Source organism: Scomber japonicus, chromosome 17 (genome assembly GCF_027409825.1).
Source record: "Scomber japonicus isolate fScoJap1 chromosome 17, fScoJap1.pri, whole genome shotgun sequence".
NCBI classification, from domain to species: Eukaryota; Metazoa; Chordata; class Actinopteri; order Scombriformes; family Scombridae; genus Scomber; species Scomber japonicus.
The window spans coordinates 715,028-779,319 of NC_070594.1; the positions used below are offsets into that span (position 1 = coordinate 715,028).

General features: G+C 42.0%; 1 protein-coding gene across 1 annotated transcript; it reads right to left on the bottom strand.

The window, feature by feature from the left end:
• Window positions 1–23,402: 23,402 nt before the first annotated feature.
• Window positions 23,403–59,859, bottom strand: LOC128377447 (NLR family CARD domain-containing protein 3-like). Its single transcript, XM_053337399.1, has 14 exons — window positions 59,785–59,859; window positions 59,521–59,627; window positions 59,054–59,167; window positions 56,164–56,242; window positions 55,753–55,981; window positions 53,127–54,897; window positions 52,857–53,030; window positions 52,586–52,677; window positions 29,984–30,074; window positions 29,411–29,584; window positions 28,422–28,595; window positions 27,800–27,973; window positions 24,337–24,383; window positions 23,403–24,105 (listed from the first exon to the last, which is right to left on the bottom strand). Exons 1-14 carry the CDS (start codon window positions 59,857–59,859, stop codon window positions 23,525–23,527), a joined length of 3,882 nt encoding a protein of 1,293 aa, XP_053193374.1. The 3' UTR covers window positions 23,403–23,524.
• Window positions 59,860–64,292: the final 4,433 nt, after the last annotated feature.

Sequence of the window (64,292 nt, forward strand, 5' to 3'; positions counted from 1 at the left end):
CAAGCAAGGAAAGGAGGGAAGGAAAGGAGGGAGGGAAGCAAGAAAGAAAGAAAGGAGGAAGGAAAGGAGGAAGGAGGGAGGAAAGGAGGAAGGAAGGAGGAAGGAAATGAGGCAGTAAGGAGGGAAGGAAGAAGGAAGGAAAGGTGGGAAGGAGAAGGAAGTAAAGGAGGGAAGGAAGAAGGAAGGAAAGCTGATGAGTGAAGGTGAAATGAATCAGCAGCTTCAAGCAAGGAAAGGAGGGAAGGAAGAAGGAAGGAAAGGAGGGAGGATGGAGGACGTTACCTTTAGCTGATGAGTGAAGGTGAAATGAATCAGCAGCTTCAAGCAAGGAAAGGAGGGAGGAAGGAAGGAGGGAAAAGAGGGAGGAAGGAGGAAGGAGGGAAGGAAAGGAGGGAGGGAGGAAAGAAAGAGAGAAGGAGGGAAGGAAGGAAAGGAGGGAGTAAGGAGGGAAGGAAGAAGGAAGGAAAAGTGGGAGGAAGGAAGAAGGGAAAAGAGGGAGGAAGGAGGGAAGGAAGAAGGAAGGAAAGGAGGGAGGAAGGAAGGAGGAAAAAGAGGGAGGAAGGAGGGAAGGAAAGGAGGTAGGGAGGAAAGAAAGAGAGAAGGAGGGAAGGAAGGAAAGGAGGGAGTAAGGATTGAAGGAAGAAGGAAGGAAAGGAGGGAGTAAGGGAAGCAAGAAGGAAGGAAAGGAGGGAGGAAGGAGGGAAGGAAGAAGGAAGGAAAGGAGGGAGGAAGGAGGAAGGAAGAAGGAAGAAAGGAGGGAAGGAAAGGAGGGAGGATGGAGGACGTTACCTTTAGCTGATGAGTGAAGGTGAAATGAATGAGCAGCTTCAAGCAGGAAACCAACCAGAAGAAGAACAAACATGGAAGTGACAGCAGGAGCTTTTTAAGGTGTCAACTCTCTGTATTCATCTTTAACCTGAAGTCTTCTTTAAGGGAATCTGATCACAGAACAGCAGCTCTGAACTCTGGAACCAACAATCTGGAACAAGAGTCAAACATTAACAGACACTACAAATCTTTATCAGCTGGATCACAAAGTTTGCTCTCTGTGTGCAAGCTCCTTCCTTCCCTCCTTTGCTTCCTTCTTTCTCCCTTCCTTCCTCCACCCTCATTCCTTTCTTCCTTCCATCCTCCCTCCCATCTCCCTTCCTTCCCTCCCACCCTCCCTCCCTCCTTCCTTCATTCCTCCCTCCCTCCCTCCCACCCTTCCTCCCTCCTTCCTTCTTTCCTCCCTCCCTTCTTTCTCCCTTCCTTCCTCCCACCTCCCTCCTTCTCTCCTGAAGTATTGAATACGTCACCATTTCTGTCAGTAAATATATTTCTAAAGGTGATATTGACCTTCCTTCCTTCCTTCCTTCTGTCCTTCTGTCCTTCTCTCCTTCCTTCCTTCCTTCCTCCCTCCCTCCCTCCACATATACACAGAAACATCAAACCATAGATGTGTATAAATGAAGTTATGTGTAATAATGTGAAATGACACAGGGAAAAAGTATTGAACACATGAAGACAGGAAGGCTTAAAAGGCATAGAAAGCCAAAGCACCAGTTCAAATCTATCAGTAATAGAACAGAAAAGACAGCAATCCTAACACTGGCAAATTAATACCAGCTGGTTCAGTCCCAACTGATGGCTCATTATCAAGGTGTCACTCCCTCCTTCTCTCCTTCTCTCCCTCCTTCCTTCCTTCCCACCCTCCCTCCTTTCCTTCTTTCCTTCCCTCCTTTCCTTCCTTCTTTCTCCCTTCCTTCCTTCCCTCCTTTCCTCCCTCCCTCCTTCCTTCCTTCCTCCACCCTCAAATTAATACCAGCTGGTTCAGTCCCAACTGATGGCCAATAAAAAGGAGTCTCATTATCAAGGTGTCTCTCCCTCCTTCTCTCCTTCTCTCCCTCCTTCCTTCCTTCCTTCCTTCCTTCCCTCCTTTCCTTCCCTCCTTCTCCCTTCCTTCCTCCACCCTCAAATTAATACCAGCTGGTTCAGTCCCAACTGATGGCCAATAAAAAGGAGTCTCATTATCAGGGTGTCACTCCCTCCTTCTCTCCTTCTCTCCCTCCTTCCTTCCTCCCTTCCACCTACCTTCCTTCCCTCCCACCCTCTCTCCTTCCTTCCCTCCTTTTTTCTCCCTTCCTTCCTTCCCTCCCACCCTCCCTCGTTCCTTCCTTCCTTCCCTCCTTTTTTCTCCCTTCCTTCCTTCCCTACCACCCTCCCGCCTTCCTTCCTTCCTTCCTTCCCTCCTTTCCTTCCTTCTTTCTCCCTTCCTTCCTCCACCCTCAAATGAATACCAGCTGGTTCAGTCCCAACTGATGGCCAATAAAAAGGAGTCTCATTATCAAGGTGTCACTCCCTCCTTCTCTCCTTCTCTCCCTCCTTCCTTCCTTCCTCCTCCCTCCCACCTACCTTCCTTCCTTCCCTCCCTCCTTTTTTCTCCCTTCCTTCCTCCTCCCTCCCACCTACCTTCCTTCCCTCCCACCCTCCCTCCTTCCTTCCTTCCCTCCCTCCTTTCCTTCCTTCTTTCTCCCTTCCTTCCTCCTCCCTCCCACCTACCTTCCTTTCCTTCTTTCCTCCCTTTTTTCTCCCTTCCTTCCTCCTCCCTCCCACCCTCCCTCGTTCCTTCCTTCCTTCCTTCCCTCCCACCCTCCCTCCTTCCTTCCTCCCTTCCCTCCTTTTTTCTCCCTTCCTTCCTCCTCCCTCCTTCCTTCACTCCCTCCTTCCTTCCCTCCTTTCCTTCCTTCTTTCCTTTTTTTCACCATTTTTGTCAGTAAATATATTTCTAAAGGTGATATTGACCTTCCTTCCTTCCTTCCTTCCTTCCTTCCTTCCTTCTGTCCTTCTCTCCTTCCTTCCTTCCTTCCTTCCTCCCTCCCTCCACATATACACAGAAAAATCAACCCATAGATGTGTATAAATGAAGTTATGTGTAATAATGTGAAATGACACAGGGAAAAAGTATTGAACACATGAAGACAGGAAGGCTTAAAAGGCATAGAAAGCCAAAGCACCAGTTCAAATCTATCAGTAATAGAACAGAAAAGACAGCAATCCTAACACTGGCAAATTAATACCAGCTGGTTCAGTCCCAACTGATGGCTCATTATCAAGGTGTCACTCCCTCCTTCTCTCCTTCTCTCCCTCCTTCCTTCCTTCCTTCCTTCCTTCTTTCCTTCCCTCCCTCCTTCCTTCTTTCCTGCCTCCTTCCTTCATTCCTTCCTTCCCACCTCCCTTCGTTCCTTCACTCCTTCCTTCCTTCCTTCCTTCCTTTCCTTCCTCCCACCTCCCTTCCTTCCTTCCTCCCCTCCCACCGTCCCTCCTTCCTTCCCTCCTTTCCTTCCTTCTTTCTCCCTTCGTTCCTCCACCCTCATTCCTTCCTTCCTTCCTCCCTCCCACCTCCATTCACTCCCTCCTTCTCTCCTTCCTTCCTTCCCTCCCACCCTCCCTCCTCCTTCCTTCCTTCCTTCCTTCCTTCCTTCCTCCCACCTTCCTTCCCTCCTTCCTCCACCCTCATTCCTTCCTTCCTTCCATCCTCCCTCCCACCTCCCTCCTTTCCTTCCTTCTTTCTCCCTCCCACCTCCCTTCCTTCCCTCCCACCCGCCCTCCCTCCTTCCTTCTTTCCTTCACTCCCTCCTTCTCTCCTTCCTTCCTTCCTTCACACACTCCCTCCTTCCTTCTTTCCTCCCTCCCTTCCACCTACCTTCCTTCCTTCCCTCCCTTCCCTCCCACCATCCCTCCTTCCTTCCTTCCTTCCCTCATTTTTTCTCCCTTCCTTCCTTCCTCCTCCCTCCTTCCTTCCTTATTTCGTTCCTTCCTTCCTTTCTTCCTTCCTTCCCTCCTTTCCTCCCTTCCACCTACCTTCCTTCCTTCCTCACCATTTTTGTCAGTAAATATATTTCTAAAGGTGATATTGACATGGGTAATCCACATATACACAGAAGAATCAACCCATAGATGTGTATAAATGAAGTTATGTGTAATAATGTGAAATGACACAGGGAAAAAGTATTGAACACATGAAGACAGGAAGGCTTAAAAGGCATAGAAAGCCAAAGCACCAGTTCAAATCTATCAGTAATAGAACAGAAAAGACAGCAATCCTAACACTGGCAAATTAATACCAGCTGGTTCAGTCCCAACTGATGGCCAATAAAAAGGAGTCTCATTATCAAGGTGTCACACTACAAACATCTCATGATGGGTAAAGTCAAAGAGCTTTCTCAAGACCTTCACAACCTTATTGTTGCCAAACATACTGATGAGGAAGAACTCATAAACCAGCCATGACCAGGCCAATCACCTGACTTCAATCCAATAGAAAATCTATGGAAAGAACTAAAGATCAGAGTTCATAGAAGAGGCCCACAGAACCTTTGAAGACTGTTTGTGTCTGAGCAATGCATGAGACTAGTTTCTCCACACAGGAGGCAGAAGCTTCATTACCAACAAAGACTTTTGTACAAAGTAAATTTCAGTAAGGGTGTTCAATCCTTTTTCCCTGTAATTCCATTTTATTACCCATAACTTAATTTCTGAACTTATTTATTTTGGTATATTTGTATGTATGGTGAAAATGTCATGTCAATATCACCTTTAGAAATATATTTACTGAGAAAAATGGTGACGTGTTCAATACTTATTTTACCCGCTGTGCAAAACATGATGAATAAATAGTTCTTTGTGTTTTCATTATTATATCATGTGTCCTCATACACACTGCAGACAAACATTAAACTCTATTTAAGCAGGAAAACCTCACTGAAATGAAAAAGCTCTTTTTCAGAGAGTCCTGGCTCAGAGTGGCAGCAACACAGCTGATTACAGACAAACAACATAAAACACATAAATATACAGTATGTCTCATAAATCACAATAATAGAGTGAAAACACTGCAGCTGAGCTCATCAGTGCCTGCTGTGCTTCGTGTCAGGATTCTCTGGTCTCAGCTCTGAGATACAACCCCTCCCATCTGAGACAGCTGTATTAAATTATATTATATTAATTGGGGGGCGCTCAGTCCAAACATCTAATAACTGCTTCACTTGTCTTTTCAAAACATTCTCAGAACTTGGACTTACCTGCCGTCAGCTGCTGCGCGTGCACGGACTCTCGGATGTAGCTCCGGTTTCCGGTCTCGCGCTGCCGCTCCGCGCGGATCACTTTAATGTAAAATATGAAGTAAAGTTTAAAAGACAAAGTGATGAAAGCGTCTGCTGCTGTCTGCTGCTGCTCAGGTGTGTCTCACCTGCTCACACACAGGAAGAGAAACCCGACGCCCCGCCCACAGGCGCGCTGAGTGACGTCACCCACACTTTAAATAGTAAACATGACGTCATGGATGATGTTTATTGTGTCTCTTATAGTTTCATAATGTGAGTGATGATTCAGTAATATGAACTCTTTCACTTCTGCTGTAACCATGAATTCTTTCAACTTGTGAAAAGTCACAGAAGTAAAGATGAAAAGAAGAATCAGCCTTCACTGATGTTAGATGGACCTGAACTAACAGATCAAAAGTTTAACAAGAAGAATATTACACAAACTATTCAAAGAAAGAATAAAACACAAGTTTTTCTACAGCTCACAGATGATTTTAATTTGAAGCCACAGAAGCCTTATTGTTGCTTTGTGGCTTTTTATAAAGTGTTTATTGTCTTTGTCCTGCTAGCTTCTTATTGCTAATCTGCTTCATGTTGTTCTTGGTTCTGTCTGCTGTTAGCTTGTTTGTTAGCTTGTGTGTGTGTGTGTGTGTGTGTGTGTGTGTGTGTGTGTGTATGTTTGCATTGTTTTAATATTTGCTCTCATGTTGTTCATTTCCTCATATTATTACATATTTAACTGATATTAATGTTTACCTGTATGTTTGTATATTCTGCTGTTGTTCAATAAAGTAAAAACAGAGAGCTGAGATTTACGGAGTCCTGCTGGTGTCAAAAACAAACAGAAAACCAAAAGCTTCAAGTTCAAAATGCTTTTTATTTTAATAATCAGATCAATGTTACAGAAGCTCGTTGTGTTTGCTTCTGCTTGAATTTTAACCAGCAATGAAAATAATGTTACTCAAACTTCTCAAAGTTATTTATTTACATCTTCACACACAGGAAGAGACTCTCACTCAGAGGACACAGAGACACTGAGGAACCATAAGACCCAGACGCAAACCCAGCATACAGAGGTTCAGTGAATGTGGTGTTGAAGGTGTGGAGGTGGATCAGTGTGTCAGAGGAGACTCTGTAGAAGGACAGAGTGCCAGCAGGACAGTCCACATACACTGCTACTCTGTTAGAGTCAGAGGAGGAGGAGGAGGAGGAGGAGATGTGTGTTACTATCTTATTGTGATGGACATAGTAACCATCATCAGAGCAGGTCAGTCTCCAGGACTGATCATTCCCTCCAAACAAACAGTCATCACTGTTTCCTTTCCTGCTGATTCTTCTGTAACTCACTGATATATCAACTTTTCCTCTCCACTCGACCTCCCAGTAACAGCGACCAGTCAGAACATTACTACACAGTAGCTGAACCCAGTGGTCAAATCTGTCTGGATGATCAGGATATGACTGATACTCCTCCTCCACACATGTCACCTTCCTGTTGTCATCAGACAGTTTGAGTTTTCTGTTCACTGTGTTTGTGTCCAGCGTGAGTTCACAGAAATCTGATGAAGAGAAGAAGAAACAACACAGCAGCAGTTTATCATCTGACACACCTGATGGATTTATTCTCTGTTTAACTTCTGATCTGTTGTTCATTTCTATAAAGTTTCATGATGACACATTTTGTCAATAATGTTTTAATGAATAAATACCACAAAGATCAACTTTGTGTTGTCATGAATCAAATTCAATCCACACTTACACTTCTTCACACCAGGTTTTAACCTGTGCTCTCCACCATGGTCCACCCTGGAGAAAGAAACAAACACAGTCAGAATGATTTTCTATCCAACATGAGTCCTAACTGCTGTTCAACATGAAGCAGTGTTCCTCAGTTTGTCAGAGTGACACAGAAACAGGCTGAAACTCTTCTGTCTCAACTGTCTGCTGGATTCTTTCACTGAAGTCTGAGAGGAAAAGACCTGAAGAAGAAGATGTGATGAACAAATATGTCCTCCCACATGATAAATCACTAGATTAAATATTGATCTCTGCATGTTGTCCTGAGGATAGAGCCAGTCATCACTTCAATATCAAAAGGAGACAAAAGGAGCATTTTTGAAGTGATCAGAGAATAAATGCAGCTATAAGACAGCAAAACATCACAGTTAATCAATTAAATAACTGCAGCCCAAGTCCGTACCTGAGACCTGTCTGTCCATACCATCAACATAAAGTTATTAATTAACTTTTAAATAATCAATTCTTTGACTTTTGTGAATTGATGCAGAGTCGACTACATCCGCATCGTGATGCATCGTATAATGGATATATTTCCCCTCCCCTAATATTAGTTAATCCAGTTATTAAACATGTTGAACACAGCTTTGGACAGAGGACACAGAGACCACTGTGGACATTTAATGTGGGTTTATTGGTTTGAGTTTGTGAATGCTGCGTCACTTGGTCGTGTTAAATATTGCTGCCACAAGGAATTGTGGGACAGTGTTATCTCCTCTCCTTTCATAAAGGATGGTCAGGTGTACTCTGTGCTAAAGGAGGTTAGAAAGGAAGCACTGAATCATGGTTCCTTAGCATTTAGAGAATTCAACCAGCTCTTGTCATAGATGCCATTTAGATACTTCTGGGTCATTTCACTCAGTTAGGAAGCTTCCTAAACAAAAACACTATTCAGCCTCACCCTTAGTTTTCTACTTCACACCCACACACAGCTCTCCTCACACACATGTGGCTACAGTCTGCCTCCCCCAAAGTGATCTCTGATTGGTTTAGATTACATCACTCATAACATACTGAACATACTCTACACCTACCAGAGAGTGTCCAGTCTCCAGTGTGGATCCTCCAGTCCAGCAGACAGTAACTTCTCTCCTGAGTCTCCTGGATGATTGTAGCTCAGGTCCAGCTCTCTCAGATGGGAGGGGTTGGCACGCAGAGCTAAGGCCAGAGAAGCACAGCCTTCCTCTGTGATCAGACATCCTGACAGACTGGAAATATAAAAAGGTTGATAACACAATGTGTTTTAATTATATAAATACCAGAATCCTACAGATGATGTACAGAACAATAAACTGAATGTAAAACAGAATGCAAATGATTGACTGTATAAAAAGTCATCATCAAGAATCATTGTGTCCAGGAGACTAGACTTGTCCAGGGAAGGCAAACACAGGACAATATTAGGTGCTCTCTTCATATAATACAGAACATAAAAAATATAAAAACGAGTGCTGTGTTAGCAAGTCTAGATGCTGAAAAAGCTTTTGATTGTGTTAGTTGGGAATATTTATTTTTTAATCTGGGAGCGAGTATTACAATCATCCACAAACAAGGAAGAGACAAAGAGCATTGTGGGAATTACAGACCAATCTCATTGCTAAACATGGATTATAAAATATACACAACAATTATTTCAAAACGATTGAATACTTTCATAACAGAAATTATAGAGGAAGATCAAACAGGATTTATAAGTGGACGACAAATGCAGGATAATACCACAAGCACTTTGCATATCGTAGACGAAGCACAACAGAAAAAACAAAGCATTATATTAGTAAGCATCGATGCGGAGAAAGCATTCGATTGTGTCAATTGGAGATTTTTATATCAAGTGTTAGAACGATTTGGATTTAACAGTGAATCAGTACTATGCATAAAGAAAATTACAATAAATGGAAGTCTGACAGATAAAATGAACTTGCAGAGGTCTACTAGACAGGGTTGTTGCCTATCTCCCACTTTGTTCGCTCTTTTCGTAGAACTGTTGGAGCAAGCAATTCGTCAGAATGTAGAACTAGACGGAGTAATGGAGAACGGAGCAGAACATAAAATAGGACTTTTTGTGGATGATGTCAAAGTCTTCCTCGAACAACCGAACAAATCACTCCCTGAACTGATGAAACTTTTAGAAACGTACAGGCACCTCTCAGGATATAAAATTAATATTTCAAAAACACAGATACTACCACTTAACTACACTCCATCAAAAGAGATCCAGGATTCATATCATCTTAATAGGAACCTAAAATAAAATATCTGGGGGTCTCCATCACTAAAGGACTATCTAAACTATGTAAAGAAGACTACAACAAAATAAGCCAAGAGATACAAAAAGACATTGGAAGATGGGACACTCTGCCGCTAGATTTTAACTCGAGAATTGAAATAATCAAAATTAATGTGCTTCCTAGGCTCCTCTATTTATTTCATTCTCTACCAGTAGGGGTCCCTCAAACCCAGTTTGAGACCTGGAACAGAACAATATCAAGGTTTATTTGGGCAGGTAAAAAAACCTAGAATTAGGTTTGAAACTCTCCAGCTACCAAAGGACAGAGGGGGGATGGGTCTACCAAGACTAAAGGAATACTACTTTTCAGCCCAGCTGAGATATTTACTCTGCTGGTGTAAATCAGGCCCAATTCAGAATGTGATTGGAGATAAAGAAACATACAATAAAATTAAAAATAAAATGGACTCAACTATACTGTTCACTCTGGAATTATGGTATATATGGGTTGCGTCTGACAGTAATTTCAAACCTGCCAGGTGTGACAAGGGATTCACACAGTGGGAAATTAAGGGAATTACGGTGCACTCTAGAGAAAGACGAGGATCTGGAGAATTTTCAGAACATGAGAGACAAGTATGATCTGGGTGAACACGAATTCTACAGGTACTTACAACTAAGAGATTATTACAGGAAAGAAATCAAGATAGATCCCTACATGGAAGTGAATGGTGTGATACAAACAATAATTAGTATTTTCAGAACCTTGAACAGAAACAAAGACTATTGAAAGAACATTTGATACAGAGGACGAAACTGAGAGACTAATGAACCAACAGGACTTTATTTTGTTTTTGTTTTCTAGTGTGGCTTTGTTTGGTTTCTGTATTGTCTGATGTGGTGTGTACGTGTGTCGGTGGATGCACATACAAAATGTGAAAAATCAATAAAAACTAAAGCGGGGAAAAAATTCCAATCAACCAATTCCATGAATGGGATAAGATGGACAAAATGGACAATGTTTTTGTTGGAGTAAGGAAGGAGGTTGGGGATTGTCACGTGAACTCTGATTAAAAGGGTGTTTAAATATGTAATTTGTCTTCCTCATGATATATGTTCTACAAATGAAGTACAAAAGTAGTACTGTGTAGAAACCCCCGTCCAAAATCCAGACATATGGCCATGATGTTTTCTTTATGTACTGTGATGCTTGTTGTTTGTGATTCTCTGTCAAAAGATGTAATATAAATTTAAGTATAAAAAGGAGGTTCTCAGAATTAGTTTTATTGTCATTGTTCAGGACAACAAAACTATAGATGCTCCATCCTGACCTGAGGGTTTCCAGTGTACAGTTTGGACTCTCTAGTCCAGCAGAAAGCTGCTTCACTCCTGAATCATGCAGGTTGTTGTCACTCATGTCCAGATCTCTCAGATGGGAGGGGTTGCAGCTCAGAGCTGAGGCCAGAGAAGCACAGCCTTCCTCTGTGATCAGACATCCTGACAGACTGGAAACATAAAAAGGTTGATAACTCAATGTTTTAATCACATATGTACCAGAATCCTACAGATATGCAGAATATTTGTCTTTAATTTGAATGTAAAACGTATATATAGTATGTATATGTATAAAAAGTCAGAACCAATTTTATTGTCATTGTTCAGTAGAATAAAATTATAGATGCTCTATTCTGACCTGAGAGTCTCCAGTCCACAGTGTGGACTCTCCAATCCAGCAGAAAGCTGCTTCACTCCTGAATCCTGCAGGTTGTTGTTACTCAGGTCCAGATCTCTCAGACTAGAGGACTGGGAGCTGAGAACTGAGGACAGAGCTGTACAGCTTCTCTCAGAGAGGTTACAGCCACTCAGCCTGAAGAAAGGGTTGATAACAAACACAAAATATTTAATTCATCATATTTTAAATTAAACATATTTTGAACTTGTTCAAATATCCAGTGGTTCATCCACTTACAGAGCTTTATGTGAAGCTTTGAAGACTGGCAGAAGCCTCAGAAGAGCCTCCTCTGAAGCAGAGTATTTCTTCAGGTCAAACACATCCAGATCTTTTTCTGATGACAGTAAGATGAAGACCAGAGCTGACCACTGAGCAGGAGACAGTTTAACTGTGGAGAGACTTCCTGATCTCAGGTAGTGTTGGATCTCCTCCACTAGAGAACGATCATTCAGTTCATTCAGACAGTGGAACAGATTGATGTTTCTCTCTGCAGACACATTCTCACTGAGCTTCTTCTTGATGTACTCGACTGCTTCCTGATCGGTCTGTGAGCTACTTCCTGTCTGTGTCAGCAGACCTCGTAGGAGAGTCTGATTGGTCTGCAGTGAAAGACCCAGGAGGAAGCGGAGGAACAAGTCCAGGTGTCCATTTGGAGTCTTTAAGGCCTCGTCCACAGCACTCTGGTAGAAACATATCTGGGATGTTGTTTGTTCTTCTGCTAGCCGATTGACTCCAGACTTGATGAATGTCAGATGGACATGAAGCGCAGCCAGAAACTCCTGAACGCTAAGATGGACGAAGCAGAACACCTTGTCCTGGTACAGCCCTCTCTCCTCTTTAAAGACCTGTGTGAACACTCCTGAGTACACTGAGGCTGCTCTGATATCGATGCCACACTCTGTCAGGTCTGATTCATAGAAGATCAGGTTGCCTTTCTGCAGCTGCTCAAAAGCCAGTTTTCCCAGAGATTCAATCATCTTCCTGCTCTCTGAACTCCAGTGTGGATCTGTCTCAGCTCCTCCATCATACTTGATGTTCTTCAGTTTGGACTGAACCACCAGGAAGTGGATGTACATCTCAGTCAGGGTCTTGGGCAGCTCTCTTCTCTTTCTTCTTTTCAACGCATCCTCCAGAACTGTAGCAGTGATCCAGCAGAAGACTGGGATGTGGCACATGATGTGGAGGCTTCGTGATGTCTTGATGTGGGAGATGATGGTGCTGGCCCGCTCCTCATCTCTGAATCTCTTCCTGAAGTACTCCTCCTTCTGTGGGTCAGTGAACCCTCTGACCTCTGTCACCATGCCAACACACTCAGGAGGGATCTGGTTGGCTGCTGCAGGTCGTGTGGTTATCCAGAGGTGAGCAGAGGGAAGCAGTTTCCCCCTGATGAGGTTTGTCAGCAGCACATCCACTGAGGTGGACTCTGTAACATCAGTCAGGATCTCAGTGTTGTGGAAGTCCAGAGGAAGTCGACACTCATCCAGACCGTCAAAGATGAACACAACCTGGAACTCTTCAAACATGCAGATTCCTGCTTCTTTGGTTTCAGTAAAGAAGTGATGAACAAGTTCCACCAAGCTGTACTTTTTCTCTTTCAGCCCATTCAGCTCTCTGAAAGTGAATGGAAATGTGAAGTCTATGTCCTGGTTGGCTTTGTCTTCAGCCCAGTCCAGAGTGAACTTCTGTGTTAAGACTGTTTTTCCAATGCCAGCCACTCCCTTTGTCATCACTGTTCTGATTGGTTCATCTCTTCCAGGTGAGGCTTTAAAGATGTCTTCATGTCTGATTGTTGTTTCTGGTCTGTCTGGTTTCCTGGATGCTGTTTCAATCTGTCTGACCTCATGTTCATCATTGACCTCAGCAGTCCCTCCCTCTGTGATGTAGAGCGGTGTGTAGATCTGATTCAGAAGGGTTGGGTTTCCTGCTTTAGCGATCCCCTCAAACAGACACTGGAACTTCTTCTGCAGGTTAGACTTCAGTTTACATTGACACTTTTCAGCAAGAGTTCCTGAATGAACAAACAAGAAATGAAATCAATCAGACAGTTGTTGATTTCAGAAAAGGCCGTCATGTCCAGGCCCTGCTGACCATCAATGGGGCCACTGTCAAACGAGTCAGCAGCACCAAGTTTCAGGGAGTGCACGTGGCAGACAATCTGAACTGGTCCATCAACACCACAGCTCTCACTAAGGAAGTCCAGCAGTGCCTCCACTTCCTGTGAACTCCCCTCCATCTATCATGACAATATTCTAGAGAGGAACCATCAAGAGCATCTTAACTCACTGCATCACTGTCTGGTACAGTAGTACAGGAACTGTACAGCTGCTGACCAAACAGTGAGAGCAGCTGGAAAGATCATAGATGTCTCTTTTCTCTACATAGAAGACATCTACACAGACTGGTGTGTCCGAAAGGCCACCAAGATAATAACTGACCCATCCAATACCTCTCACCACCTTGCCATCTGATGGAGGCTCCAGAGTATCCATACAAGCTCTACATCATTCTGCAATAGTTTTCCCCCAAAGCTATCAGAAATCTGAACACCCTCCATATGCACCTCAGATATACAATTAAGTAACAACTGTTCTTATTTATTACTGCTTCTATATTTATTAGTGCCATTTTTATATTCTCTTTTTTTATCCATCGTGTCTTATTGTCTGTTCTTTTATATTTATTGTCTGTTGCTGTTTTTATGTGTATTAGCTATGGGGACACACAATTAGTTGTACTGCTGTGCAACGACAATAAAGGCATTGGATTTAAATTAATTTAATTAACAGCAGAGTTTGAAATATAAACCTCTCCCATGTTGCCTCCATTTCCTCTCCATCATGTTAAATCTGTTAAAATCCTCTTACTGCTCTGCAGATGCTCAGCCAGCTCCTCCTGCTTCATTCTCCTCAGGAAGTGCACTGTGATCTTCAGAAATGCCTCTCTGCTGCTCCTCCTCTGCTCTTCCTCCTCACCGTCCAACACCTCCTCATCCTCACTCTGACTCTCTAAGCATTCTGGGTAATCTGGACTCAGAGCCTTCTGCATCTTCTTCAGCTCGTTCTTCACAAACCTGCTGATGTTCTCCTCCAGCAGCTGGAACACAATCAAATGTAAATGTAACTGGTAGAAGTCAACATCAGATGATCAGTGACAGACTGAAAAGCTGCTGGTCTACAGAGTGCAGCATGGAGACTGTTAGGACCAGAATGGTAGTTTAGTATTTAGTCTGTGGCTGTTGTAGTTAGCAGTAGTAGCTGTGCTTTACATTTATTTACACACCATAAATATGGAGTCCAGCTGTGTTTGATGCTGCTGGACAGACTGACCACTGAGAACCTCTGAGCTCTGCTGATGAACTCTGTGAAGAAAAGATGAAGTCTCAGAATAAATAATGACACTCAGTGTTAAATATGTTGTGTTCTATCACAGTGGATCCAGGTAAAACACTCAGCTGTTCTGACCTCTGATCATTTGTCTCTGTAAAGACTTTGTACCTCTGTTTAAAAACTGTTAAACACATAAAGTTTGTGGTTTCTAGAAAAGTGTTTGTAGGAGGAGTGTGTGTGTTTGTGTTTATGAGGACATTGTGTGTAAAAACAGTTTCAGTCAATCAAACTTCTTCTTATGAGAGTTGGATAATAACAGACAAACAATTTACAGTCTGACCTCTGATCAGCTGACTGATGTCCATGTTTGAAGGTAATAGGGTGACTCATAGACCGGTCACTCTTCATGGACACACAGCTGGGTTCAGGAGAATCTGGTCTCTGCTGATGGATCCTGATGGAAATAAAAACCCAGTCATAATTATTCTCATGCCTCTTCTGTGGTAAATACTCTAAATTCAACATCTGTTGTCATTCCTACAGCTCTCAACTGTATCCCATAGCCTTCATCAGATAAGGGATGTGTTCAGGTATGGTCATTAATTTCTATATTTTTTCATTGTCAAGAAATCTCGTGCAGAGCCACAACGAGCTGGTGAAGCTGAAAGCTGCATTGGGAAGTTGTGGCTCACTGACCTGTTTTAATAGTTTTTGAACAACATCAGAATAATAAGATATATGAGACTTTAATACACACAATACTCCACAGTATCCACTGGGAAGAGGTCAAAGGTCATTGACCTGCAGTCAATGGACAGTCAGAGAAAGATCAAAGAGGACATTCACATCTGACTTGATGATACCTGAGTAAGTCTCATTCACTGAGGAAGACCATGGGATACAACAGAAAGTTCTGGAATGAACTAAGTTAGTAAAACTGTTTAGAGTTTTTACTGCAGTTATGTATCACTGAAGTCAAGAATTAATTTCTACATCAATCAAACTTCTTCTTATGAGAGTTGGATAATAACAGACAAACATTTTACAGTCTGACCTCTGATCAGCTGACTGATGTCCATGTTTGAACTCAATAATTCGACCCTTAGACCAGTCACTCTTCATGGACACACAGCTGGGTTCAGGAGAATCTGGTCTCTGCTGATGGATCCTGATGGAAACAGAAGAGATAAAACAAGTGTAACTACAGTGTTGATCCTGAAGATTGTGTGTTTTGTTGGACGACAGCTACGACACATCAGGTGTTTCTACATAAACCTGCAGTAAGAAACTGATCCACACAGCTACAACAAACTGACATTGTTAGCTTGGCTAACTAGCTTAGAGAGCACAGATGCATCTCTGATCTTCCAGGACACAGTCTGCTCAAACATGATCTCCTGCTATGAGGCCTTTGACAGCAGGACAACATCAGGTCTCAGTGATGTTGGTGGAGACCAAGAAAAATCACACAGCTGGTCGTCACTGAACACAACCTGTAGTTCGCTGCCATCAATCAATCAATCTTTATTTGTATAGCAGCAAATCACAACAAAGTCTAATTTCTTGGACAATATTTTTGAACCATTTTGGGACGTCTGGATTAAGTTTTGCTGGGAAAATATAAATTAACCTTTGTTCAATTCAGGTTCTCAGAGTGTGTCTGATTAAAAGCTGTGAAGAAGTTGATGTTGGTATGTTTCCTCATAACATGAAGAAGCAAGAATACCAATGTGCTTGAGTATTAAGATACTATACAGCAGAAGAACAACTTCATATATGATGAGTTGAGCTTTGTTAAAACACAGTTTTGATCACAGAGACCAGGACGAGCCAGAACAGAAGTTTAATGTCTCAGTGTCAAACAGGAACAGTTGAGGATTTCCTCCTCAATATACTTCTTCCTCTAATTGACCCCTGTGAGACTCTGTAGTTTATACATCAAGGATAACTCTAGTTTATTACACGTTTGGTCTTATCTATGAGTTTGGTCTCATTTCTATCAGAACTAACAACACTGGGCTCATTAAATTAACTCTGAAATGTGGGACCACAGTGACATCAGTAAGAAGAAACAAAGATTTTACATTCTTACCTCTGATCAGCAGATTTATGTTCATGTTTGAACTTCTTAGGTTCAGGTAGGCTGAGTTCATCAGAGTCTGGTCTGTGCTGCTTCTCTGTCCTTCAACACAACACACACAGAGCTTTGAGTGTGAATAATGATGGTGGAGTGATGCGAGTGGAGAACAGTGATGGACAGTTAGAGATCCTCATCTCACCTCTGAGCTTTGGTCTGGCTGTCATGTTCCCCACACAGAGAGCTTTTAGAGGGAGGGACTCCCTCCTCTCTGTCCTCACTCTGATCCATAGCAGAGAAACACCTTCACACAAACACAACAACATGCTCATTCATTACAACCAGCTGCACATCACACACACACAGTAGTTCTTATTACTGTCAATAACATGTTACAAATATTCAGAGGCAATATGAACATTGGTGAAGCACTAAAAAGAGATTCATCTGAGAATTGTTTTACAGCCCAGTGTCAATATTATGTTTCCCAAAGTTTGAATTTGTACATCCAAAATGTATTTCCTACAATCCCAAAATCCAAAATCTTATATCTGTTTGTTTTTTGGTTTTTTTGTCATAATCTTAACATTTATTATTCAGCCTTCAATTTTTCTAGTTTTAGTTTTGGTCCCCAAAACACAATGATGTGTCCTCCAAAGCTGTTATTTATTAAAATCCTCAAAACTGTTTTAATATTTGTTTCTTTGTTATATCTTGAACCAATAAAAAAGGATGTTGGGATGTCAGTTAGCACCAAGAGAAAACGATGACCTGTGAGTTAAATGTTCACATTTATCTTTAAATATTTAAACTGTGGCAGAAGTTTAACAGTTAAACTCAAACATAGTTCACATGTTCTGTTAGTTTGGGCCCCTGAAGGCTGAGGGGCCCTAAGCAGCCTCTAAGGTCCCTTACAGCTGGCTCTGGTCCATCTAGAGACATGAACTGTGTTAAATGTGCTTCAGTTAAACAGAGTCAGTCTCAGTGTTGTAAGATGGAAGTTTGAACACAGTTAAAAAATGAACTTTAGTCAAGTTGATCAAAGCTGTTCAACCAGTTCTGACACGTCCTGCATTTTTCACTGATGATGAGATTACAATCAAACTGCTGTTGGTTTTACCTGTTAATCACTAACAGTCATACATGTAAATCTTTATAATATAAATATAGTTTAACCTCTTTACAATATCTGGAGAATATTTATACCAGCAAACATCAAACAGGTATTTAAAACAGCCAATCAGCATGAAGAAACATTTGAGCTGCAGTCAAACAGTGATACAACACAATGTGATCAAAGTGATGGTGTTCATCAGACATTTACAGATTTCTCTGGTAGGATTCTCACCTGCTGAACTCACTTCACGTCAACTTACAGACACTTTCCACCTTCATGTGTAGAGGAAACACTGGGAGAGAAGAAGCTGCTCATTCTCCCTCGTCAGTCCTGCTGTCTGTGAGCATTTGATCTGAGGACGCTGTCACACCCTCATAACTTCACAGTCCAAGTCTAAACAACATCAGAGTGATGTGCAAACCAGTCTAACCAGTCAGTGTCAGAGAAATCACACATCGCATGTAGTTCTGCTATCTGTCCACTAGATGGTGGTATTTGATCATTTATCATCTGAAGAGCCTGAACTCTTCTATGAGGCCTTTTACTGTTTCTGTGTATGATCTGAGGAAGTCGTCACATCCTTATAACTTCAGAGTCCATGTCTAACTAATTAATTGAAAGTAATCTTGCTGCATTAATGCAACATTTCTATAGTCTGAACTGAATTATGATTCTAAAATAGTAAGCAGACCGTTTACACTGTAGTAAACTACACGATAACCCACAATGCATTTCGTTCCTACCCGAGCTGAAATCATCAGGCTGAAGCTGATTTCATTTTAGCTCTAACTCTGTAAATAAACCACTTTATCCACATGTCTAACCTTTTTAGGAAGAAAGTAAAGTAGCCCTTTAGATCCACAATGTGACGCTAATTTGTCCAAATAACACCTGTTTAAAGTTTTGTTCCTGAGAAGTTGGAGCCGCTCATGTTAGCCGTAGTGAGTAACGCACTTCAGGTCATTTTCACAAAATAAAACACCTTTTATTATTAAGAAAACCATAATGATAGAATTGTTGCTTTTATTTTGAAAACAGGAAGCAAACATACCCTCGCTGTAGCTTCACCCTATTTCTCTTTGTGCATTTGGCATTTGACTGACTACAACTTTTTTATCATAACAGGGGATTTTAACATTCATGTAGACAATAACATGGACAGTAACGCCAAAGAACTCTCTGCTCTACTTGACACTTTTGGCCTCTTGCAACATGTGAAAGGGCCCACACACACTCGAGGCCACACTCTGGATCTGGTTATCTCTAAAGGTGTTGATATTTCTTCTGTTGATGTTAAGGACTTGGCTCTTTCTGATCATTTCTGTGTGTTCTTTGACTTACAGATCATTCCAAATGTTCAGTTAACCTCTGTGTCTGTTAGGAGAAGGTACATAAATGAGAATACCAGTGCAAAGTTTATGGAGGCTATAGCTATGTCACCAACTGTGAGTGCAGAGTCAGTTGATGAAGTCCTGGATAAATTTAACTGGAAAATCTCAAATGTCATGGATGCTGTTGCACCTATTAAAACTAAGACGACGTTGAGCAGAAAGAAAACACCATGGAGGAACACTATGATGATAAAGGCTTTAAAAACAGAATGCAGGAAAGCAGAGCGTAAGTGGAGAAAAACTAAACTTCAAATTCACCTTGACCTCTACAAACAAAGTCTTTGTAATTTTAAATATGAGTTACTCAAAGCTAGACAGCAACACTTTTCTGAAATGATTAATAAGAACATCAACAACACTCGTACTCTGTTTGCTACGGTTGATAAGCTTACAAACTCCCCTCAACAGATAGCTCCAGAACTCCTTTCCACAGAAAAATGCAATGAATTTGCTTGCTTTTTCAGTGAATAAATCCAGTCCATAAGGTTAAATATCAACACAAATCAACAAAACAATAAAATGATGCAATCCCTAAGACCTCCCAGGAATAACTCAACTGCAATGTCAGAATTTAAAATAGTTGACCAAAAAACCATAGAGGAAACAGTGCAGCATCTAAAACCATCAACATGCTGTTTTGACACAATGCCATCAGATTTCTTTAAAACTATTGTGAACTCTGTCCAAACTGATTTGCGACAAGTAATAAATAGCTCACTTAAATCAGGTGTGATTCCTAAACTCCTAAAAGTAGCTGCCATTAAGCCACTCTTAAAAAAGAGAACGCTGGAGGCTTCCATGTTAACCAACTACAGACCTATCTCAAATCTTCCTTTTATAGCCAAGATCGTTGAGAAAGTGGTTTTTAATCAACTCAGCAATTTCTTGAACTCCAGTGGACTTTTTGACAAATTTCAATCAGGCTCTGACCTGATCTGACCGAACCACAGTACAGAAACAGCTCTTATTAGAGTGTTAAATGACATAAGGTTGAACAATGACTCAGGCAAGGTGTCAGTTCTGGTCCTGTTGGATCTCAGTGCTGCATTTGACACTGTGGACCACAGTATACTGTTGAACAGGTTGGAAACTTGGGCAGGACTCAGCGGAACAGTCCTAGACTGGTTCAGGTCCTACTTGGAAGAGTGGAGTTATTTTGTGACCATTGGAAGTTATGAATCTGATCGAGTGGCTATGACATGTGGAGTTCCTCAGGGGTCAGTTCTTGGACCTCTTCTGTTCAGTCTATATATGCTGCCCTTGGGTCAAATTCTGCAGAACTGTAATGTAGACTATCACAGTTATGCAGATGACACACAGATATACCTAGCACTGTCCGCAGATGACTACAGTCCAATACAGTCATTGTGTCACTGTTTAGAGCAAGTAACTAATTGGATGAACCAAAATTTCCTTCAATTAAATCAGGACAAAACTGAGGTCATTGTTTTTGGCAATAAAGAGAAGAGGATTGCTGTCAGTAAACATCTCGAGTCACTCTCTCTAAAAACTACGGAAAAAGTCCGAAACCTTGGCGTGCTGATAGACACAGATCTGACTTTCAGCAGTCACATCAAATCAGTCACCAAAACAGCCTTCTATCAGCTTAAGAACATATCCAGAGTGAAGGGTTTTATGTCTCAAACAGACCAGGAGAAGTTGATTCATGCTTTCATCTCAAGTAGACTCGACTACTGTAACGGTTTTCTGACTGGACTCCCACAAAAAAGCATTAAACAGCTGCAGCTCATTCAGAACGCTGCAGCTCGAGTTTTAACCAGAACAAAGAGATCAGAGCACATTACTCCAGTTCTCAAGTCTTTACACTGGCTCCCAGACAGTTCTAAAGTCTTTACACTGGCTCCCAGTCAGCTCTAAAGTCTTTACACTGGCTCCCAGTCAGTTCTAAAGTCTTTACACTGGCTCCCAGTCAGCTATAGAATAGATTTTAAAGTTCTGCTACTGGTCTACAAATCACTGAATGGTTTAGGTCCAGAATACATGAATGACATGTTAGTAGAATATAAACCCAGTGGAGCTCTGAGATCTACTGACTCAGGTCAGATAGTTGAGCCCAGAGTTCAAACTAAACATGGTGAAGCAGCTTTTAGCTGTTATGCTGCACACAACTGGAACAAACTACCAGCAGAACTGAAATCAGCCCCAACAGTGAACACTTTTAAATCCAGGTTAAAAACATTTCTCTTCTCCTGAGCTTATGATTGAGCTCTTTTAAAGCACTTTACATTTTAATCTTTCATTTGCACTCTATGTCCTTTTAATGATTTTAAAGCTAATTTATTATGTTATGCTGCAATCATTTTATTTATGTCTTTCTATTTTTCTGTACTTTGTTTTTATTATGTGGGGGTGGGGGTGGGGGTTAATTGTATGTTTTAAGTTTCTCAAATTACATGTTTTTCTGTTTTATGTAAAGCACATTGAATTGCCATTGTGTATGAAATGCGCTATATAAATAAAACTGCCTTGCCTTGCCTTGATCTCATAACTACAGAGTTAATTGTTCTGGCTCAGAGTGGCAGCAACACAGATGATTACAGACAAACAACATAAAACACATAAATATACAGTATGTCTCATAATCACAATAATAGAGTGAAAACACTGCAGTACAGTCATATCAAATATTACATCCTGAAGAAAACAACCAGCAGCTGTCTGGAGAAACATGAGGGGAAGAAAATCATCATATAACACTGCCTGTACAATAAACACTGATTATAATAAATATAATATAATATAATGAATATAATATAATGAATGGAAAGGAAGGTAGGTGGGAGGGAGGAAAGAAGGACAGAAGAAAGGAAGAAAGGAAGGAGGGAGGAGGAAGGACAGAAGGTAGGAAGGAAGGAACGAAATAAGGATGGAAGGAAGGAAGGAGGGAGGGTAGGATGGAAGGTGGGGGGGGGGGGCTGAGCTCATCAGTGCCTGCTGTGCTTCGTGTCAGGATTCTCTGGCCTCAGCTCTGAAGTCCAACCCCTCCCATCTGAGACAGCTGTATTAAATTATATTATATTATATTATATTAATTGGGGGGGCGCTCAGTCCAAACATCTAATAACTGCTTCACTCGTCTTTTTAAAACATTCTCAGAACTTGGACTCACCTGCCGTCAGCTGCTGCGCGTGCACGGACTCTCGGATGTAGCTCCGGTTTCCGGTCTCGCGCTGCCGCTCCGCGCGGATCACTTTAATGTAAAACATAAAGTAAAGTTTAAAAGACAAAGTGATGAAAGCGTCTGCTGCTGTCTGCTGCTGCTCAGGTGTGTCTCACCTGCTCACACACAGGAAGAGAAACCCGACGCCCCGCCCACAGGCGCGCTGAGTGACGTCACCCACACTTTAAATAGTAAACATGACGTCATGGATGATGTTTATTGTGTCTCTTATAGTTTCATAATGTGAGTGATGATTCAGTAATATGAACTCTTTCACTTCTGCTGTAACCATGAATTCATTGAACTTGTGAAAAGTCACAGAAGTAAAGATGAAAAGAAGAATCAGCCTTCACTGATGTTAGATGGACCTGAACTAACAGATCAAAAGTTTAACAAGAAGAATATTACACAAACTATTCAAAGAAAGAATAAAACACAAGTTTTTCTACAGCTCACAGATGATTTTAATTTGAAGCCACAGAAGCCTTATTGTTGCTTTGTGGCTTTTTATTAAGTGTTTATTGTCTTTGTCCTGCTAGCTTCTTATTGCTAATCTGCAGATAGATAGATAGATAGATAGATAGATAGATAGATTTTTTTATAGATAAATTCAGACTGAACTCAGCGGCAGCAAGACATCATGGACGTTACGCCCAGTTCATTGAATGAGAGAAGACATATGCACTGGTTGCAGCTTATATACAAATGTATTGACCTTAATTATCCACCTTATCTACAGCAGTTTCTTATACCATCAATTTACCATATCAGACATTCTGCCCATCTCTATCTTTCTGTTCCCAATGTTAATAAATCTTTCAGCAGATTGGAATAACCTACCGGCTAATATCAGATCCTTCATTTGTTATCTTTAAGCGTGCTCTGTCTTCTGCTCTGGTTTTCATTGAAGCTGCATGAACTTTCTGATTTGGTGAAGTGATTGTTTTCATTATCTGTTGTCTCAGTTTCAGTTTTTTTCATTGTGGCCTTTTTTATTTTTTAATGGTTGTTTTGTTCTGATGTCGTCATGATGTTACTGTGGTCTGTCCTTTTTTCTATCTTCTGTCTCTTCTTTATTTATTTATTTGCTTGTATGTTTAATCAATGTCTGTTTATATGTCTGGACCCCCTGGAAATCGAGATGATGCATCTCAAGGGGTTTATCCAAATAAATACATTTCAATATATTATCGGCTATACTGACTAAATATATCTGAATGCTGATTATTTATTTTCATTTACCTCATTTATTTTAATGTAATTACTTTAATATTTGCTCTCATGTTGTTCATTTCCTCATATTATTACATATTTAACTGATATTAATGTTTACCTGTATGTTTGTATATTCTGCTGTTGTTCAATAAAGTAAAAACAGAGAGCTGAGATGTACGGAGTCCTGCTGGTGTCAAAAACAAACAGAAAACCAAAAGCTTCAAGTTCAAACTGCTTTTTATTTTAATAATCAGATCAATGTTACAGAAGCTCGTTGTGTTTGCTTCTGCTTGAATTTTAACCAGCAATGAAAATAATGTTACTCAAACTTCTCAAAGTTATTTATTTACATCTTCACACACAGGAAGAGACTCTCACTCAGACAGAGGACACACAGACACTGAGGAACCAGGCTGACATGACCCAAACCCAAACCCAGCATACAGAGGTTCAGTGAATGTGGTGTTGAAGGTGTGGAGGTGGATCAGTGTGTCAGAGGAGACTCTGTAGAAGGACAGAGTGCCAGCAGGACAGTCCACATACACTGCTACTCTGTCAGAGACAGAGGAGGAGGAGGAGGAGGAGGAGGAGGAGGAGGAGGAGGAGGAGGAGATGGGTGTTACTATCTTATTGTGATAGACATAGTAACGACCATCATCAGAGCAGGTCAGTCTCCAGGACTGATCATTCCCTCCAAATAAACAGTCTACACTGCCTCCTTTCCTGCTGATTCTTCTGTAACTCACTGATATATAAACACTTCCTCTCCACTCGACCTCCCAGTAACAGCGACCAGTCAGACCATTACTACACAGCAGCTGAGCCCAGTAGTCAAATCTGTCTGGATGATCAGGATATGACTGAACCTCCTCCACACGTGTCACCTTCCTGTTGTTATCAGACAGTTTGAGGTTTCTGTGTACTGTGTTTGTGTCCAGTGTGAGTTCACAGAAATCTGATGAAGAGAAGAAGAAACAACACAGCAGCAGTTTATCATCTGACACACCTGATGGATTTATTCTCTGTTTAACTTCTGATCTGTTGTTCATTTCTATAAAGTTTCATGATGACACATTTTGTCAGTAATGTTTTAATGAATAAATACCACAAAGACCAACTTTGTATTTAAAGAGAAACTGACTGTGTGCTGTTTAGTTGTCATGAATCAAATTCAATCCACACTTACACTTCTTCAGACCAGGTTTTAACCTGTGCTCTCCACCATGGTCCACCCTGGAGGAAGAAACACAGTCAGAATGATTTTCTATCCAACATGAGTCCTAACTGCTGTTCAACATGAAGCAGTGTTCCTCAGTTTGTCAGAGTGACACAGAAACAGGCTGAAACTCATCTGTCTCAACTGTCTGCTGGATTCTTTCACTGAAGTCTGAGAGGAAAAGACCTGAAGAAGAAGATGTGATGAACAAATATGTCCTCCCACATGATAAATCACTAGATTAAATATTGATCTCTGCATGTTGTCCTGAGGATAGAGCCAGTCATCACTTCAATATCAAAAGGAGACAAAAGGAGCATTTTTGAAGTGATCAGAGAATAAATGCAGCTATAAGACAGCAAAACATTTGACTGTAATTATTCCATGTGTTCATTCATTTGGTTTGAATATATAATAATAATAATAGTTGAAAGACACAATAAGAAGAAACAACCACAAGTTAGAAAGTTCTAAATAAAGTTCATGATACAAGTGAACTTCTTTATAATAAACAGTAAATACATCAATAATAAAATAACAGATGGACTCTGATGAGTTCAGGGACATCAGGAGATCATGAACGTTTATATTATATCATATTATATTATATTACATTATATGTATTTAACAAACATTCCTGCTGTGTATCTACTGTGTGCTGCTCAGAAACATATGAAACATTACTACTGGCAGAATGTTATTTATTCACTATTTGTATCTGAAGGTTATTTATTGATATTCTGATTGTGAATTAATTATTTAATAACTCTGAATATGACCAGAGTGTTTTTAAATACTGATTTGTTTTATTAGGTTGAATGTTTGAGGAATAATTGATATGATGTAACTCAATAAACTAAGTAAACTCATATCAAACCAGACGCTCACATGGAAATGATGACACATTATGTCAAATATAAATATTTTTAAAATGTGACAGACAAACTCTTCCTTATGTTCATTTGATCCATAACAACATATAATATCCATCCATAATAACAGTTAATGGAGGAAATAACATGAAAAGAAAAATGTGTCTGATAAATGAAGAAAGTTGTTTCTGTTTCTTTTGTTGATCAGACGGATAATTAACAGATTTTTAACTAGATGATGAATCAGAAAACTAAATATAACAGAGAGACACACTGGACTTTATTCTGTCATCTGTCTCCACTTCAAACTTGAAGCAACATTAGCAGCTGATTATTGTTATTGAGATGCTCTTTTATGGCCAAGCCAGGTAAATAAAGATATGTCTGTGTGTATGAACCATTCAAACCTTCCTACCATTCAATAACAGATAAATATAACATTCATTTCATCTAGTAGGAATAATGACTTCACTCATTCAACACTAACTTTAAAAAAGCATTATCCTTTAAACTTTATTATATTATATAGACTATAATATATAATCTAATGATATTTAGTCCACTAAAACTAAAACAATGTACATGACTCAATTATGACTAAAACTACATTTACTGTTAAAATGAACCCTTAAATGTGACCTGAGAGTGTCCACCTGTGTGTTCATACCTGAGATTGATGGTTTAACTGAGTTTTACTCGAATGTATCGATAAGGAAGAAATGTCAACAACGATGAAACAAGGAATAATTAGCTTGAGAGTTGAAGAGTTAATATCATTTCAGGTTTTAAACAGCAACATACAAGATATTTCTATTTTTAAAGAGATGACACCATCACCTAAAAAAGAAGGATTTGAATTATTACATTTTATTGACTTAAACAATACTTTCAAAATAAAGTGGATTAAGCACCAAACTCCATCTGGTATTTTATTCCACATAATATTAGAGCTTGTTATGTCTATGTTGTGGTAGTCAAACTAGCCTGTGCTCCTTAAACATTATATAAGGACACTTCTCACATGTTCACTAATTGAAACTAATTACAGTAGAAATTTAAAGTGTTAGATGATTCATGATTCAAGTTTTAAATGTGATTTTCAGTTTTTTAACTTCTCAATGATCCTGAGCTATTTTTCTGAGGGTTTGCTGAAGTAGCACCTTGCCAATGGTCCTGAATGTGAACCTGTAAGCGCTCTGGGGGGGTGCATGTGTTCCTTTTAGTATGATAAGTAGAGAGCAGAATACTATCACTGCTAGTCAACATAGACTGGGACTGAGACAACCTTCATTCAAACCACATTGAAAGTGAACATGGCTAAAAAGTTTTGTAAATACAATTTTTCCAGTATTTTTATCAATAACTGCTTATTAATAAATTATGATTGATGTGTGATTATTACTGATGATATATACTGTTATGGGGCTACGTCAGCAATCAACCCTGCAAATGAATGCTTAAATGTTCTGTATATCTGTTCAGACAAAGTGACAAATACAGAAATCCTGCTCCCAACATTTCCCTAAAAACTTACTAAAATGTATAAATTTGAAAACTCTTTCATTTCTACATCAGATGTCTCCTAAAACAATATCTGAGAGGTCAAAAAATGTTTTCCTCATTTTTTTCTATATCTGGGTCTTACAGGGTTAAAATGTACGGCGGCCTTTTTCTCATTTTTAGTTTTGCTATTTAATGAAGCAAAATCATTTATTAGATTACTCGATTAATCAATGAAATAATTGATAGAATAATCGATTACAAAGATAATGGATAGCTGCAGCCCTAGTCCGTACCTGAGACCTGTCTGTCCATACCATCAACATAAAGTTATTAACTAACGTTTAAATAATCGATTCTTGACTTTTGTGAATTGATGCAGAGTCGACTATGTCCACATCGTGATGCATCGTATAATGGATATATTTCCCCTCGCCTAATATTAGTTAATCCAGTTATTAAACATGTTGATCACAGCTTTGGACAGAGGACACACAGAGACCACTGTGGACATTTAATGTGGGTTTAATGGTTTGAGTTTGTGAATGCTGCGTCACTTGGTCGTGTTAAATATTGCTGCCACAAGGAATTGTGGGACAGTATTATCTCCTCTCCTTTCATAAAGGATGGTCAGGTGTACTCTGTGCTAAAGGAGGTTAGAAAGGAAGCACTGAATCATTGTTCCTTAGCATTTAGAGAATTCAACCAGCTCTTGTCATAGATGCCATTTAGACACTTCTGGGTCATTTCACTCAGTTAGGAAGCTTCCTAAACAAAAAACACTATTCAGCCTCACCCTTAGTTTTCTACTTCACACCCACACACAGCTCTCCTCACACACATGTGGCTACAGTCTGCCTCCCCCAAATTGATCTCTGATTGGTTTAGATTACATCACTCATAACATACTGGACATACCCAACAAACAGGACAGAAACCCACAAGAAAACAAAGGATCATGGTAAATGTAGTCTTTGAATTCTTTTATCTGTAGTTTACAGAAAACACACTTCCTTTCATTTTTGTACATTTATCTATATTTTAAAGTTCTCTACACCTACCTGAGAGTGTCCAGTCTCCAGTGTGGATCCTTCAGTCCAGCAGACAGTAACTTCTCTCCTGAGTCTCCTGGATGATTGTAGCTCAGGTCCAGCTCTCTCAGATGGGAGGGGTTGTAGCGTAGAGATGAGGCCAGAGAAGCACAGCCTTCCTCTGTGATCAGACATCCTGACAGACTGGAAATATAAAAAGGTTGATAACACAATGTTTTTAATCACATATGTACCAGAATCCTACAGATATGCAGTATGATTAACATTTATATTTATTGTCATTGTTCAGTACAACAGGATTATAGCTGCTCTATTCTGACCTGAGAGTTTCCAGTCCACAGTGTGAACTCTCCAGTCCAGCAGAAAGCTGCTTCACTCCTGAATCCTGCAGGTTGTTGTTACTCAGGTCCAGATCTCTCAGATGGGAGGGGTTGCAGCTCAGAGCTGAGGCCAGAGAAGCACAGCCTTCCTCTGTGATCAGACATCCTGACAGACTGAAAATATAAAAAGGTTGATAACACAATGTTTTTAATCACATATGTACCAGAATCCTACAGATATGCAGAATAATTAACATTTATATTTCTTGTCATTGTTCAGTACAACAGGATTATAGCTGCTCTATTCTGACCTGAGAGTTTCCAGTCCACAGTGTGAACTCTCCAGTCCAGCAGAAAGCTGCTTCACTCCTGAATCCTGCAGGTTGTTGTTACTCAGGTCCAGATCTCTCAGATGGGAGGGGTTGCAGCTCAGAGCTGAGGCCAGAGAAGCACAGCCTTCCTCTGTGATCAGACATCCTGACAGACTGGAAATATAAAAAGGTTGATAACACAATGTTTTAATCATATAAGTACCAGAATCCTACAGCTGTGAAGAACAATTTACATTAATCTGAATGTAAAACTGAATGAAAATGATCAACTGTATAAAAAGTCTCAGAATCAGATTTATTGTCATTGTTCAAGACAAAGAAATTATAGATGCTCGATTCTGACCTGAGAGTTTCCAGTGTACAGTGTGGACTATTCAGTACAGCAGAAAGCTGATTCACTCCCAAATCCTGAAGGTTGTTGTTACTCAGGTCCAGATCTCTCAGATGGGAGGGGTTGCAGCTCAGAGATGAGGCCAGAGAAGCACAGCCTTCCTTTGTGATCAGACATCCTGACAGACTGGAAACATAAAAAGTTTGATAACACAATGTTTTTAATCACATATTTACCAGAATCCTACAGATGTGCAGAATAATTAACATTAATATTCATTGTCATTGTTCAGTACATCAGGATTATAGCTGCTCTATTCTGACCTGAGAGTTTCCAGTTCACAGTTTGTACTCTCCAGTCCAGCAGAAAGCTGCTTCACTCCTGAATCCCACAGGTTGTTGTTACTCAGGTCCAGATCTCTCAGATGGGAGGGGTTGCAGCTCAGAGATGAGGCCAGAGAAGCACAGCCTTCCTTTGTGATCAGACATCCTGACAGACTGGAAACATAAAAAGTGTGATAACACAATGTTTTTAATCATATATTTATCAGAATCCTACAGATGATGTACAGAATGATTAACATTAATATTTATTGTCATTGATCAGTTCAACCGAATTATAGCTGCTCTATTCTGACCTGAGAGTTTCCAGTCCACAGTGTGGACTCTCCAGTCCAGCAGAAAGCTGCTTCACTCCTGAATCCTGCAGGTTGTTGTTACTCAGGTCCAGATCTCTCACATGGGAGGAGTTGCAGCTCAGAGCTGTGGCCAGAGAAGCACAGCCTTCCTCTGCGATCAGACATCCTGACAGACTGGAAACATAAAAAGGTTGATAACACAATGTTTTTAATCATATATTTACCAGAATCCTACAGATGATGTACAGAATGATTAACATTAATATTTATTGTCATTGTTCAGTACAACAGGATTATAGCTGCTATGTCCTGACCTGAGAGTCTCCAGTGTACAGTGTGGACTCTCCAGTCCAGCAGAAAGCTGCTTCACTCCTGAATCCTGCAGGTTGTTGTTACTCAGGTCCAAATCTCTCAGACTAGAGGACTGGGAGCTGAGAACTGAGGACAGAGCTGCACAGCTTCTCCCTGAGAGGTTACAGCCACTCAGCCTGAAGAAAGGATTAGTAACAAACACAAAATGTTTTATTCGACATATTTGATATTGTTCAAATATCCAGTGTTTAATCCACTTACAGAGCTTTATGAGAAGCTTTGACCACTGGCAGCAGCCTCAGAAGAGCCTCCTCTGAAGCAGAGTATTTCTTCAGGTCAAACACATCCAGATCTTTTTCTGATGACAGTAAGATGAAGACCAGAGCTGACCACTGAGCAGGAGACAGTTTATCTGTGGAGAGACTTCCTGATCTCAGGAACTGTTGGATCTCCTCCATGAGAGAACGATCATTCAGTTCATTCAGACAGTGGAACAGATTGATGCTTCTCTCTGCAGACACATTCTCACTGATCTTCTTCTTGATGTACTCGACTGTTTTCTGATTGGTCTGTGAGCTACTTCCTGTCTGTGTCATCAGACCTCGTAGGAGAGTCTGATTGGTCTGCAGTGAAAGACCCAGGAGGAAGCGGAGGAACAAGTCCAGGTGTCCATTTGGACTCTTTAGGGCCTCGTCCACCGCACTCTGGTAGAAACGTGTTGATTTGCCTTTGAACACTTCAGGCCACCAGGATGTTGTTTGTTTTTCTTCCAGCAGATTGACTCCAGACTTGATGAATGTCAGATGGACATGAATAGCAGCCAGAAACTCCTGAACACTCAGATGGACGAAGCAGAACACCTTGTCCTGGTACAGCCCTCTCTCCTCTTTAAAGACCTGTGTGAACACTCCTGAGTACACTGAGGCTGCTCTGATATCGATGCCACACTCTGTCAGGTCTGATTCATAGAAGATCAGGTTGCCTTTCTGCAGCTGCTCAAAAGCCAGTTTTGCCAGATACTTCATCATCTTCCTGCTCTCTGGACTCCAGTGTGGATCTGTCTCAGCTCCGCCATCATACTTGACATTCTTCAGTTTGGACTGAACCACCAGGAAGTGGATGTACATCTCAGTCAGGGTCTTGGGCAGCTCTCCTCCCTCTCTGCTTTTAAAAACATGCTCCAGAACTGTAGCAGTGATCCAGCAGAAGACTGGGATGTGGCACATGATGTGGAGGCTTCGTGATGTCTTGATGTGGGAGATGATGGTTCTGGCCTGCTCCTCATCTCTGAATCTCTTCCTGAAGTACTCCTCCTTCTGTGGGTCAGTGAACCCTCTGACCTCTGTCACCATGCCGAAGTACTCCGGAGGGATCTGATTGGCTGCTGCAGGTCGTGTGGTTATCCAGAGGCGAGCAGAGGGAAGCAGTTTCCCCCTGATGAGGTTTGTCAGAAGCACATCCACTGAGGTGGACTCTGTAACATCAGTCAGGATCTCAGTGTTGTGGAAGTCCAGAGGAAGTCGACACTCATCCAGACCGTCAAAGATGAACACAACCTGGAAATCTTCAAACCTGCAGATTCCTGCTTCTTTGGTTTCAGTAAAGAAGTGATGAACAAGTTCCACCAAGCTGTACTTTTTCTCTTTCAGCCCATTCAACTCTCTGAAAGTGAATGGAAATGTGAAGTGTATGTCCTGGTTGGCTTTGTCTTCAGCCCAGTCCAGAGTGAACTTCTGTGTTAAGACTGTTTTCCCAATGCCAGCCACTCCCTTTGTCATCACTGTTCTGATTGGTTCATCTCTTCCAGGTGAGGCTTTAAAGATGTCTTCTTGTCTGATTGTTGTTTCTGGTCTGTCTAGTCTCCTGGATGCTGTTTCAATCTGTCTGACCTCATGTTCATCATTGACCTCTGCAGTCCCTCCCTCTGTGATGTAGAGCGGTGTGTAGATCTGATTCAGAAGGGTTGGGTTTCCTGCTTTAGCGATCCCCTCAAACAGACACTGGAACTTCTTCTGCAGGTTAGACTTGAGTTTACGTCGACACTCTACAGCACGAGCTCCTCAATGAACAAACAACAAATGAAATCAATCAGATGATTCTACAGTAAATTGGTAGAATGTAAACATTAAACTGCAGATGTTTATATTTTCCTCCACTATGAAATCTATTCAGCTCATCAGTTGTAGACAAACAGTTTCTGACTGTTTTCAGCTCAGAATAATTCATAGATCTGATGCAGATGTGTGCATCATATTAACAGCAGAGTTTGAAATATAAACCTCTCCCATGTTGCCTCCATTTCCTCTCCATCATGTTAAATCTGTTAAAATCCTCTTACTGCTCTGCAGACGCTCAGCCAGCTGCTCCTGCTTCATTCTCCTCAGGAAGTGCACTGTGATCTTCAGAAATGCCTCTCTGCTGCTCCTCCTCTGCCCTTCCTCATCACCGTCCAACACCTCCTCATCCTCACTCTGAGTCTCTAAGCATTGTGGGTAATCTGGACTCAGAGCCTTCTGCATCGTCTTCAGCTCGTTCTTCACAAACCTGCTGATGTTCTCCTCCAGCAGCTGGAACACAATCAAATGTAAATGTAACTGGTAGAAGTCAACATCAGATGATCAGTGACAGACTGAAAAGCTGCTGGTCTACAGAGTGCAGCATGGAGACTGTTAGGACCAGAATGGTAGTTTAGTATTTAGTCTGTGGCTGTTGTAGTTAGCAGTAGTAGCTGTGCTTTACATTTACACACCATAAATATGGAGTCCAGCTGTGTTTGATGCTGCTGGACAGACTGACCACTGATAACCTCTGAGCTCTGCTGATGAACTCTGTGAAGAAAAGATGAAGTCTCAGAATAAATAATGACACTCAGTGTTAAAGGTGTTGTGTTCTATCACAGTGGATCCAGGTAAAACACTCACAGGCTGTTCTGTCTGACCTCTGATCATTTGTCTCTGTAAAGACTTTGTACCTCTGTTTAAAAACTGTTATACACATAAAGTTTGTGTAAAAACAGTTTCAGTCAATCAAACTTCTTCTTATGAGAGTTGGATAATAAGAGACAAACATTTTACAGTCTGACCTCTGATCAGCTGACTGATGTCCATGTTTGAAGTCAATAATTTGACCCATAGACCAGTCACTCTTCATGGACACACAGCTGGGTTCAGGAGGATCTGGTCTCTGCTGATGGATCCTGATGGAAACAGAGAAGAGATAAAACAAGTGTAACTACAGTGTTGATCCTGAAGATTGTGTGTTTTGTTGGACGACAGCTACGACACATCAGGTGTTTCTACATAAACCTGCAGTAAGAAACTGATCCACACAGCTACAACAAACTGACATTGTTAGCTTGGCTAACTAGCTTAGAGAGCACAGATGCATCTCTGATCTTCCAGGACACAGTCTGCTCAAACATGATCTCCTGCTATGAGTTTGGTCTCATTTCTATCAGAACTAACAACACTGGGCTCATTAAATTAACTCTGAAATGTGGGACCACAGTGACATCAGTAAGAAGAAACCTGCAGTCAGACAATCAGTCAGAACGATCATATCAACCTTAAAACATACTGAGATCTGATGATGTGGTGCTGTACTTCATGTTTTTAACACTACAGAGAAAGAATGACAAGTGGTTCATGACTTCATGACAAAGACTTCAACATTTTTTTTACATTCTTACCTCTGATCAGCAGATTTATCTTCATCACTGAACTTCTTAGGTCCAGCTTCAGGTTTAGGTCCAAGTTCAGGTAGGCTGAGTTCATCAGAGTCTGGTCTGTGCTGCTTCTCTGTCCTTCAACACAACACACACAGAGCTTTGAGTGTGAATAATGATGGTGGAGTGATGTGAGTGGAGAACAGTGATGGACAGTTAGAGATCCTCATCTCACCTCTGAGCTTTGGTCTGGCTGTCATGTTCCCCACACAGAGAGCTTTTAGAGGGAGGGACTCCCTCCTCTCTGTCCTCACTCTGATCCATAGCAGAGAAACACCTTCACACAAACACAACAACATGCTCATTCATTACAACCAGCTGCACATCACACACACACTGCTGTCTATCACACTGTCATTCTTTATTCTACCACCAGATGGCCCCACAGTTAGTCATTCCTGTAAGATTTCCACTGTGGATACATGTTGAAGAAACTGCATTAACTAGATTCCTTTTCATACAGTTGTATTTTTGTCCACTACAGAGCTCATATGCAGCAAGTTATAGTTCACTTGTGTTTAAAAACTGATGACATGCATCTATTTTCATCCAGCTGTGTGTCAGAAAGAAGAAAATACTCACCAGGTGAATTCAGATCCACATGTGGTCACAGAGTGGTTCTACCTTCACCTGTAGAGGAAACACAGAGAGAAGCTGCAGCTGATTCTCCTTCATCAGTCCTTCATCATCAATCTGAGGACGCTGTCACACTCTCATAACTTCACAGTCAAAGTCCAAAAGCATCAAGATGATATTAAAGCAGTGAAGCTTGCAGCAGAGTTCAGCTCCAAACACACAGGAGGAACCTGCCAAGACTCTCTGTGAGGACATGAACCAATCTGATTTCTGAGCTGTATGCCTGATGAAATTATGATAAGGTTATGTTTCATAATAATTAACTTATTTATTATTTGAATGTGGAGTCAATTGGGGCTCCATAAAAGAAAGCAGTCCTGACTCTACATGTTACACTCAGAGATATGACGGCTTCAAACAATCATTTACTGAATACACATAAAGACTCTGATGCTATAAAACTAAATATTACTGGAGATCAAAGTTATCAGTTATCTTTATATCATGTTTGTAGCCTTTAGTCAGTGTTGGACAATAAGGATGTTATTTCAGAAGGTTATATGGTTGAATGATCAGAACTTTGAACCTTGATATTAAACATGTGTAAACATGATGTTGATATAAAATGTGTGAAACTAAACAGTAAATGCAGAGCTACAGTAGAAACATGTTGCTGCTGCTGCAGCTCTCAGCTGCTTCAATAACTGAATATCATCAATGAAAAGATGATTTCACTATTTCTGAGACTAAAACATTGTCAGAGATCTCTGACTGTAACATATTTATGACTTTTTATTACAGTTCATCAGTAAGCAGGCTGCATTGTGCTGGACTGTGGACAGTGAATGTCCCTCACTGACTGAGTGACACTGCTGATTCAAATGTGATGAAGGAGGAGACTCCATACTGTCACCTAACTTCTCTAACAAGGACAAGAAAAGCTTTTAGAAAAACAAACACTTTGAGTTGATTTCATGTCAAATGTGTCAGAACATAATCACATCAGTCTGTACAGAACAGTCAGTGTTGTGTTGAAAGCTCATCAAACTGTTTATTGATCTGAGTCTGATCTATTGATGCACACACTTCATCTTCATATTCATGTGTGTAGCTTTGATTATCAGCAATAAGTAATAATCACTGAAGATAATGATCAGAAATCAATCAAATGATTAGATGAATGAATAATAATTGAGCAGCACCCTGAGGTCAGGGACCAATAACCAAACAGTCTCAGTTGGAGAGCCTTGGTAGGTGAATGGTTACAGTGCGTCCAAGCAAGGGACCTTTGATGCAGGTCATTCCCCTCTCTCCCTGTTTCCTGTCAGGCTCTATGTACGACATGTACTATTAAATAAAGGCCACAAATACCCAAAAATACATCTTTAACACATATATCATAATTATAATAATGTCACCATCTGAGATATTAACATTAACACATGAACACTGAAGGTTTGAATTCCATCACTGAAACCAAAGATGGAGGGAGGGAGGAGGAAAGGAGGAAGGAAAGGAGGGAAGGAAGGAGGGAAGGAAGAAGGAAAGAAAGGAGGAAAGAAAGGAGGGAGGAAAGGAGGAAGGAGGGAGGAAAGGAGGAAGGAAGGAGGGAAGGAAGGAAAGGAGAGAGGAGGGAGGAAAGGAGGAAGGAAGGAGAGAAGGAAAGGAGGGAAGAGGGAGAAAGGAAGGAGGAAGGAAGAAGGAAGGAGGAAAGAAAGAGAGAAGGAGGGAAGGAAGGAAACGAGGGAGGAAGGAGGGAAGGAATGAGGGAAGGAAGGAGGGAGGAAGGAGGGAGTAAGGAGGGAAGGAGGAAAGAAAGAGAGAAGGAGGGAAGGAAGGAAAGGAGGGAGTAAGGATTGAAGGAAGAAGGAAGGAAAGGGGGCAAGGAGAAGGAAGGAAAGGAGGGAAGGAGAAGGAAGTAAAGGAGGCAGTAAGGAGGGAAGGAAGAAGGAAGGAAAGGAGGGAGGAAGGAGGGAGGAAGGAAGAAGGAAGGAGAGAGGAAGGAAAAGAAGGAAGGAAGGAGGGACGGAAAGGAGGGACGGAAAGGAGGGAGGAAGGAGGGAGGAGGGAAGGAAAAGAGGGAGGGAGGAAAGAAAGAGAGAAGGAGGGAAGGAAGGAAAGGAGGGAGTAAGGAGGGAAGGAAGAAGGAAGGAAAGGAGGGAGTAAGGAGGGAAGGAGAAGGAAGTAAAGGAGGGAAGGAAGAAGGAAGGAAAGGAGGGAATGAGAAGGAAGTAAAGGAGGGAAGGAAGAAGGAAGGAAAGGAGGCAGTAAGGAGGGAAGGACGAAGGAAGGAAAGGAGTGAAGGAGAAGGAAGTAAAGGAGGGAAGGAAGAAGGAAGTAAAGGAGGAAGGAAAGGAGGGAGGATGGAGGACGTTACCTTTAGATGCTGAAAATCATCTGAATCAAGCTGATGAGTGAAAGTGAAATGAATCAGCAGCTTCAAGCAAGGAAAGGAGGGAGGAAGGAAGGAGGGAAAAGAGGGAAGGAAAGGAGGAAGGAGGAAAGGAAAGGAGGGAGGGAGGAAAGAAAGAGAGAAGGAGGGAAGGAAGGAAAAGAGGGAGTAAGGATTGAAGGAAGAAGGAAGGAAAGGAGGGAGTAAGGGAAGCAAGAAGGAAGGAAAGGAGGGAGTAAGGATTGAAGGAAGAAGGAAGGAGGGAGGGAGGAAAGAAAGAAACAAGGAGGGAAGGAAGGAAAGGAGGGAGTAAGGAGGGAAGGAAGAATGAAGGAAAGGAGGCTGTAAGGAGGGAAGGAGGAAAGAAAGAGAGAAGGAGGGAAGGAAGGAAAGGAGGGAGGAAGGAGGGAGGAAGGAGGAAGGAAAGGAGGGAGGATGGAGGACGTTACCTTTAGATGCTGAAAATCATCTGAATCAAGCTGATGAGTGAAGGTGAAATGAATCAGCAGCTTCAAGCAAGGAAAGGAGGGAGGAAGGAAGGAGGGAAAAGAGGGAAGGAAAGGAGGAAGGAGGAAAGGAAAGGAGGGAGGGAGGAAAGAAAGAGAGAAGGAGGGAAGGAAGGAAAGGAGGGAGTAAAGAGGGAAGGAAGAAGGAAGGAAAAGTGGGAGGAAGGAAGAAGGGAAAAGAGGGAGGAAGGAGGGAAGGAAGAAGGAAGGAAAGGAGGGAGGAAGGAAGGAGGAAAAAGAGGGAGGAAGGAGGGAAGGAAAGGAGGTAGGGAGGAAAGAAAGAGAGAAGGAGGGAAGGAAGGAAAGGAAGGAGTAAGGATTGAAGGAAGAAGGAAGGAAACGAGGGAGTAAGGTAAGCAAAAAGCAAGGAAGGGAGGGAGTAAGGAGGGAAGGAAGAAGGAAGGAAGAAGGAAGGAGAAGGAAGTAAAGGAGGGAAGGAAGAAGGAAGGAAAGGAGGGAAGGAAAGGAGGGAGGATGGAGGACGTTACCTTTAGCTGATGAGTGAAGGTGAAATGAATGAGCAGCTTCAAGCAGGAAACCAACCAGAAGAAGAACAAACATGGAAGTGACAGCAGGAGCTTTTTAAGGTGTCAACTCTCTGTATTCATCTTTAACCTGAAGTCTTCTTTAAGGGAATCTGATCACAGAACAGCAGCTCTGAACTCTGGAACCAACAATCTGGAACAAGAGTCAAACATTAACAGACACTACAAATCTTTATCAGCTGGATCACAAAGTTTGCTCTCTGTGTGCAAGCTCCTTCCTTCCTTCCTTCCTTCCTTCCTTCCTTCTCCCTTCCTCCCTTCCTTCCTTCCTCCCCTCCCACCCTCCCTCCTTCCTTCCCTCCTTTCCTTCCTTCTTTCTCCCTTCGTTCCTCCACCCTCATTCCTTCCTTCCTTCTTTCTCCCTTCCTTCCTCCACCCTCCTTCCTTCCTTCCCACCCTCCCTTCCACCTCCCTTCCTTCCTTCCTTCCCTACCACCCTCCTTCCTTCCTTCCCTCCCACCCTCCCTCCTTCCTTCCTTCCCTCCTTCCTTCTTTCCTCCCTCCCTTCTTTCTCCCTTCCTTCCTCCCACTTCCCTTCCACCTGCCTTCCTTCCTTCCCTCCCACCCTCCGTCCTTCCTTCCTTCCTTCCTTCCCTCCCTCCCTCCTTCTCTCTTTCCTTCCTCCCTTCCTTCCCTCCCTCCCTCCTTCTCTCTTTCCTTCCTTCCTTCCTTCCTTCCTACACTCCCTCCTTCCTTCTTTCCTCCCTCCCTTCCACCTACCTTCCTTCCTTCCTTCCTCCCTACCTTCCTCTCCTTCCTTCCTTCCTTCCTTCTCTCCTTCCTTCCTTCCTTCCTTCCTTCCTTCCTCCCTCCCTCCACATATACACAGAACAATCAACCCATAGATGTGTATAAATGAAGTTATGTGTAATAATGTGAAATGACACAGGGAAAAAGTATTGAACACATGAAGACAGGAAGCAAATTAATACCAGCTGGTTCAGTCCCAACTGATGGCCAATAAAAAGGAGTCTCATTATCAAGGTGTCACTCCCTCCTTCTCTCCTTCTCTCCCTCCTTCCTTCCTTCCTTCCTTTCTTCCCACCCTCCCTCCTTTCCTTCTTTCCTCCCCTCCTTTTTTCTCCCTCCCTTCCTCCTCCCTCCCACCCTCCTTCCTTCCCTCCTTTTTTCTCCCTTCCTTCCTCCCCCCTCCCACCTACCTTCCTTCCCTCCCACCCTCCCTCCCTCGTTCCTTCCTTCCTTCCCTCCTTTTTTCTCCCTTCCTTCCTTCCTTCCTTCTTTCTCCCTTCCTTCCTCCTCCCTCCCACCTACCTTCCTTCCCTCCCACCCTCCCTCCCTCGTTCCTTCCTTCCTTCCCTCCTTTTTTCTCCCTTCCTTCCTTCCCTACCACCCTCCCTCCTTCCTTCCTTCCTTCCCTCCTTCCCTTCCTTCCTCCACCCTCAAATGAATACCAGCTGGTTCAGTCCCAACTGATGGCCAATAAAAAGGAGTCTCATTATCAAGGTGTCACTCCCTCCTTCTCTCCTTCCTTCCTTCCTTCCTTCCCTCCTTCCTTCCCTCCTTCCTTTCCTTCTTTCCTCCCCTCCTTTTTTCCCTTTTTTCTCCCTCCCTTCCTCCTCCCTCCCACCTACCTACCTACCTACCTACCTTCCTTCCTTCCCTCCCACCCTCCCTCCTTCCTTCCCTCCCTTCCTCCTCCCTCCCACCTACCTTCCTTCCCTCCCACCCTCCCTAGTTCCTTCCTTCCTTCCCTCCTTTTTTCTCCCTTCCTTCCTTCCCTCCCACCCTCCCTCGTTCCTTCCTTCTTTCCCTCCTTTTTCCCCCCTTCCTTCCTCCTCCCTCCACCTACCTTCCTTCCCTCCCACCCTCCCTCGTTCCTTCCTTCCTTCCCTCCTTTTTTCTCCCTTCCTTCCTTCCTTCCCACCTTCCCTCCCTTCCTTCCTCCACCCTCAAATTAATACCAGCTGGTTCAGTCCCAACTGATGGCCAATAAAAAGGAGTCTCATTATCAAGGTGTCACTCCCTCCTTCTCTCCTTCTCTCCCTCCTTCCTTCCTTCCTTCCTTTCTTCCCACCCTCCCTCCTTTCCTTCTTTCCTCCCCTCCTTTTTTCTCCCTCCCTTCCTCCTCCCTCCCACCCTCCTTCCTTCCCTCCTTTTTTCTCCCTTCCTTCCTCCCCCCTCCCACCTACCTTCCTTCCCTCCCACCCTCCCTCCCTCGTTCCTTCCTTCCTTCCCTCCTTTTTTCTCCCTTCCTTCCTTCCTTCCTTCTTTCTCCCTTCCTTCCTCCTCCCTCCCACCTACCTTCCTTCCCTCCCACCCTCCCTCCCTCGTTCCTTCCTTCCTTCCCTCCTTTTTTCTCCCTTCCTTCCTTCCCTACCACCCTCCCTCCTTCCTTCCTTCCTTCCCTCCTTCCCTTCCTTCCTCCACCCTCAAATGAATACCAGCTGGTTCAGTCCCAACTGATGGCCAATAAAAAGGAGTCTCATTATCAAGGTGTCACTCCCTCCTTCTCTCCTTCCTTCCTTCCTTCCTTCCCTCCTTCCTTCCCTCCTTCCTTTCCTTCTTTCCTCCCCTCCTTTTTTCCCTTTTTTCTCCCTCCCTTCCTCCTCCCTCCCACCTACCTACCTACCTACCTACCTACCTACCTTCCTTCCTTCCCTCCCACCCTCCCTCCTTCCTTCCCTCCCTCCTTCCTTCCCTCCCTTCCTCCTCCCTCCCACCTACCTTCCTTCCCTCCCACCCTCCCTAGTTCCTTCCTTCCTTCCCTCCTTTTTTCTCCCTTCCTTCCTTCCCTCCCACCCTCCCTCGTTCCTTCCTTCTTTCCCTCCTTTTTTCCCCCTTCCTTCCTCCTCCCTCCCACCTACCTTCCTTCCCTCCCACCCTCCCTCGTTCCTTCCTTCCTTCCCTCCTTTTTTCTCCCTTCCTTCCTTCCTTCCCACCTTCCCTCCCTTCCTTCCTCCACCCTCAAATTAATACCAGCTGGTTCAGTCCCAACTGATGGCCAATAAAAAGGAGTGTCATTATCAAGGTGTCACTCCCTCCTTCTCTCCTTCTCTCCCTCCTTCCTTCCTTCCTTCCTTCCTTCCTTCCTTCCATCCTTCCTTCCTTGGCCAATAAAAAGGAGTGTCATTATCAAGGTGTCACACTACAAACAACTCATGATGGGTAAAGTCAAAGAGCTTTCTCAAGACCTTCACAACCTTATTGTTGCCAAACATACTGATGAGGAAGAACTCATAAACCAGCCATGACCAGGCCAATCACCTGACTTCAATCCAATAGAAAATCTATGGAAAGAACTAAAGGGAGGAGTTCATAGAAGAGGCCCACACAACCTTTGAAGACAGACTTCCTTCCTTCCTTCCTTCCTTCCTCCTCCCTCCCTCCCACCTACCTTCCTTCCCTCCCACCCTCTCTCGTTCCTTCGTTCCTTCGTTCCTTCCTTCCTTCCTTCCTTCCTTCCCTCCTTCCTTCTCTCCCACCTCCCTTCCTTCCTTCACTCCCTCCTTCCTACACTCCCTCCTTCCCTTCTTCTCTCCCTCCTTCCTTCCTTCCTTCCTTCCTCCCTCCCCCCTTCCTTCCCACACTCCCTCCTTCCCTCCTTCTCTCGCTCCTTCCTTCCTTTCTTCCTTCCCTCCCACCCTTCCTCCTTTCCTTCCTTCTTTCTCCCTCCTTCCTTCCTTCCCACACTCCCTCCTTCCTTCTTTCCTCCCCTCCTTTTTTCTCCCTCCCTTCCTCCTCCCTCGCACCTACCTTCCTTCCTTCCCTCCTTTCCTTCCTTCTTTCTCCCTTCCTTCCTCCTCCCTAACCCCCCCCTCCGTGTAATCCTTCCTCACCATGTTCCTACCTTCCTTCCTTCCTTCCTTCCTTCCTTCCTCCCTCCCTCCTTCTGTCATCATCATCATTAGTTTTCTCTGAGGCTCTGAGTTCAAGCTCCTTCCTTCCTTCTTTCTCCCTTCCTTCCTCCACCCTCATTCCTTCCTTCCTTCCTCCCTCCCTCCCTCCCACCTCCCTTCCTTCTTTCACTCCCTTCCTTCCTCCACCCTCCCACCTACCTTCCTTCCTTCCCTCCCACCCTCCCTCCTTCCTTCCTTCCTTCCTTCCCTCCTTTTTTCTCCCTTCCTTCCTCCTCCCTCCTTTCTTCCTTATTTCGTTCGTTCCTTCCCTCCTTTCCTTCCTTCCTCCCTCCCACCTCCCTTCCTTCTTTCACTCCCTCCTTCTCTCCTTCCTTCCTTCCTTCCCACACTCCCTCCTTCCTTCCTTATTTCGTTCGTTCCTTCCTTCCTTCCTCCACTCTCATTCCTTCCTTCCTTCCTCCCTCCCTCCCACCTCCCTTCCTTCCTTTATTCCCTCCTTCTCTCCTTCCTTCCTTCCCACACTCCCTCCTTCCACCTACCTTCCTTCCTTCCTTCCTTTCCTTCCTTCCTTCTCCCTTCCTTCCTCCTCCCTCCCTTATTTCGTTCCTTCCTTCCTTCCACCTACCTTCCTTCCTTCCCTCCCAACCTCCCTCTCTCCTTCCTTCCCACACTCCCTCCTTCCCTCCTTCTCTCCCTCCTTCCTTCCTTCCTTCCTTCCTTCCCTCTCACCCTCCCTCCTTTCCTTCCTTCCTTCCTTTCCTTCCTTCTTTCTCCCTTCCTTCCTCCACCCTCATTCCTTCCTTCCTTCCTTCCTTCCTCCCTCCCACCTCCTTTCCTTCCTTCACTCCCTCCTTCTCTCCTTCCTTCCCTCCCACACTCCCTCCTTCCTTCACTCCCTCCTTCTCTCCTTCCTTCCTTCCCACACTCCCTCCTTCCTTCTTTCCTCCCTCCTTCCCTCCCTCCTTCCTTCCTTCCTTCCCTCCCTCCTTGCTTCCTTATTTAATTCTTTCCTTCCACCTACCTTCATTCCTTCCCTCCTACCCTCCCTCCTTCCTTCTATCCTCCCTCCCTCCTTCCCTTCCTTCTTTCTCCCTTCCTTCCTCCTCCCTTCCGTCCTTCGTTCCTTTCCTACCCTCCGTCTTTCCTTCCGTCCTTCCTTCCTAACAGCTCCTTCATTCCTTCCTCCCTCCCACCTACCTTCCTTCCTTCCCTCCCTCATTGCTTCCTTATTTAATTCCTTCCTTCCTTCCCTCCTCCCTCCCTCCTTCCTTCCTTCCCTCCTTTCCTTCCTTGTTTCTCCCTTGCTTCCTCCTATTATCATTAAATATATAAAGTTATTAAATATATAAAGTTATTAAATATATAAAGTTATTATATTAAATATATAAAGTTATTAAATATATAAAGTTATTAAATATATAAAGTTATTATATTAAATATATAAAGTTATTAAATATATAAAGTTCATGTCAGAAATCACACATCACATGTAGTTGTGCTATCTGTCCACTAGATGGTGGTAACGAACCATGTGATCATCTACAGGTCAGAGCAGCTGAGCTCAGATGTGATGAAGATTCAGATTCAGATTCATTTGATTCTTTGTCCACTTAGTTTGCAGCAGGAATACAGAAAAGACAACACAGATCACACAACACATTAAAACACAACAACTACATTCATTGATTGGAATTAAAAACATGAATTTAGAAAAGAAAAAAACTAATAAATATGAATAAATAAATAGGTCCAAGCCAGGGAGGGGGGGACTAGGATGGACGAGGACTATCTCCCTCTGTAAAGTGCGTTCAGTGCTTGGATGGAAAGAGGGATAAAGGAATTTTTGTAGCTGTTTAAAAGCTGTGGGAGTACTGAAGCGCCTCCCAGATGGTAAAAGCGTCTACTCTCCATGCAGGGGGCGACTTTTGAAGCAGCAGCAGTTTGATCACATGTGAGTCTCTGATCAGTCAGTCTGAGGTTTGGACGAGTTTTGGATGAAGGTTTTTAAAGCCGTCGTGTTGAGATGGAGTTCACCTCTCCAGACTTCAGCTGCTCCACTACTGACACCTGCTGGCCGACACAAAGCACAGCAGGAAGTGATGCGCTCAGTCCAAACATCTAATAACTGCTTCACTCGTCTTTTTAAAACATTATCACAACTTCTCCTAAAGTACACAATGTGAGGACTTTTATCAGCTCTTAACCCTGAGATGAGGAAAGAGAGCTAACTGAAACTCTGAGTCAGTCACCATGGTAACTGAAACTCTGACTTACCTGCCGTCAGCTGCTGCGCGTGCACGGACTCTCGGATGTAGCTCCGGTTTCCGGTCTCGCGCTGCCGCTCCGCGCGGATCACTTTAATGTAAAATATGAAGTAAAGTTTAAAGGACAAAGTGATGAAAGCGTCTGCTGCTGTCTGCTGCTGCTCAGGTGTGTCGCTGCTGCTTCTTCTTCTTCTGTTGTTTAATGGCGGTTGGCAAACAACGAATTGGTGCATTACCGCCACCTACTGGTATGGAATGTGGATCAAAATGGCCATAACACCCTCACAAAATAACTAAATAAATACTACAAGAAAAATAAAAATAAATAAATGAATAAATAAATAATACATTAAACAAACAAACAAACAAACAAACAAAAAAACAAAGAACTTATATCCTCCCCATTAAACCACTCACTCTAATAAACTCTAACATCAATTTCCAACACCTACTCCCAGCGTGTTCCTGTAACATTGTTCTGAGATCATACTTTATCTTATTTTTTGTAAGTTTTCTAATCCACCTCTGCCTTTCATCTTCATATCCCCGACATGCTCTATTGTTTCAGCTTGACCACATTTCTCACATTCACCCGTGTTATGTTTCTTTATTTTAACTAGTGTACCATTTAGTGCCGTATGCCCAAACCTAAGTCTTGATATTATTGTTTCCTCTCTTCTGCTCCATCCTTTACTTCTCATGTCTCCCACTTTCCTTTGTATTGTGTAAAACCACCGTCCTGTCCTTTCTTCCTCCCATTGCTTTTGCCACCTACTCCTCAATCTTTGTTTGATTATGTTTTTGATTTCTGACTTACTGAGGCTAACTGCCAAGTCAACAACACTATTCTTTGTTGCCTCTTTTGCAGCCTCTCCAAAAACCTACCAAATCCCAAGGTGGAACTGTCTGACTTACATCTAAATGTGCTATTTCAATCTCTTCTGTTTCCTGTATTATTGTCCAACCAAAACTTTTACTGTCCCTTTTTCCCTTTTCCCAACACGGTTCTAAAGTGCATTTTGTTGGATGGTCTGTCACATGACCCTGCAAATTAACCCAATACACCAGCGATAATTGCAACCTCCTCATATCTAATGGCATTTCCCCCATTTCCACCTGTAATACTGCTGTTGGAGTTGTTTTAAAAGCCCCTGTACATAGCCTCAATACCTGATATTGAATAATGTCTAGCTTTCTCAGGGATGTGCCTGCCCCATAATCTAAAATAGACTTAATCAACCCACAATATATGGTTTTTAGCGCACTCCTGTCTGCCCCCCAGGCATACCCCACCAAACACCTCATCACATTTAAGACTTTTTTACATTTATCCACCACATTTTGAATATGCACCGCCCATGTGAGTCTCTCATCAAACCATCAGGTGTGTCTCACCTGCTCACACACAGGAAGAGAAACCCGACGCCCCGCCCACAGGCGCGCTGAGTGACGTCACCCACACTTTAAATAGTAAACATGACGTCATGGATGATGTTTATTGTGTCTCTTATAGTTTCATAATGTGAGTGATGATTCAGTAATATGAACTCTTTCACTTCTGCTGTAACCATGAATTCATTCAACTTGTGAAAAGTCACAGAAGTAAAGATGAAAAGAAGAATCAGCCTTCACTGATGTTAGATGAACCTGAACTAACAGATCAAAAGTTTAACAAGAAGAATATTACACAAACTTTTCAAAGAAAGAATAAAACACAAGTTTTTCTACAGCTCACAGATGATTTTAATTTGAAGCCACAGAAGCCTTATTGTTGCTTTGTGGCTTTTTATAAAGTGTTTATTGTCTTTGTCCTGCTAGCTTCTTATTGCTAATCTGCTTCATGCTGTTCTTGGTTCTGTCTGCTGTTAGCTTGTTTGTTAGCTTGTGTGTGTGTGTGAACTGAACTCTCAAGTTAATAATAAAAAAAAGAATAAATATATTGTCGGCTATACTGACTAAATATATCTGAATACTGATTATTTATTTTATTCATCTATTTATTTTAATGTAATTACTTTAATATTTGCTCTCATGTTGTTCATTTCCTCATATTATTACATATTTAACTGATATTAATGTTTACCTGTATGTTTGTATATTCTGCTGTTGTTCAATAAAGTAAAAACAGAGAGCTGAGATGTACGGAGTCCTGCTGGTGTCAAAAACAAACAGAAAACCAAAAGCTTCAAGTTCAAACTGGTTTTTATTTTAATAATCAGATCAATGTTACAGAAGCTCGTTGTGTTTGCTTCTGCTTGAATTTTAACCAGCAATGAAAATAATGTTACTCAAACTTCTCAAAGTTATTTATTTACATCTTCACACACAGGAAGAGACTCTCACTCAGACAGAGGACACACAGACACTGAGGAATCAGACCCAAACCCAAAACCAGGATACAGAGATTCAGTGAATGTGGTGTTGAAGGTGTGGAGGTGGATCAGTGTGTCAGAGGAGACTCTGTAGAAGGACAGAGTGCCAGCAGGGCAGTCCACATACACTGCTACTCTGTTAGAGACAGAGGAGGACGAGGAGGACGAGGAGGACAAGGAGGAGGAGATGGATGTTCTTGTCTTATTGTGACGGACAGAGTAACCATCATCATCAGAGCAGCTCAGACTCCAGGACTGATCGTTCCATCCAAACAAACAGTCTTCACTGTGTCCTTTCCTGCTGATTCTTCTGTAACTCACTGATATACGAACTGTTCCTCTCCACTCGACCTCCCAGTAACAGCGACCAGTCAGACCATTGCTACACAGCAGCTGAGCCCAACGGTCAAATCTGTCTGGATGATCAGGATATGACTGAAACTCCCCCACACATGTCACCTTCCTGTTGTTATCAGACAGTTTGAGTTTTCTGTGTGCTGTGTTTGTGTCCAGTGTGAGTTCACAGAAATCTGATGAAGAGAAGAAGAAACAACACAGCAGCAGTTTATCATCTGACACACCTGATGGATTTATTCTCTGTTTAACTTCTGATCTGTTGTTCATTTCTATAAAGTTTCATGATGACACATTTTGTCAGTAATGTTTTAATGAATAAATACCACAAAGACCAACTTTGTATTTAAAGAGAAACTGACTGTGTGCTGTTTAGTTGTCATGAATCAAATTCAATCCACACTTACACTTCTTCACACCAGGTTTTAACCTGTGCTCTCCACCATGGTCCACCCTGGAGGAAGAAACACAGTCAGAATGATTTTCTATCCAACATGAGTCCTAACTGCTGTTCAACATGAAGCAGTGTTCCTCAGTTTGTCAGAGTGACACAGAAACAGGCTGAAACTCATCTGTCTCAACTGTCTGCTGGATTCTTTCACTGAAGTCTGAGAGGAAAAGACCTGAAGAAGAAGATGTGATGAACAAATATGTCCTCCCACATGATAAATCACTAGATTAAATATTGATCTCTGCATGTTGTCCTGAGGATAGAGCCAGTCATCACTTCAATATCAAAAGGAGACAAAAGGAGCATTTTTGAAGTGATCAGAGAATAAATGCAGCTATAAGACAGCAAAACATTTGACTGTAATTATTCCATGTGTTCATTCATTTGGTTTGAATATATAATAATCTGTGACGTCTCTGCATTTGGGGCCAGTGGGGCCTGGCCTCAAAATAATTGTGAATAGAATTGGTCTTCTTTATAGTGTAATAATCTATAAATAATATTTTATCAAGAATAATAATATTCAATAAATACCAATTATGTTACTAAATTAAACATGTATGCATAATCCAAAGGCTTTGCCAAAGCCAAGATCAATGGCCTAATTTCTCGAAATGGGACTGAAATAGGGCCTGCCCATGAGTAAACACATGTGTACACGTCAACACGTTCAGTTTTGGCAGATGACAGTATGCAGCAGCAAGCCAGGTTGATTTTCATCGGGAGCAAAACGACAATAAAAGCAAACCAACAATATGAATGATGTAGATTCTTTGATAAAGGGTAAATTTAGCACTTTGCCACTTGAGCAAAAATTAGAAATTAAATGTCTGGGACCGCATCAGCCGGTGGATTTTAACATCGTTCAAGCGGGAAAGGACAAAACCCGCTCCTTCAACCCCGAATGGTTCAAAAGGAAAACATGGCTAACTGCCTGTGTGACCAGAAAATCGCTGTTTTGCTTTCCTTGCCTGCTGTTTGGAGGAGAGACTACATGGACTACAGTCGGATTCAAAGATTTGAAGCATCTTTCTGAACGTCTGGCCAAACATGAGAGCAGTGGCTCACATGTTGAGAATTCCCTAAAACTGGGTTTGCTTGGCACTGCTAACATCGCTGTACAGTTTGAACTGCACAATCAACACACCGAGGAAAACCGGTGTGAAAACCGTACTTCAAAGGGACCTCAGCGACTATTCAAAATGAACTTCTGCAGTGTATGTTTAATGTATATCAGGAAGAAGTTGTAAAGCAGGTGTCTGATACTCCCTTTGTGGCTGTGCAAGCAGACGGAACAACAGATGTCTCATGTAAATCGCAGGTAGTGGTTGTACTGCATTACATGACTGGAACAACAGTGAAAGAGAGGTTTTGGAGATTCATTGAAGTGAGGGACAAAACGGCACCAGGTCTTGCTAGTGCAATACAAGAAGCCATCGAGCCATTGAGTTAAAAAAAAAAATTAATTGCACAAACATACGATGGTGCAGCAGTCATGAGTGGTCACATCCGTGGCGTTCAGACATTGATCAGAGAGAAGTACCCAAACGCGCAATTCGTGCATTGCTACGCACACCAGCTAAATCTGACTTTGCAGCAGGTGTGCGCAACAAGAATTTCCGATCTAAAAGTATTCTTTGCTGATCCGCCACTCTCTGACACATCGGCTTGGCGCATCCCGAGGCCAGCAGCCACTCGGTGGAATTTCAAGAGCAGAACAGTGAATGCTGTTTGGGAGAAGCGTGCAGATATCAAGAAGTGCCTGGATAATATCCGCACAGAACCTGGATGGGACAGCGTTACCATTCGTGAAGCATATGGTCTTGCCATGTACCTGGAGGATGACACATTTTTACAGTTTTTGCAGTTTTTCTATCAGCTTATGCCAGAAGTGGACATTCTGTATAACACTGCAAAAACGAAGTGTTGATGCAACCACAGTCAACCGTGCTATGGACAGCTTAAAAGACAGTGTGAGTCGACTGAGAGAAAAAGTGGATGACATCGCTCAAGAGAGAGAGGCAGCGCCGAAGAAACGGAGGAAAAAAAAACACTGCAGCAGTTATGAAGGAAGCTTGTGATACCGTGGTTGCTCAAGTGGAGGAGAGATTTTGCACGAGTGATCACCTTATAGCAGCACAGCTTGTGGACAGCACACTTTTCAGTAAGTTCAGCAAATAATTTCCATGTGCTGAATTTGAAGCAGCAAGTAAAATCTGGCCAATTGGAAATAAAGTTAAGCTAGAGACTGAGCTGAAGTCCCTGTACAGTCACTCAGAGTTGCATGCTGGCAACACTCTGTCTCTGCTGCAGTTGATTTATGACAACAACCTACAGGATGCATTATCTGAAACTGTGTCACTGATCAAAATCATCATCACAACACCAATGACCACAGCTGAGTCAGAGAGAAACCTTTCAACACTGAAAAGGATCAAGACCTTTACAAGAAACACAATGGGGCAGCAGGGATTAAATGCACTGGCTATGTTGTCCATTGAAAATGAATTCATTCATGGGTTAATGGACTTTGACAGACGGGTTATTGACAAGTTTGCCCAGATGAAGGATCGACGTGCATCCTTTCTATTCAAGAAATGAACACTGGTGAGTGGCATTTTTATTTTGAACCATTCAGAGGTTTTTCTGTACTCATGCTGTATTTCCTTTTGTGTGATATTAATCCTTACATTGTTTGCCCTGTGCCCAGGAGTGTCCTCGATCGCATGCACCCTGCTCGTGCCAGCTGGACCTGATCCTGGCCTGCCTCCTCGCCGCCCAGCCTTGCCCCTTCGGCCCACCATCCTGCCTCTCTCTTCCCCTGGCTCCCCTCACAGCTCCCCGCACAGCTGACCCCCCCTGGCCTCAGCCTTCACCGGCTTCACCCCTCCACCCTGAGCCTCCAGTATATATAGTCCAATAAAGCACTGTGATCTGGTCCTTATCTCCTGTGTCTTTGGGTCCCTCTCTCAGTTGTCATTTACAACAATTGTGGTCTTGAATTGAATTAGAATTTATTGTGTAGGATTTGCTGCTTGTGGATGTAAAGTGCCCACTCTTGTGCCCCACTCAACTTTTCATGCCAGAGACGCCACTGATAATAATAATAATAGTTGAAAGACACAATAAGAAGAAACAACCACAAGTTAGAAAGTTCTAAATAAAGTTCATGATACAAGTGAACTTCTTTATAATAAACAGTAAATACATCAATAATAAAATAACAGATGGACTCTGATGAGTTCAGGGACATCAGGAGATCATGAACGTTTATATTATATTATATTATATTATATTATGTTATATTATATTATATTATATTATATTATATCTATTTAACACTCCTGCTGTGTATCTACTGTGTGCTGCTCAGAAACATATGAAACATTATTACTGGCAGAATGTTATTTATTCATTATTTGTATCTGAAGGATATTTATTGATTTTCTGATTGTGAATTAATTATTTAATAACTCTGAATATGACCAGAGTGTTTTTAAATAGTGATTTGTTTTATTAGGTTGAATGTTTGAGGAATAATTGATATGATGTAACTCAATAAACTAAGTAAACTCATATCAAACCAGACGCTCACATGGAAATGATGACACATTATGTCAAATATAAATATGTTTAAAATGTGACAGACAAACTCTTCCTTATGTTCATTTGATCCATAACAACATATAATATCCAACCATAATAACAGTTAATGGAGGAAATAACATGAAAAGAAAAATGTGTCTGATAAATGAAGAAAGTTGTTTCTGTTTCTTTTGTTGATCAGACGGATAATTAACAGATTTTTAACTAGATGATGAATCAGAAAACTAAATATAACAGAGAGACACACTGGACTTTATTCTGTCATCTGTCTCCACTTCAAACTTGAAGCAACATTAGCAGCTGATTATTGTTATTGAGATGCTCTTTTATGGCCAAGCCAGGTAAATAAAGATATGTCTGTGTGTATGAACCATTCAAACCTTCCTACCATTCAATAACAGATAAATATAACATTCATTTCATCTAGTAGGAATAATGACTTCACTCATTCAACACTAACTTTAAAAAAGCATTATCCTTTAAACTTTATTATATTATATAGACTATAATCTATAATCTAATGATATGAAACTACATTTACTGTTAAAATGAACCCTTAAATGTGACCTGAGAGTGTCCACCTGTCTGTCCTTATGTAACCTTCTGTTTCCAGTTACATGCTGAGACCAGCAGAGTCCAGTAAAGCAGTATCTAGGATGTCTCTGATATTAAACTGAGCTACTATTTAAAATATCAGTGAACAGGATCCTGAGTTCTTAGCAGTGTTGAGCTGGTTAAATGTTCCAGTTTACTTATAGATGTTGGTACAGGCTTAAATAAGAAGATAAAACTATGTTTCTAATGACCACAGAGTGTATGCAGTTGCAATATATTTAATAACCAGTAAATAACAGCACTCTGTCTCCTCTAACTATGAGCTAGAAACAATGGTAAGTATCTTCAGTGTCAGTATGTAAATCTTACGAAGGCTTTTCTCTTGATGTTTTGGGACAAAATGCTTTATTCATTCACAACTGATTCTCAATTGAAGGAATCAATAATAATATTTATTGATTTTGTTTGGTAAATTTCATATCCATAAATATAGATTCTTGAAAGTAAGTTTCATCAGATATTTGTTGGCTCAACATACTTATGCGAGCAAGTTTTCTCGAGCATGAACTTCATAAAGTCCAAATATCGCTCCCGCCTCACAAATGAGAGCCAACAGTCCTGTGTGAAGATCAAAGTCACATCTTACAGCCCTGACATACGGAAGATCTGCAGAAAGCTTCAGAAACAGAAGATGCAGTAGGAGATGATGAGAGCAGCAGGCTGATCTCAGGTCTCTACACTAGTGCACTTAATTTGTACGGCAGCCTCATGATGCAAAAATTAAAATCAGTCCAACTAATAGTAAGGTCATATATTTGTTTCAGTAGGTACTGAAGTTAAATGCAATAAATGGGTTTAGTTGGGAATAAAACCCACTTGATTGTCTTTTTTGTCCTTTTTCTCATTTTTACTTTTGCCATTTAACGATTAATCGATGAAATAATTGATAGAATAATCGATTACAAAGATAATCGATAGCTGCAGCCCTAGTCCGTACCTGAGACCTGTCTGTCCATACCATCAACATAAAGTTATTAACTAACGTTTAAATAATTGATTCTTGACTATCGATGCAGAGTCGACTGCGTCTGCATCGCGATACATCGCATAATGGATATATTTCCCCTCCCCTAATATTAGTTAATCCAGTTATTAAACATGTTGAACACAGCTTTGGACAGAGGACACACAGAGACCACTGTGGACATTTAATGTGGGTTTAATGGTTTGAGTTTGTGAATGCTGCGTCATTTGGTCGTGTTAAATATTGCTGCCACAAGGAATTGTGGGACAGTATTATCTCCTCTCCTTTCATAAAGGATGGTCAGGTGTACTCTGTGCTAAAGGAGGTTAGAAAGGAAGCACTGAATCAACGTTCCTTAGCATTTAGAGAACCAGCTCTTGTCATAGATGCCATTTAGATGCTTCTGGGTCATTCCACTAAGTTAGGAAGCTTCCTAAACAAAAACCACTATTCAGCCTCACCCTTAGTTTTCTACTTCACACCCACACACAGCTCTCCTCACACACATGTGGCTACAGTCTGCCTCCCCCAAAGTGATCTCTGATTGGTTTAGATTACATCACTCATACCATACTGAACATACTCTACACATACCTGAGAGTGTCCAGTCTCCAGTGTGGATCCTCCAGTCCAACAGACAGTAACTTCTCTCCTGAGTCTCCTGGATGATTGTAGCTCAGGTCCAGCTCTCTCAGATGGGAGGGGTTGGACTTCAGAGCTGAGGCCAGAGAAGCACAGCCTTCCTCTGTGATCAGACATCCTGACAGACTGGAAACATAAAAAGGTTGATAAAAACATGTTTTAATGATATAAATATCAGAATCCTACTGATGTTATACAGAATATTTGTCTTTAATTTGAATTTAAAACAGCAACTGTATAAAAAGTCAGAACCAACTTTATTGTCATTGTTTAGTAGAACAAAATTATAGCTGCTCTATCCTGACCTGAGTGTTTCCAGTGCACAGTTTGTACTCTCCAGTCCAGCCGAAAGCTGCTTCACTCCTGAGTCCTGCAGTTTGTTGTTACTCAGGTCCAGATCTCTCAGACTAGAGGACTGGGAGCTGAGAACTGAGGACAGAGCTGCACAGCCTCTCTCTGAGAGGTTACAGTCAGTCAGCCTGAAGAAAGCATTAGTAACAAACACAAAATGTTTAATTTATCAAATTTTAAATATATTTGATATTGTTCAAATATCCAGTGTTTCATCCACTTACAGAGCTTTATTTGAAGCTTTGACCACTGGCAGCAGCCTCAGAAGAGCCTCCTCTGAAGCAGAGTATTTCTTCAGGTCAAACACGTCCAGATCTTTTTCTGATGACAGTAAGATGAAGACCAGAGCTGACCACTGAGCAGGAGACAGTTTATCTGTGGAGAGACTTCCTGATCTCAGGGACTGTTGGATCTCCTCCACTAGAGAACCATCATTCAGTTCATTCAGACAGTGGAACAGATTGATGCTTCTCTCTGCAGACACATTCTCACTGATCTTCTTCTTGATGTACTCGACTGTTTCCTGATTGGTCTGTGAGCTACTTCCTGTCTGTGTCAGCAGACCTCTTAGGAGAGTCTGATTGGTCTGCAGTGAAAGACCCAGGAGGAAGCGGAGGAACAAGTCCAGGTGTCCATTTGGACTCTTTAAGGCCTCGTCCACAGCACTCTGGTAGAAACGTATCTGCGATGTTGTTTGTTCTTCTGCCAGCAGATTGACTCCAGACTTGATGAATGTCAGATGGACATGAAGAGCAGCCAGAAACTCCTGAACACTCAGATGGACGAAGCAGAACACCTTGTCCTGGTACAGCCCCCTCTCCTCTTTAAAGACCTGTGTGAACACTCCTGAGCACACTGAGGCTGCTCTGATATCGATGCCACACTCTGTCAGGTCTGATTCATAGAAGATCAGGTTGCCTTTCTGCAGCTGCTCAAAAGCCAGTTTTCCCAGAGACTCAATCATCTTCCTGCTCTCTGGACTCCAGTGTGGATCTGTCTCAGCTCCTCCATCATACTTGATGTTCTTCAGTTTGGACTGAAGCACCAGGAAGTGGATGTACATCTCAGTCAGGGTCTTGGGCAGCTCTCTTCTCCTTCGTCTTTTCAACATATCCTCCAGAACTGTAGCAGTGATCCAGCAGAAGACTGGGATGTGGCACATGATGTGGAGGCTTCGTGATGTCTTGATGTGGGAGACGATGGTGCCGGCCTGCTCCTCATCTCTGAATCTCTTCCTGAAGTACTCCTCCTTCTGTGGGTCAGTGAACCCTCTGACCTCTGTCACCATGCCGACACACTCAGGAGGGATCTGATTGGCTGCTGCTGGTCGTGTGGTTATCCAGAGGCGAGCAGAGGGAAGCAGTTTCCCCCTGATGAGGTTTGTAAGCAGCACATCCACTGAGGTGGACTCTGTAACATCAGTCAGGATCTCAGTGTTGTGGAAGTCCAGAGGAAGTCGACACTCATCCAGACCGTCAAAGATGAACACAACCTGGAACTCTTCAAACCTGCAGATTCCTGCTTCTTTGGTTTCAGTAAAGAAGTGATGAACAAGTTCCACCAAGCTGTACTTTTTCTCTTTCAGCACATTCAGCTCTCTGAAAGTGAATGGAAATGTGAAGTGTATGTCCTGGTTGGCTTTGTCTTCAGCCCAGTCCAGAGTGAACTTCTGTGTTAAGACTGTTTTCCCAATGCCAGCCACTCCCTTTGTCATCACTGTTCTGATTGGTTCATCTCTTCCAGGTGAGGCTTTAAAGATGTCTTCATGTCTGATTGTTGTTTCTGGTCTGCCTGGTTTCCTGGATGCTGTTTCAATCTGTCTGACCTCATGTTCATCATTGACCTCTGCAGTCCCTCCCTCTGTGATGTAGAGCGGTGTGTAGATCTGATTCAGAAGGGTTGGGTTTCCTGCTTTAGCAATCCCCTCAAACAGACACTGGAACTTCTTCTCCAGGTTAGACTTGAGTTTACGTTGACACTTTTCAGCAGGAGTTCCTGAATGAACAAACAACAAATGAAATCAATCAGATGGTTGTTGATTTCAGAAAAGGCCGTCATGTCCAGGCCCTGCTGACCATCAATGGGGCCACTGTCAAACGAGTCAGCAGCACCAAGTTTCAGGGAGTGCACATGGCAGACAATCTGAACTGGTCCATCAACACCACAGCCCTCACTAAGGAAGTCCAGCAGTGCTTCCACTTCCTGTGAACTCCCCTCCGTCCATCATCACAATATTCTACAGAGGAACCATCAAGAGCATCTTAACTCAGTGCATCACTGTCTGGTACAGTAGTACAGGAACTGTACAGCTGCTGACCAAACAGTGAGAGCAGCTGGAAAGATCATAGAGGTCTATTTTCTCTACATAGAAGACATCTACACAGACTGGTGTGTCTGAAAGGCCACCAAGATAATAACTGACCCATCCAATACCTCTCACCACCTTGCCATCTGACGGAGGCTCCAGAGTATCCATACAAGCTCTACATGATTCTGCAAAAGTTTTCCCCCAAAGCTATCAGAAATCTGAACACACTCCATATGCACCTCAGATGTACAATTAAGTAACAACAGTTCTTATTTATTACTGCTTCTATATTTATTAGTTCCATTTTATATTCTCTTTATTATCCATAGTGTCTTATTGTCTGTTCTTTTATATTTATTGTCTGTTGCTGTTTTTATGTGTATTAGTCATGGGGACGCACAATTTTGTTGTACTGCTGTGCAATGACAATAAAGGCATTGGATTTAAATTAATTTAATTAACAGCAGAGTTTGAAATATAAACCTCTCCCATGTTGCCTCCATTTCCTCTCCATCATGTTAAATCTGTTAAAATCCTCTTACTGCTCTGCAGAAGCTCAGCCAGCTCCTCCTGCTTCATTCTCCTCAGGAAGTGCACTGTGATCTTCACAAATGCCTCTCTGCTGCTCCTCCTCTGCTCTTCCTCCTCACCGTCCAACACCTCCTCATCCTCACTCTGACTCTCTAAGCATTCTGGGTCATCTGGACTCAGAGCCTTCTGCATCTTCTTCAGCTCGTTCTTCACAAACCTGCTGATGTTCTCCTCCAGCAGCTGGAACAGAATCAAATGTAAATGTAACTGGTAGAAGTCAACATCAGATGATCAGTGACAGACTGAAAAGCTGCTGGTCTACAGAGTGCAGCATGGAGACTGTTAGGACCAGAATGGTAGTTTAGTATTTAGTCTGTGGCTGTTGTAGTGAGCAGTAGTAGCTGTGCTTTACATTTACACACCATAAATATGGAGTCCAGCTGTGTTTGATGCTGCTGGACAGACTGACCACTGAGAACCTCTGAGCTCTGCTGATGAACTCTGTGAAGAAAAGATGAAGTCTCAGAATAATTAATGACACTCAGTGTTAAAGGTGTTGTGTTCTATCACAGTGGATCCAGGTAAAACACTCGGCTGTTCTGTCTGGCCTCTGATCATTTGTCTCTGTAAAGACTTTGTACCTCTGTTTAAAAACTGTTATACACATAAAGTTTGTGTAACATTTTTTTTTACAGTCTGACCTCTGATCAGCAGACTGATGTTTGAATTTAACAGGTTGACCCATAGACCGGTCACTCTTCATGGACACACAGCTGGGTTCAGGAGGATCTGGTCTCTGCTGATGGATCCTGATGGAAACAGAGAAGAGATAAAAAAAACAAGTGTAGATGTCAGAAGGGCAGTTTGTATAATTTAGTGGGATTTTATTTGCATGATTTGAATTTGTTTTATTGTTCATGTTTTGTGTTTTTTTGAGTACTTCATTGCATGGTTTGATTCTTTTTTTCGTAATGTATGCACTAACTAAAGAGTTGCATGTAGATTAATTTTAACTTGGATTATTAAATGAAAACTTCCTTTGGGACTGTCTAATTACTGGTAACAAGCTGCAGGCTGCAAATTATGGCCAATCACGGACCTTGAGGGGTGGAGTGTCAAACCTACAGACGGGTATTAACCTCTTAACACACGCCCCTATTTTTTATGTTGTTAGCCTAAACGACATGCCCAAGTTGTGAGCAGCACAGATCCCACATAGTTTGAGACTCAGAGATGTGTCTGGTATCATTGGAAAGGAAACACACTCAGGATTCTTGTAAAAGTGTCTGTGTGATTCTGTGACTTACTGACAAAGAGTGGCAGAGGTTACAATGATGGGGTTGTTTACTCGCCTATAGGTTTGCCTTTACAATGACATGTGTACAGACATTCAGGGACCTCTCAGCAGGATATAGACACAATGAGGCCACAGCCACAGGTCTTGGCTTCATGAAGTCCAAATTTGGAGTCAAAAGACCAAAAGATGAATTTTTTTGGAGACTCCAAATGGACACTTGGTTACCAAAGCTGTATAACCACAATCAAACACCAAAAACTTTACATCCCCTTTGCCTACAATCAAAATCTTGGTCTCTAATGAAAGCTGACACCATATTATTATTATTATTATTATTATTATTATTATTATTATTATTATATTATTATATATAACCATCTATCTATATATGTATTTATGTATCTGACTGACTGACTATCTATCTATCTATCTATCTATCTATCTATCTATCTATCTATCTATCTATCTGTTTATTTTGCTATAAGTCATATGTTAAGTCGAAGAAGAACCAACCGTGTACCAAAATGCCGAGTGCGTAATGATATATGGTTCAACTCTTTTACGCACCGGGCGCACGCCGGTTACGCTTGGAGTTTGTTTATGGACAGCCAAACTTGATAGCTTAGTGTCATACACCGTTGGAAACCTCAGACTATTGGCTAAAAGGTTATCAACTTAATTTCACCGAATATTTCCATAGGCTAGAACAGCAGTCAATCAAAGCCATGTCGTCATTGTCGTCGGTCACATGTCCTCTTTGGCTTTGGAGACATGTACTGCCTAATCCTAAACACTGATTGGCTGGTGTGTGGTGTCGTCAGAAGCAGAAGAGGCTCACGGTTGTAAACATCTAGTCACGTGTACTCTGAGATAGACGTGCAGGTCAGGAAATGACGTAAACGGACCGTATATGGTTTGTTATTTGTGTTATTACGTTACGTGTTGGACTAAATACATGTTGACATATTGAGGAAAGTATTTCGGTTTTATGGAAACGGATTTCATATTTCACAAGAATGGATACTTGGCGAGCTGTACAAAAAGTCCTGTGTCATAAGATGATCGTTGTGGATAAAGGGAAGACTTTGAAGGTATGTAGCATTATAGCTTTTCTCACTTAGCTGAGTGGCTAGCCGAGCTAATCGCTAATACTATTACGGCTGTGAGCAACCATATAAGTCGTGAGTGGTCTAAGCTTTCTAACAATATACGGCATGAATATACATGTTTAAGGGTTGGTGTTTAAAATATTCAGAAGAACGTATGGCTACCTCCTGACATCCGTCCCGTCCCGTAGACGGAACAGTGTGCGTTAAGAGGTTAAAGAGGACTGCAGGACAGCTGAGGAGGGTGTGTGTGAGCGGGAGAATTGGAAGACACCAGCAGGACCGCACCAGGAAGCAGAGAGGGACGCTCTGACTGACACGCAAAATGAAATTTTTGGCGTAACATGGAAGCAAATGTGGGACCTCGTGTCCCTACTGTCAATAATCCATCGATAGTTAACACCATGGTAATGCCTTGGTTCATGGGAGTACCATGGATATCAAAATGTTCAGGTGAAGGCAGTGAAATTAAGATTGGGGAATGGTTGTGGCAGATTGAAGCTATGCTAAGGGCACAAGGGCTTTGGAAGAGCAAAAAGACGATTTTGTTATCGGGGCCTTAGAGGGCAATGCAAAAAGGGTGATCTTACTTCTTGAGGGAAATCTCAGGAGTAATGTAAAGGAGATTTTGTCTGGTTTGAGAACCCTGTACCCAGATTTAGAGCCCCTCCAAGATAGGTATCAGATCAGGTACCTGTACAACACTCGCAGTGCAGTGTAATAGACCCTTAAGATACGGAGACTTAGTATCAAGGTAGCCCGGACGATTACCTACAAACCAGGGGGAGATGTCAGAAGGGCAGTTTGAATAATTTAGTGGGATTTTATTTGCATGATTTGAATTTGTTGTATTGTGCATGTTTGTTTTTTTGAGAGTTGGATAATAACAGAAACATTTTACAGTCTGACCTCTGATCAGCAGACTGATGTCCATGTTTGAATTTAACAGGTTGACCCATAGACCGGTCACTCTTCATGGACACACAGCTGGGTTCAGGAGGATCTGGTCTCTGCTGATGGATCCTGATGGAAATAAAAACCCAGTCATAATTATTCTCATGGCTCTTCTGTGGTAAATACTCTAAATTCAACATCTGTTGTCATTCCTACAGCTCTCAACTGTATCCCATAGCCTTCATCAGATAATGGATTTGTTCAGGTATGGTCATTATTTTCTATATTTTTTCATTGTCAAGAAATCTCGTGCAGAGCCACAACGAGCTGGTGAAGCTGAAAGCTGCATTGGGAAGTTGTGGCTCACTGACCTGTTTTAATAGTTTTTGAACAACATCAGAATAATAAGATATATGAGACTTTAATACACACAATACTCCACAGTATCCACTGGGAAGAGGTCAAAGGTTATAGGTCATTACCTCTGATCAGCAGACTGATGTCCATGTTTGAATTTAACAGGTTGACCCATAGACCAGTCACTCTTCATGGACACACAGCTGGGTTCAGGAGGATCTGGTCTCTGCTGATGGATCCTGATGGAAACAGAGAAGAGATAAAACAAGTGTAACTACAGTGTTGATCCTGAAGATTGTGTGTTTTGTTGGACGACAGCTACGACACATCAGGTGTTTCTACATAAACCTGCAGTAAGAAACTGATCCACACAGCTACAACAAACTGACATTGTTAGCTTGGCTAACTAGCTTAGAGAGCACAGATGCATCTCTGATCTTCCAGGACACAGTCTGCTCAAACATGATCTCCTGCTATGAGGCCTTTGACAGCAAGACAACATCAGGTCTCAGTGATGTTGGTGGAGACTAAGAAAAACCACACTTTTCTGTTCTACCCACAAGTCGGGACAGTTTTTAAAAGTCTAACTACGACACATCAGAGGCCTGTACTACGAAGCTGGATTTTCTCTTATCGAGGTAACTTCAGGGTTAACCCTGGGTTTTCCGTACTACGAAGCTGGTTCACTTCTTACCGGGGTAAATCACCATGGTAACTTATGCTGAACGGCTAACCTGCTCCGGAGCAGGTTATGTTCTGGATAAGAGATCAATGAGTACAAAAGCACCACCTCCTGACCAATCAGCTCTCTTAGAAAATGACCTGCCCATTCTTAAAAGATCCTGGCTGTCAACATTGGTGCGTGGATCGCGAGAGGAGCGCTTAGGAGAGAAAGAGTTTTTAGTGATAGATGCAATTTTTTAATCGGCCAAAATATATATTTAAAAAATAAGCCTTGAGGCACATGAGGGATATTATTCTGTATGTTATACAGTTGGTTTGACATCATTCACTCAAATGGTTGAAGCGCATAATAGGTTTGTATTTTGAATGTTGAATATTAAACTAACTTAATGTCTCTTATGAGAGGAAGGGCACTGAGGAAGCGATCTGCCCCAAAACGTCTGTGCCGTAATAAAGTGGCATTGTGTGATCAGAGTGCTGTCCGTTTATATTGTCTGATAAATTAATATTGTATGATCTCGTGAATTTACACATTAACAGAGTCGGCAATTTTCTGCCAGCATTCCTTCCTGGCTTTTGCTGCATCAGTGTTGCTTTTGGCCTGGATGATGTGTTTGAATTCTTCATATTGTTGAAGAATAATTGTCTGCTCCTCCATGGTAAATGGTAAAGTAGTCTGCTCGGCAGGGTTTCTCCATGTTTGTGATTGGTCAGACGCTGCAAACACCTCCCCTTTATGTGAACGCGCAGAGATCCAGATTGGAAAACCCTGGGTTGATTTACCGAGTTGATAACCAGCTTCGTAGTACCGCTTATCCTGGACTGCGAATATCTGGTTAAGTCAACCCAGGTAACGGAGAGAGATCCTGGATAGGTGAATCCAGCTTCGTAGTACAGGCCTCAGGTGTTTCTACATAAACCTGCAGTAAAAAACTGATCCACACAGCTACAACAAACTGACATTGTTAGCTTGGCTAACTAGCTTAGAGAGCACAGATGCATCTCTGATCTTCCAGGACACAGTCTGCTCAAACATCATCTCCTGCTATGAGTTTGGTCTCATTTCTATCAGAACTAACAACACTGGGCTCATTAAATTAACTCTGAAATGTGGGACCACAGTGACATCAGTAAGAAGAAACCTGCAGTCAGACAATCAGTCAGAACGATCATATCAACCTTAAAACATACTGAGATCTGATGATGTGGTGCTGTACTTCATGTTTTTAACACTACAGAGAAAGAATGAGAAGTGGTTCATGACTTCATGACAAAGACTTCAACATTTTCTGAGGTGTGATGGAAACTAACAGAAACAAAGATTTTACATTCTTACCTCTGATCAGCAGATTTATGTTCATCACTGAACTTCTTAGGTTCAGGTAGGCTGAGTTCATCAGAGTCTGGTCTGTGCTGCTTCTCTGTCCTTCAACACAACACACACAGAGCTTTGAGTGTGAATAATGATGGTGGAGTGATGTGAGTGGAGAACAGTGATGGACAGTTAGAGATCCTCATCTCACCTCTGAGCTTTGGTCTGGCTGTCATGTTCCCCACACAGAGAGCTTTTAGAGGGAGGGACTCCCTCCTCTCTGTCCTCACTCTGATCCATAGCAGAGAAACACCTTCACACAAACACAACAACATGCTCATTCATTACAACCAGCTGCACATCACAAACACACTGCTGTCTATCACACTGTCATTCTTTATTCTACCACCAGATGGCGCCACAGTTAGTCATTACTGTAAGATTTCCACTGTGGATACATGTTGAAGAAACTGCATTAACTAGATTCCTTTTCATACAGTTGTATTTTTGTCCACTACAGAGCTCATATGCAGCAAGTTATAGTTCACTTGTGTTTAAAAACTGATGACATGCATCTATTTTCATCCAGCTGTGTGTCAGAAAGAAGAAAATACTCACCAGGTGAATTCAGATCCACATGTGGTCACAGAGTGGTTCTACCTTCACCTGTAGAGGAAACACAGAGAGAAGCTGCAGCTGATTCTCCTTCATCAGTCCTTCATCATCAATCTGAGGACGCTGTCACACTCTCATAACTTCACAGTCAAAGTCCAAAAGCATCAAGATGATATTAAAGCAGTGAAGCTTGCAGCAGAGTTCAGCTCCAAACACACAGGAGGAACCTGCCAAGACTCTCTGTGAGGACATGAACCAATCTGATTCCTGAGCTGTATGCCTGATGAAATGATGATAAGGTTATGTTTCATAATAATTAACTTATTTATTATTTGAATGTGGAGTCAATTGGGGCTCCATAAAAGAAAGCAGTCGTGACTCTACATGTTACACTCAGAGATATGACGGCTTCAAACAATCATTTACTGAATACACATAAAGACTCTGATGCTATAAAACTAAATATTACTGGAGATCAAAGTTATCAGTTATATTTATATCATGTTTGTGGCCTTTAGTCAGTGTTGGACAATAAGGATGTTATTTCAGAAGGTTATATGGTTGAATGATCAGAACTTTGAACCTTGATATTAAACATGTGTAAACATGATGTTGATGTAAAATGTGTGAAACTAAACAGTAAATGCAGAGCTACAGTAGAAACATGTTGCTGCTGCTGCAGCTCTCAGCTGCTTCAATAACTGAATATCATCAATGAAAAGATGATTTCACTATTTCTGAGACTAAAACATTGTCAGAGATCTCTGACTGTAACATATTTATGACTTTTTATTACAGTTCATCAGTAAGCAGGCTGCATTGTGCTGGACTGTGGACAGTGAATGTCCCTCACTGACTGAGTGACACTGCTGATTCAAATGTGATGAAGGAGGAGACTCCATACTGTCACCTAACTTCTCTAACAAGGACAAGAAAAGCTTTTAGAAAAACAAACACTTTGAGTTGATTTCATGTCAAATGTGTCAGAACATAATCACATCAGTCTGTACAGAACAGTCAGTGTTGTGTTGAAAGCTCATCAAACTGTTTATTGATCTGAGTCTGATCTATTGATGCACACACTTCATCTTCATATTCATGTGTGTAGCTTTGATTATCAGCAATAAGTAATAATCACTGAAGATAATGATCAGAAATCAATCAAATGATTAGATGAATGAATAATAATTGAGCAGCACCCTGAGGTCAGGGACCAATAACCAAACAGTCTCAGTTGGAGAGCCTTGGTAGGTGAATGGTTACAGTGCGTCCAAGCAAGGGACCTTTGATGCAGGTCATTCCCCTCTCTCCCTGTTTCCTGTCAGGCTCTATGTACGACATGTACTATTAAATAAAGGCCACAAATACCCAAAAATACATCTTTAACACATATATCAGGAAGGAGGGAAGGAAGAAGGAAAGGAAAGGAGGGAGGAAGGGAGAAGATCTTTAACACATATATCATAATTATAATAATGTCACCATCTGTAATAGAACAGTATAGAGACAGACCTGCTGCAGTGTGTGTGTGTGTGTGTGTGTGTGTGTGTGTGTGTGTGTGTCCTGTGCTGAGCTGCTACACACATACACACATTTACGTACACACTCTCACACACACACGTATAATTTTTCAATACACACATAAATTATTCACTCTGACACACATACCAACACATCCAGGTCATGTTGGTCTGCTGTGGACCAGCAGGACTGAGGAACACTGCATTATATTCTCCCATAGAGGTAAAATACAGATAAATCATGATATCTGGAATGTATGAAAGAGTCATTTTTTGGCTGGAGGGTAAAAATGAAGTAATAATGGGTTTCAATGGGATCTGAGGAACATGCTGTATTATAGACCTGTGATAAGTGATTGATAAAAATTGATGATGATGATCATAATATATATTAAAAAAAGATAGTAAGCAGACCGTTTACACTGTAGTAAACTACACAATGACCCACAATGCATTTCCTTCCTACCCGAGCTGCAATCAGCAGGCTGAAGCTGATTTCATTTTAGCTCACACAAACATTTCATACTTTCAGTTTCCACAAACAGCAGCTACCACAAGAGTTCAACCTGTCACGTACACATTGATGTAAAGTCACGTATCACTGCCTGCAGAGATGCATCCATCACTCAAACCACAACTATGTGCTTACAGCATAGAAGACATGAGGTCAAGAGTGCACAACCAGTTTGGCACCGAAAACAGGAACCATCTAAGAGCCCATATACATATTCAGGATTTCAATAAGATGATTTAACTTTGTTTTGTA

Excerpts from the sequence above, each read along its gene's own strand:
- LOC128377447 (XM_053337399.1), bottom strand. The coding sequence starts at position 59,859 with ATGTTTGAGCAGACTGTGTCCTGGAAGATCAGAGATGCATCTGTGCTC. Across the intron at positions 59,168-59,520 it reads CATCAGTCTGCTGATCAGAG|GATCCATCAGCAGAGACCAG; the intron begins GTAATGACCTAT and ends TATTTCCATCAG. Across the intron at positions 55,982-56,163 it reads AGCTGGACTCCATATTTATG|CTGCTGGAGGAGAACATCAG; the intron begins GTGTGTAAATGT and ends ATTCTGTTCCAG.